General features: G+C 47.0%; 1 protein-coding gene across 3 annotated transcripts; it reads left to right on the top strand.

The window, feature by feature from the left end:
* The first annotated feature begins 4,215 nt into the window (after positions 1–4,215).
* C14H15orf39 (chromosome 14 C15orf39 homolog) lies at positions 4,216–48,325 on the top strand. 3 transcript variants are annotated; one of them, XM_035131373.2, is made up of 4 exons: positions 4,216–4,834; positions 34,079–37,615; positions 42,028–42,061; positions 45,257–45,396. In XM_035131373.2, the coding sequence occupies exons 2-4, from the start codon at positions 34,126–34,128 to the stop codon at positions 45,258–45,260; spliced, it is 3,528 nt and encodes a 1,175-aa protein (XP_034987264.2). In that variant the 5' UTR covers positions 4,216–4,834; positions 34,079–34,125; the 3' UTR covers positions 45,261–45,396. The 3 variants fall into 3 exon arrangements, with proteins under 3 accessions (XP_034987264.2, XP_034987263.2, XP_060138970.1); XM_035131372.2 differs by lacking the exon at positions 42,028–42,061 and having other exon boundaries at positions 45,257–48,325; XM_060282987.1 differs by lacking the exons at positions 4,216–4,834; positions 42,028–42,061 and adding an exon at positions 22,532–33,976 and having other exon boundaries at positions 34,016–37,615; positions 45,257–48,325.
* The last annotated feature ends 10,970 nt before the right edge of the window (positions 48,326–59,295 follow it).

Genomic DNA, 59,295 nt, shown 5'->3' with positions numbered 1-59,295 from the left:
AATAATAATAATAATAATAATAATAATAATAAATACAAGGGAGGGGGAAGTATAAGAGGCTGAAGAGGCGAGAAGTTAAATATAAGGAGAGAAATGATTATATGTTAAATAGTGATTATAGATTCCAGATTCTAAGTAGTTTTTTAATTATTTTATATTTGTATGTAAAATAGAATTGGAATAGTAATGTAATAAGCGGATTAGAATCAAGAATAGAGGAATGAATTAGAGAGTGCCAATGTTAGCTATAAATAGAAATGTGGGTGGGGGGGGGGAAGGAGGAAGTCAAATAGGGTCAAGAATTCATAGGGGAGCAAATTTGGTTAAGGGGTATTATTGTTAAGGTATATGAATAAGGATCCCCCAACGAGATTTTGATGTGTATTATTCTTTGTCTTTTTCTTTCTTTCTTCAAGTTTTGAATTATTCTTCCCCCCTTTTTGTATTCTTTTTTCTGTGTTTTTGTTATTTCTTTTTGTAACATTAGAAAACCAATAAAATATTTTAAAAAATAATTATTATTATTATTAATAATAATAATAAATTATTTATACCCTGCCCATCTGGCTGGCTTTCCTCAGCTACTCTGGGTGGCTTCCAACAGAATATTAAAATGCAATAGTCTATTAAACATTTAAAGCTTCCCTAAAGCTTCTGACACCAGCCTTGAGATCACCCCTCTGTTGAAATCTACAGATTCAGACTGACTCTTCCTCTTCCTCTTTTTCTGGCTATTTGGCAATCATGAGGGAGAATGACTGTGCCTTTGTGGGTCTCCCTTCCTTATTTAAAGTTGGCTTCTTGGAAATTTCCTAAAGGACATAAGGAAAGAGTTGTGCAGAAAAGGACAATGGACATGACCGAGGACCTGGAGCAACTCCTGCAATGACGAAAGGTCACAGAGTTTGGGGCTTTTAAGATAGCAGTCTTTATTGGATTTGCAACCGTTTTCACATATGAAATTGTTTTAATAGTTTGCATATTTGTATAGAGCTGTTTCTAACTGCTGATGTTTTTACTGTGAATCCCTTCAGATTATTCTGTGGAAAATGATTCATAACTAGGATCAAATCAATCAATCAATCAATCAATCAATCAATCGTGTGTGGGGTGGAGAAAGGGCATAGAGGGAAGTTTTTGTCCTTCCCTTGTAATATTACCGTAGACCCAAGGGTCTCTCAGTGAAGACAACAGGATGGTGCACTGCAGAATATTGAATTATCTCCAAATGGATGCAATGATGGCCACCAATTTGAGCAGCTTTAAAAGGAGATTAGGCAGATTTATGGAGGATTAGGCTACGATACCTGAGGCGGTCTCTGAAAGGCAGCTGCAGGCAGAACCTCAAACCAGAAAGCCAATGTGGCCCTCTGGGAATCTCTGTCTGGCCTTTAAACTCTCAATCTGAGCCTAGGGCAGGCATCCCCAAACTTCGGCCCTCCAGATGTTTTGGACTACAATTCCCATCTTCCCCAACCACTAGCTAGGGATCATGGGAGTTGTAGGCCAAAACATCTGGAGGGCCACAGTTTGGGGATGCCTGGCCTAGGGCTTGCTGATCAGAAGGTCAGCGGTTCGAATCCCTGTGACGGGGTGAGCTCCCGTTGCTTGGTCCCAGCTCCTGCCAACCTAGCAGTTCGAAAGCACATCAAAATGCAAGTAGATAAATAGGAACTGCTACAGCGGGAAGGTAAACGGCGTTTCCGTGTGCTGCTCTGGTTCGCCAGAAGTGGCTTTGTCATGCTGGCCACATGACCTGGAAGCCGTACGCTGGCTCCCTCGGCCAATAATGCGAGATGAGCGCGCAACCCCAGAGTCGGTCACGACTGAACCTAATGGTCAGGGGTCCCTTTACCTTTACATCCCTCATTGGCCTTACTTCCCGCCCTCTTTGGATGTTTGTGGCTGGCTGGAAGGTTTCCTTGAACTCTGACAATGACTCTGGCTTGCCTGGATGGGCGACAGAGCGGGGTGCCCGAGTGCCTGTAGAGTAAAACTCATATCTGTTACTCTACCCACTTTTGCTTCTGGCTCTGTGCACCATGGGCACATGGACCTTGGCAGGTTTCCCAGAAAGCAATGTGGCCCTTGGGTTTAAAAAGTACTCCCCTTCCTGGTAGGGTTGCCAGACTCAATAGAGGACAGGACTTCTGTGCCTTTAATTGCCCTGCTCTCTTTTGAGTCTGGAAACCTCAAAGAGAAACCAGCAGACCCTTTGTTTAATTTCCAAGCAAAGGGTCTGCTGGTTTCTCTTTAAGGTTTCCAGACTCAAAAGAGAGCAGGGCAATTAAAGGCACAGAAGTCCTGTCCTCTATTGAGTCTGGCAACCCTACTTCCTGGACAATTCAAAGGACTCATTTTGACCCTTAAAGTTCTAAGAGTTTGGATGTGGTTATTGAAAGGACCACCTCTCTGCCCTCAATATGAACCTGCTGCTGTCATGCATTGCTTGTCAGAGGAGGCTCAGATCCATGCTCCACTGCCATGGCAAGGTGTGGCAGGGGGGGGCCATGCAGTTGAGGGCCTTCTTGGTGGTGGTGCCCAGGCTGCAGAATTCTCTACCATCTGGGGAGATGCAGAGAGTCTTCCTTTAGGGCAGGCATAGGCAAACTTGGCCTTCCAGATGTTTTGGGACTACAACTCGAGTCCTATCATCCCTAGCTAACAGGACCAGTGGTCAGGGATGATGGGAATTGTAGTCTCAAAACATCTGGAGGGCCGAGTTTGCCTATGCCTGCTTTAGGGCATCCGTGAAAACACAATGCTATTTAGAAATGCCTTTTGTGTAACAATTTAACGGGCAATGCTGTGGGTGGTTAATTCCTGGCTTCTGTTTTTATAGTTCGTGTTTTATTGTCTTGATGTCAGATGTTATCGTCTGTGGCTTTCTTCCTTTAGGATGGAAAGGCAGAATATCCCTATTTTTAATAAATAGATAAGACGCAAGGACAAATACACACTTATCACACAATCAGCTGGTCATCTAGAAATATGTGATGATGTAGAACAGGCAATGACTTCTCAGAAGGAAGGAACCCTGGGGAAATTTTCAAAGAGGAATTTAAGGGATAGTGTGCCCCCCCCATGTTCTTTTAATTGTCAGGCGGTTGCCTTACTTAAGTTACCACCCCCCTTAATGGGGAGGAGTTCTTAAAGCTGTAACAACTGAATTCTGATGTCATTCTAGTTTCTCTGTGGTTGATTGTGAACTCCCAACTGGCAAACTGTGATATAAAGCTGTGACCTTGCACATGCATACCTGGAAATAAAGGTGAGATTCGATCTTGTATGGTCTGCTTTGGGACGTTGTGTTCAGTGGGGCTTACTCCCAGGAGGAACTAACAAGGACTGCAGCCTCAGAGTAGGGAGACCTGCTTAGAAACAGCCAGGATTTTTTTTGGGGGGGGGCAGGACACCCACCTGTCACCATCTGTCTAGCAGATTCAGAATAAAATGTCTCAACCACAGTTGTTTTAAATTACTTTCTTTTGACTCCAAGTGCTCAGAAAAACCTGTCAAAATCTTCCTACAATTTCTACTTTTAGTTAAGTATTTTTATCTATTTACTTGATTTTTTTTGGGGGGGGGAGCAACTGCCCCCCGGCTATGCCCATGACCTCCAGTACCTATATCACAGGACAGGAACCCTACTTCCTTGAGAGTAGACCCCACTGAATTCAGTAGCACTGCTTCCAACTGGTTAGGATCAGTCTTAGCTCCTGCTTTCCAAAACCTAAAAGGGTGGGGAGACAGACAGCTGGACCCTTTCTCTCACATTCCAAGAACTGCCTACCTGGCAGGGTTGTTGTGAGAATAAGAGAGGGGCGCCATGTATGTTCCTTCGAGTTGAGCTGTGATTCTTGCATTCTGGGGGTTGGGCTAGATCATGCCCCTTCTACGAGCTCCTTATTGAAAGGAATTGAATGAGCAACAGCAACAAGTAAATCAAAAAGGGTAAAAGGTAATAATAATAATAATAATAATAATAATAATAATAATAATAATATGATGTTGATGATGATGATGCACAGGACTTGGCTCCACGCGCATGCTCTTGATCTCACTCAACTGGCTTCTTTTCTATCTTTGCGAACTTTCTAGCCCTTTTTTCCCGCCTGTTGATGCAACCTCTCCGCGTGGGATCCGATTGGCTCGTCTCGTCCCGAATCCGGATTACGCGGAAGGTTGCCATCACATTTCAGCCTCGCCGGCTCCTCCCTTCTCCCTCGCGCACCCTCGTCCTCCGGACTCCCCTTCGCTCCTTCCTCCTCCCGCGAGGCGGGGAGGGACCGGAGAGACACACACGCACACAGAGATCCTTTCAGATGACTGAAGCAACAGCGGCTCAGGATCAAGCTCTCGTCGCTTCCTTTCTGCAAAGTGGTTTTTTGGGGGGGTTGCCGCGTGGAGAACCAACGGGGGAGGGCGAGGAAAAAGAAGTCCAGGCAGAGTTTTTCTAGGCCTGGGCAACTTGGATGTGAGTTTTCCCTTTTTAAAAAAGGAGAAGGAGGAAGAAGGGAAATCAGTCCGGATCAGCGCTCGCTACGGATCTGGATCCTCTATTTGCTGCCTGCCTCTTTTAGGCACCCGGAGTTCGTTCGGCCGGCTCGGATCCGAGTGCGCCCTGCGTTTGCAACTTTTACCTCCTGCGAGGCTGCTTTTTTCTATTTCTTTTTTCTTTTAAATAGAGAAACCATCTCGTCTTCCTCTACCACTTGCTCTCCCGCCCCGAGGCTCCCGGAGCGATTCCCCACCCTATCGGGGGACTAAGATGCGCTTCTGGGGGGCAGCCTTACCTGCGGGGAGCGACGGAGTCCGACCCCGGCAGCTCCAGGTAAGATCGGTTTCTCTCCGCGCAAGATATAAGCCCGCTTTCCAGCGATGGGGAATCGGCGGCTGCCTCAAACCAGCCCTTTGCAGGCGCGCTGGAAGCGTAAAATTGTAGAGTTGGAAAGGGGTCCCGGGCTCATCTTTCTCAAGCCCGTGCAATGAAGGAATCTCAACTCGATTATACATGGAGGATCGTGGCTATATATTATTATTTATTGAATTTATATACCGCCATAGACCCTAGACAGAAAATAAACAATTTTTTATGTATACCCCGCCCATCTGGCTGGGTTTCCCTCTCTGGGCGACTTACAGCACATTAAAAATGGTAAAACGTTAGACATAAAAAATTTCCCGAACCAGGGTTGCCTGCCCTCCCTGCTCTGCAACTTAAGAGGCATGTTTACTCGGGAGTAAGCCCCGCAGCGCCCACAAAGTTACGTCAGTCTGTGTCAGGATGGTAGCCCCGGGCTGCATCCCTGTCAAAGGATTGGAGTAGAAGCCCCGTGGAATTGAGCGGGTCCTACTCGCGAGTAGACACGGAGGTTTAGGAAGGAGGTATACACGCGTGTGTGTGTGTTGGGGAGGGAGGGCTGCCTGCCCCCGTCTGAAACGGCCTTTTGTTAACCTGGCCTCCCCAATGTAGACAGAAATAAGCCAGAACAAAACCCGGAGTGATAAGCATCGCGATTGCATCACTTTGCTGGCCTGGGGAGGCGGCGAGGGCGCATTTCCAAAAGCACCCAGGTGTTTAGCTGTGCGGAGGGGAGGGGGGTGTTTGGGTTGGTGTCTGGCGGAGAAGAGTCTCCTCCAAGATAAACAGAGAGTCTAAAAAAAAAAGGAAGGACGGAAGGAAGGAAGGAAGGAAGGGGGAGAGCAAACAAGCGTTGTTTAGTCTGTTGGTGCGTTTGGAAGGGTGCCCAAACGCGCTTTGCGGACTCGATCCCAAGAAGGGATCGTTCGTTGGATGCCAGGGACCAGTTGTCGCTCTCCCAAGCAGTTCTATTGGAATCATGCAGGATATTGTGCTGGTTTATTTTTTTAAATCACAGGGCAATCTAGTCTGCTTAAAAGAAAGAAAACACAAAAATTTCTTATTGTTGTTTAAAACGAGAGTTGCCTACCATTTAAGCTTCCTTGGAGACTTCTAATACAGAGGCTGGTTGCAAAGCACTCTGCACATGAGTGGAGGAACTCGTTCCTCTGTTGTTATTTTTCTGTTTGTGTGTGTCCTGTCCTGTTTTCCCTAAGACATGGGCATTTAGGAAGATTAAGGCTTCAATTTTTAGCTGTGTGGAGGCTTCATTGAAGACAGGGGTGGGGGTTGAAGTTCGGGGGGGGGGGTTTGGGGTGGTGGAGGAGGTAGCATGCCTAGAATGCTGGGTTCCAAACCCCCCAAGGTGGTTTTTCTCAGATTTGCTGCCTGCCTACAAGAGCTAAGGAAGTAGGTAAAGCGTGGGCTTTCTCTTTCAGCAGAAGGAGGTAATATAATCCCACCCCCTAGAGGAGGGCTGGTTTTCATCTGCTGACAAAAGTGTGCTGTGTTTTTCTATCCTGACACTCCTCCTCCTCCTCTTCTCCCCCCCCCCAATCTCGCCCCCCTCTCATTTGCTAAAGGGTGGGATTTTTCCTTTGACAAAAACCCCAACAACTTGTTCCCACAAGATCATCTGTTTCTTGTTGGATGCTTGTGAAAATATAAGGGCCTCGAGGCTCTGGTTAGGGCCTTCGTGACCATTTATGGATTGCCTAAGTTGTGTGTGTGTGGTTTCGAGGAGTGCTTGCATGCACACACATGTCCGGGGCTGGAGACTGCTGCTCTTGCAGGCACGTGGTCAGCGCCGGTTGAAAAGCCATGCGTTGCGGCAACGTATCTGTGGGCACCGCCTCTGCTCCGAAAGCTGGTGTTTGCGGTAACTATAGTGCTCGTGTACACAAATGCGCTCAGTGGGCAGAGTTTAGGAAATGCCATTGGTGTGATGCTTGGAGCAGAAGCACGGAGGGACGGGGCTTGGCTCCGTTTTCTCTGCAGATGCCCAGAATGAAGTAAGAAAGTCCGGAGACAAAGAAAGGGGTGTGTGTGTGTGAGAGAGAGGATATCTCTTAGTTGCACCAAACCAGGGGTGAAGAATGTGTTTCCCTCCAGATGTTGCTGGACCCCATCTCCCACAGTGATGTGTGGCGATTTGTTGTTGTTGTAGGGCAGGCATCCCCAAACTGCGGCCCTCCAGATGTTTTGGCCTACAACTCCCAGAATCCCTAGCTAACAGGACCAGTGGTCGTGGAAGGTGGGAATTGTAGTCCAAAACATCTGGAGGGCTGAAGTTTGGGGATGCCTGTTGTAGGGGGACAGTTAGGGCCAGAGGCGCCAGCTTGCAAAGGCGATTTGGGGTGAGGCAGGGAGTTCTGTGCGTGAGCACCTCCCTTTCTGAGCCAGGCAGAAGCTTCCCAGGCTGGGGAAGGAGGTGCCAGGGGGCCATTTAGGGCAGTGGTCCTCAACCTTGGGCCTCCAGATGTTTTGAGACTACAGTTCCCATCATCCCTGACCACTGGTCCTGCTAGCTAGGGATTATGGGAGTTGTAGGCCAAAAACATCTGGAGGCCTAAGGTTGAGGACCACTGATTTAGGGGACTCGCCTAGTCCCCGCTTGTTACGAGTCTTGTTGCATCAATAAAGATCAGGCCTTCTGGCTGCTGGTTTGCTTCCATTTCATGGCTGTAGTCTTGTTTGACCTTCCAACCTAAGCCTGCGGAACTCACTGCTGCGCCTAGTCCACTGACCACATGCCACTGAACTCCCATCTGCATGGCTGACGGATGGGGATGATGGGAGCTGTAGCACATCCGCCAGCTTGAAAGCTGCAGGTTCTTCGATTCCGCCACTGGTTTCGGTTGGGTGTTTAATGCCTCTGAAGGAGTATATTGTGGGGGGACCCTATGCATGTGTAAGTAGGCCCCCCACCAAGTTCAGTTGGGTTTATTCTCAGTTCAGTGTCCATGGATTTCCATCTTTTGCATGCTGTGCTGCTAAGCTACGGCCTTTCTTCAGCGCACTTTGCCCATTTACCCCAACCTATGCGCCCTTATCCTTGCGATTCCTTTCCCCGTGTCACATTTTGGATTGTAAGCTCTCTGAGTCAGGGACCCCCTCCCCCTTGTGCTCTAGGAAGCACCATTCACACTAATGGCACCATCTCTTCTTCTTTGGCGATCCATTGTAGCCAAGTAAGATTGTCTTCCATGAACACGGTTTTAAAAGTGGGTCCGTAAGTGACTGTGGAGGCCAATTCTGCATCCACACGTCCTTCCACAGTTGGGACATAGGTTTCCGGGAGGGAGTTGATCACAGTGAGGGTTTGCCAAGCGTGCCTTCCTCTGTACTTCAAGTGTCTTCAAAGCCCATGCCACCTTCGGTAAAAGGCTGTTCTCCAACTGGAGCGCTCGCAGGCCAGTGTTTCCCAGTTGTCAGTGTTTATACTGTACTACATTTTTTTTCCGATTTCCCTTGAGAGAGTCTTTAAACCTCTTTTGTTGACCACCAGCATTATGCTTTCCATTTTTATAAGTTTGGAATAGAGTCGTTTCTAATGGCACTAGACAACAATAACAATATTTAATCAGAACTTTCTCTCTGTGTTCCATGGGGGTTGTTCCAGGTAAGTCATAGCTGTAATCCTAGGCACGCTTAGGAAGTTAGCCCTGTTGAACACAGGCAAGTTTGCTCATTAGCAGTGCTTTTTTTCTGGCAGTACTCATGGGTACACAATACTGGCAACTCCCCCTCCCTCCCCCCCCCATGTTGAAAGCGTGTCACTTACTGTAACAACTTCATAGTGAAGTCATAGTGCCTTTAAAAAAGCACCACTCATTAGTAAATATACACAGGATTGTGTTGTTAGAGGGATACACACACACACACAGCTGTATTCAACTAATTGAAATTAACGGATCTTAATTAGTTTTGTTGGCTGATTTCAAAGGGCCTAATGGATAGGACTGACACTGGATGCAGCTACCCCCTCCTAGATCATTGGTTGATTTTATTGCCCCCACCTGTCGCCTCCTGCAATCTTGTGTTTTCAACTGAGACAGTCGATGGCTTAGTGATTGTATTGTGACCTGCCCAGTGATCTGAGGATGTAGGAAAGGATAAAAATAGCTCAAATAAATTGTTACTAATAATAACCCAGAAGCATTGCCTGATTACAGATAAAGAAGGCAGATAACTTATGTTGGCCCATCAGGAAAAATCCGACCAGTATTATTTGTAATGTTTCTGCTTGGCTATGGATTTCTTTCCTTAAAGGAGTGAATATCAAACGTGGCAGAATGTTATGCCAGTGGTATTTGGTGTATTGGAGTTATTCCCCTATCATCAGTGGTAGTTACATCCTTCTGGACTCCCTAGTAATTATGTCTATGGTTATGCCTAGCTGTGTGTATTCTGCCAATGCCGGTGTCGTATCCTGAGCTACAGTCAGGAAGAGACTAGCATGTTTCTAGCAGCTTGGAAATGCTTGTGAGCATTGGAACCATATAGACTTTGTCTCTTTAATGTTAAGAGGAACCTCAAGTAAAATGGATGGTGTGCTGTGTGCGCCTTAATCCAGTTTGGGATTGAACAACACAGTTGTTCAGAGACAAAAGGAAACTCTCAAACAAGGCAACATTAGTGGAGTTCTCAGCCGGTAGAGTTCCCCTGACAAAGGAGGTCTTTTTAAAAAATTTTAAAAAGTGCTTTATAAGTTGTATGCCTGTATTTATATAATATGCAACAGAATGCCCATGAAACTGGAGGAAGGCATTTTCGATTTATGTTGTACTCCGCTCTTGTTAGACTGAAAATCAGCATCACGAGGCGACGGGTGACTTTCTAGAAAGCCTTACCAAATGTGTGTTTCTCTGAGACTGAAACTTTTTGGCTTACTTTGTCAGGGTTTATAAAATGTGGGTAGGTCTCACTATTCAGGCCTGTGATGGGAAGCTGGACTTTGTGGATAGGCAATGTATTAGTGAAATCCTGTGGAGGACAAGCTGTCGACACTGTACCTGCTATATTTTAAACATGCGCATGGGGGGAAAAAAAACCAAAATTTTGGTGCAGCAAATTCCTCTGATTGATTTAGGCGCACATGCCACGGAAAAGGGTTTGGCCATAGGTTTTCACACAGCATGGACACATGAACCCCATTTAAAGCAGTATTATATCACTTTGCAGTGCCATTGCTTCTTTCCCCCAGGGAATCTGGGATTTGGGTGCTGAGAATGATGGGTGCCGAGAGTTGTTAAGAGACCCCTGGCCCCTTCATGGAGCTACAATTCCTGGAGTGGTTTAACAATCAGCCTTTCTTCCCGGGGAACTTTGGACCCCGCCCCCCACTACATGCAGGAAACTGCTTTCCTTTCAACACCTCTGATACAACCTGTTAGACCAAGTCTCCTCCAACCTGGCTTTTGCTGGATTACATCACCCATCATTCCCGACCCTTGGCTGGTGCTGATGGGATTTGTAGTCCCAACAAAAATATCTTGGCTGCACTAGGCTGTGTATGACAGAAGAGTCTGTCCCAAGCAAACAGCAGCTAGGAGGCAAACCTCTGAATCTTTCTCACGCTTACCACACAGGCTATAGGAAGCTATCTTCTGCCAAATCAGATCATTGGTCCATCTAGATATCTACTAAATGATGAAGACCCCTTAAGATCACTCACGGTTGCCAGATTCTTGATCAGCGTCCTATCCCTAAAGAAGAAAAACAGACTCCTGTGCGGCTCGGATAACCCTTTTAAACCATGATTTATGTTTTAGGATGTGATTAGGTGATAACATCATTGATGTCTTTTATTAATTTATGAGTAGAGGGTGATGTTTATGTTGCAAATTTATTGTATTGTATGTTGTTGGGGTTTTGTTGTTGTAAGTTTTTGGCTGTTTTAAATTTGGAGGTTTAAGTACATATATGTTGGTATGGGAATTGTTGTGTGATGGGCCAATGGCCGTAATAAATATCAATCAATCAATCAATCAACCATCTAGATCAAAACTGTCAACACCAACTGGCAGTGGCTACTGACTCCAGGGTTTCAGACAGGAGCCTTTTCTGGTTCTGCTTGGAGGTGCTAGGGATAAACTGTGAGACCTTTTGCATATGCAAAGCCATATGCTCTACCACTATGTAAATCTAGGCATGCTTGCGGAATTTGATTTTTGCAAATTCCCATAGGAGGTGACCAGATCCACACCTCTTGGAATAATGTGCAGATAAAATCCTAGAGTTGGAAGGGGCCCCAAAGATCATCTAGCTCAACCCCCTGCAATGCAGACATCCCGACTAAAGCATTCACGAGAGATGGCCATCTAAACCTCCCATGAAATCCTTTCTCACGGCTTTTTCTATGTTTGAATGCATGGTTTACATCAATCATCAATCTCATTTGGATGACCCTTTTGGACATACAGACTGTGTCTATTAAGCTGTTCACTTTTAATTAGGAAGGATAGATTATTTTACAGTTAATACAGTATTCAATGCTAACCTCATTGTAGAACAGCCATTCCTCAACATCATTTACAAACTTCCAGTTTTGGTTCTTGGAAATGCAGTGTTGTTCTGATTTCCCAAACACAGCAATGCTTAACTCACACCCCTTTAAAAAACTATCAGTTGTGTCATATTACTGTTGTGACAATCAAAGTTTAAAACTGAACACCACCAAAACCAGGCTGAGCCCGTCCTTCGTGAGGGACTGCTCCGTCCTTCGTGAGGGAAAGAGTGAGAAGGAGAGGTGGAGGGGAAGGAGTGGGGAAGCAGCCCTGGTGGCGGCGGCAGCGGCGGCAGGAGGAGGAGGAGGGGGGGGTCGGGTCGGGTCTGGTCTTGTCTTGCAGCCGCCCTGCGAAGGGTCGGGTCTCATCTGCGTCTGCTTCTATGAGATTGAGGGCAGCCTGGGCAAAGGCAACTTCGCCGTGGTCAAACTGGGCTGGCACTGCATCACGCGGAGCGAGGTGGCAATAAAAATCACCACCAGAACCAATGATTTTTTGGGGGAGATGATTTTGGTAGTGCAAAGTTTCAGCCATATGGTATTAGAATCTCAGTGATGACCGTAACGGATCCAGACTTTTGCCTTGCATGTGGGTAGAGCAACTAATCCATGTTTGAGGTCCACGTACAATATTTTCAGTATGTGTGTTGCGCAACTGCCAATACTAGGAGGAACAGAAGCCGAATAGAACTTTGCCTTAAATAATCTAGAGGAAAACACCATGAAAAGTGTGACTTTTTTTTAACTGATTGATTAGAAAAATGGGCACAGCTGCGCGACCACTTTGTAAGCTAGGAATGAAAAATGCTTGAAAATTTTTCAAAGTTCTGCAGAGTGACTTTGGAGTACATTTCTTAGAGGCTGTTTTTGCCCACACTTAAAATACTCCTCTCTATCCAGGCAAGCAGAAAAGCACTGGCGGAGGAAGGCGGAAGGGGAGTGTGGGGTTTGGGAGACCTCCAAGGGCCAGATAGAGAGGTATGCATTTGTCCCTGGGTCCTGTGGTTCCTATCTCTGGTTCACTCCCGTGGTGGGTTTAAGAGGGGGCTGTTGTGCACCCCAGATGGTGGATTTGTGCCTCCCTGTCCTGTTGGCTATCTGTTTAACCGTACCGCATACTGCTGTGGAATCTGGACATAGGGGTTGCCGTTTTTCGAAAAATAAAAACCAGGGCATCCCAAAATTGTTGTGCTTTCCCAAAGTTGTTGGGCTTTTCTTTTTGATTCACTTGCCTGAGATCCAGGACAAAGCGACGCCTTTCGGAAATTTTCCCCCAGATGTCAGTTACACCATTGAAATACCGGTGATGTCCGGATGTATGGCAGCTGTGATTTGGAGCAGCCGCAGGCTTCGCGTTTGGCATTGGCAGAATGGCATCATAGTTACATTATGTACCCACTTTGTGACTTCCTGAAATTCTGGTTTAGTGCCAAGAAAAATTCTCTCTCTCTCTCTCTCTCTCTCTCTCTCTCTCTCTCTCTCTCTCTCTCACACACACACACACACACACACACACACACACACAAAATATATGTCTGCAATGCTACGCTTAATTTTCCAGGAAAATTCTACAGAATGAGGGACATTAACTTCCCAGTAAACATGCTTAAGAGTGCCAGATAGTTCATCAAGTGTCGCTGGGCAGGCTGGCCATCTGAAAAAAGATTGAAACTTTGTTGTAATGTTTAACATTAGCCTATTTTGGATAGGTGCCCCTGAGAAGGCTGGCTGGGGGGCGAGGCACTGGTTGTGGCGTTTTATTTTACAAAATGGTTTTCTCCCTCGATGGCTTACTCATCCTTCCTGTGTAATCCCTGCTCTTTCTGTGGCCTGCCTTGTAATCTTTTGAAAGTGCCACCAAGCCACGGTGTGGCTTTCAAACATCAGAAAAACATTGCCTGCACCTGAGCGCGCTTGTTCTGAATAGGTCCAAGTCTTGAATGCCGTCAGTGGAACACTCAGCGGAGATTCAGCAGGCGCCTTCTGTTTTAACTTTTCCTCATTTGCTGAAAACTTCTCTATGCTGCCAAACTTGCGCAGACAAATGAGAAAGCATCTTCTGTAATGGCCACCTGTTGATCTCTGATGCTTTTACATGGTTTTTATGGCATCTGTTTACAGTCATTGCAAACGTGTATAGTTTTTAATGAGATTGTCATATAGAAGTATTTTCATAAATAAAATAAACGGACTTTGGACACAATCTGCCCAGAAACTTGTGGTGTCTTGCTGCTCTTGTTAAGTGTTCTCCCACCCTCAATAACTTTCTTTATGAACCTACCTGGGTCCTAGGTAGGCTGCAGCAGCCTGGGGCAACTAAGGCTGATAAGCTAGCAGGTATAAGAAACAGGCCCTTGGAAGGGACCATAAGGGTCATCTAGTCCAACCCCCTGCAGTGCAGCAGTCTAAAGGACTTGGCCCCACGTGTTGAATTCTCTTTCCCTTAGAACTTTAACACCCCTCTTTTTTAAAGAAAAAAATCCACTAAGCGGTTTATTGATTTTTAAACCGCTTGCCCCCATACACCTAAAAGAGTACCTTCTGCAATTTCAACCATGTTAGATTCTACGATTGGAGGGGGTAGGCCTTGTTGGTGGCGCTGCCACAGGGGGCTTCCTGGTTGGCGCTGACCCCCCCAGACAGGGCCTTCTCAGTGGTGGTTCCCTGTTGGTTGAATGCCCCTTCCGGTGAGGTATGCCTGTTATTCGCTTTAAGAAGACATTTCAAAGCATTCTTATTTACCCAGGCATTTGATGGCTGAAGAGCACTAGGCATAAAATAAGTCTTTGTAAGTCTTTAGTTTTTAAAAAATGTTGTTGATGATAATGATGATGATGATGATGATGATGACGATGACGACAACAACAACAATGCATTCATTTGGGAGGAAAGGTTGGCTATAAATTGCATAAATAAATAAATAAATAGTTTTATGCTGCTGTTCCTGAGAGATGTATTGATGGCCCCCAACCTGGATGGATTGGCTCTAAAGGTCAATTAGATAAATTAATAGGGGAGAAGGCAATCAACGACCACTAGCCATATAAGGACCACACCAGTAGGGAGAGTGCTGTTGCACTCAGGACATGACCTGGCAAAATATCACGAATCATGATGTGTGTTTGTGTGCTAAGCAGAAATCACCATGTGGGAAGAACCGAGAAACCAGCCAAAGCCTCTCCATAGTTCCATCCTTATTGCAGACATCGTGATTCATCAGTAGATTACAATGTTTTAACTGGTTATATATCAAGTTGAAAACCACATGTCACCCACCCCTGCTGTTTGCTTCTACATTGTTCCATCCTTATTTTAGATGTTGTGATATAGCTAGTGATATATCGCAATGTTGAAAACCAGATATCGCCCAGCCCTATCCTTCTTATCATATTGTTTTATCATAGCATTTTAATCAGTGCTATTTTTCTAGACAAAGAAGTGCCGGAACTCACCATGAACACCTGTCTTGTTCTCTTATAATGGCAATGGTGGCCACGTGAGAGGTGCTGGAACTGAGTTTTGGTGAGTTCCGACTGAAAAAAACCACCACCCTGATTTCAATCTTCCTCTGGTAAGCTGCCTCGTGAGGTCTTGCTGCAAAATACACAATGCAAACACCACCATTTCTCCTGTTTCCTAAATTGAGAGGTGAGTTGTCATCTATGCACACAAAGGACGTGTGTCAGAAAGCTTGGGACCTGGCAAGGTTTCTACGGCTGCAGGAACTCCTTTTTGACAAAAACCCTAAAAGCAGGGTCAGGTGGGGAGGGACAACCCAGAAAGGACTGAGCATGCTCAGTGGCTGTGGACTAGCGTAAGAGACTGTTGGGACAAAAAGCCTATTTTGAGGGAGGGCGAATGGAACGGCAAAAGGAGGGCATGGCTGGCTGGCTGAAACCTGAAGCAGGAGCTTTCTACATTGCAGCTTTGAGTTGCAGATCCTACCTGTACCTATTTTGTTAGGAAACTCCTTTTATGAAAAGAATGAGGTTATATACGGTAGTAGAGATTATGCAGGTGAATTTTCCCATGAGGGAAATAAAATTTATTTTTATTGTTTATATACTGCCCTTCATCAAGAGACCACAGCGAGGTTTACAAGATTTGCCTTGTCTCTTGCTGCTGTCGATTAAGGTAAAGGTAAATGTTAGGGGACCTTCCTACAGGGAACCTCTCCCCCCCTCCTGCTGACCAGCACTTTGCCCAGCGAGAGCAGCAGCAGTGGGTCAGGTGAGGGGAATCAGGAAGTTAGCGGGACGGAGGTGTCGGGGCTCAGTGATGTTGGGGAGCCCTTGCACCGCCTTGACCAAGAGGTGGAGGGGAACAGACAGCCCCTTCCGGTGCCCCGAATTAAGGCGCGCCACTAAACGTAAGGTCGGGAGGAGGCGTTTCGGGGTGCCCAAACTCTTACGTTGGTCATGCAACAGGAAACGTCCATTCCCGGATTCTGCTAGTGACTGAGAGGTCATGTTTTCTACCATCTCTGCGCTGTAAATACCATGCACAATAAAACTTTTAAAGACAGAGCAGACTCGGGCGTCGTTACGCAAGAGTAGCAGCAACAGCACCATTACAGCAAAGGTAAAGGACCCCTGACAGTTAAGTCCAGTCGTGAATGATTCTGGGGTTGCGACGCTCATCTCGCTTTACTGGCCGAGGGAGCCGGCGTACAGCTTCCGGGTCATGTGGCCAGCATGACTAACCTGCATTCTGGCGAACCAGAGCAGAGCGCGGAAATGCCGTTTACCTTCCCGCCGCAGTGGTACCTATTTATCTACTTGCACTTTGACATGCTTTTGAACTGCTATTGTAGGTTGGCAGGAGCAGGGACCGAGCAACTGGAGCTCACTCCGTCGTGGGGATTTGAACCGCCAACCTTCTGATTGGCAAGTCCTAGGCTCTGTGGTTTAACCCACAGTGCCACCTGCGTCCCTGCTGTCCATTAAGTTCACCCCAAATCCTGGCTGCCACCTGAAGTGGCTTCTGCCAGTGCACCATGGATTTGTGATGAACCCACACTGAGATGGGTTTCTTGGAAGCTCGTTCTGTGCCCTGAAATTGTGGGTTCCTGAGAAGAGGCTGAAATATTTGCCTGACAACAAATGACTTGTTAGTTCTTCCGGATTGACTCTTGAGGCGGCATTTTCGCAATGTAAATCTGTGGGTTGGGGGGAACCCCTGGTCAGATGAGGTCCTCCAAGCCACCCTAAGTGGCCTGCAAGGTTGTTCTGGCCAAGCCATGCCAGCCTGCTCTACGCTTGATGTCATATATAGGATGTCAGGTTGGGCAGGAAAAGGACAGTCTGCAGAATACGTTTAAAGCGCCCTTATACTACTTTAGCAGGCATGCTAAAGAATTCTGGGAACTAGTGTGTTAAGGGTGCTGAGAGTTGTTAGGAGACCCTTGTTCGCTTCCCAGAGCTACAATTCCCAGAGTGGTTTAACAGCTAATCCCTCCTCCCAGAGAACTCGGAGAAACAGTGTGGGGTAGTGGGTAGAGTGCTGGACTGGGACCCTGGGAGACCAGGGCTGAAATCCCTGCTTGGCCACAAAACTCACTAGGTGACCCTGGGTCAGTCACTCTTTATTATTATTATTATTAAAATGATTTTCAATTTTATACATTTCAATAATTTTATGATCATTTTAACATTTCAAAACTCAACTTCCTTCCCCCTCTTTCTGCGGTTCCTTAAATGCATTTTTTTATATTTTCTGCATACTGTATTCCAAATTATCTTAATTTGCTCATTTATTCATCTACTTTAAGCATACACTCTTATAAAACTCCAGGTTATTTCAATAATCCTGCCAAGTTTCTTACCTGTTTACAATTTCTCTGTAAATATTCAATAAACCATTTCCATTCCTTTATAAAAAGTTTGCTATCTTGATTTCTTATTTTTTTCGGCAAGTTTTGTCATTTCTGCATATCCCATAAGTTTTTGTATCCATTCTTCTTTTGCTGGGACTTCTTTCCTGTTTTGGGTCAGTCACTCTCAGCCTCACAGGGTTGTTGTGAAGGATAAAATTGGGAAGGAATTCCATGCCAGCCTGAGCTCCATGCAGGAAAGGTGGGAAACAAATATAAATGAACGAATAACCCCATGTGAATTGTAGTTCTTTGAGCCCTACGCATTGACCTTTACAAGCTCAAATAATCAGCTGATGGTGAGAGGCTTGCTAATAATAATAATAATAATAATAATAATAATAATTATTATTATTATTATTTATACTCCATCTATCTTGCTGGATGAGGGATGAGGCACTCCCCTGCCCCCCCCCCCAGCTAGGGTACTGTCTAAATTTGTTTCTGATGTGGAGGAAGTCTGGCCTCATCTGTGCCAAGACCTTATGACTGCCAGGCTCCTGAGGGCTGAAGTGATGCTACACAGTCATTTTGTTGTCTGTCCTTAACAAGCGACAGTACCATTGCGAAATGACTTCCTAGTTCACGGTTGAGGCTCAGGTGATTTTGTGTGTGTGTGTGTGGTTTTTTTTTTTTAAGGTTTTCTTGCTTCAGGAGCTGAGGGGTAGCTGGGGTGGGAAGCAGGAAGGCGGGGAAAACATCTCCTCCCCATCCCTGGCCTTTGTGAGGCTCAGATGCCCCCAGATAACCCCCGGCTGCAATTGGCAAATATTGAGCCTTTTTGCGATTTGGCCTGTGGCTGATGCAGCCCCTTGTTTGGTTCTGAAGAGCAGCTGCTTGCTCCCTCCCCTTTGGCGCTTCTGGGGAAATCCCACCTGAAAACAGGAGCAAGTCTTTATTTACCTAAGCGGTGAGGTTTTGAGATCACTCACAAAGAACTTTGCACACGTTGAAATACTGGCAAGTGTTTTGCCTTCTTTTTCAGCATCCCTCCCCACCCCACCCCCTGCACCTTTCCTCCTTGCTCAGCAAAGTGATGAGGCATCTAGCCTGGCCTTTATTTTTTAGTAAGAAACAAGAGGGGGAAACGGAGATTGGTGGGTGGGTGACCCTTTCTGAGTCAGAAAGACACATTCTCTTCTGAGCAGCTTTCTGAAGCCACATTCTGGTGGCCGGGTCGGGGGGTGGGTTCGGTGCAGAGGCAACGTGGGCAGAGCAACAAATGAAAATTTCACTTTTGCACAGTAGGCAGTTCCTACGCACACTCTTGCTACCCCTGTCCTCCAGCCAAGCAACAGACATTCTAGGAGCACTTGAGCCAGGCAGCATGGAGGGCTTTGTCGGGGAAAATTCCAAGAGCCAGGAATTTGGTCCCTGGGAAACCTCCACTCCTTGCCGCTTCCCCACACCCTTTCAGCTTCTTTGCGGATATATCGATATACAGTACAGTGGTACCTTGGTACTCGAACAGCTGGGCTCCCGAAAAAAATCTGATCCCAAACGCCGCAAACCTGGAAGTGAGTGTTCTGGTTTGCGAAAATTTTTTGGAAGCCGAACGTCTGACGCGGCTTCCGATTGAGTGCAGGAAGCTCCTGCAGCCAATTGGAAGCCACGCCTTGGTTTTCGAACTGTTTCAGGAGTTGAATGGAATGGATTAAGTTCGACAACTAAGGTACCACTGTATTGTTCAAAACTGGTTTGGAGTCAATATTGTGATGTTGGTTTCATAATTTTTGACCTGACAATGCATCACAAAACATGGTGAATTGCCATTTCAGGAAAAAACTGCTGATTTTTGACCATAATGTACAGCATTTGCTCAGGAGCCTGGCGCTCTCTCTCTCTCTCTCTCTCTCTCTCTCTCTCTCTCTCTCTCTCTCTCTCTCTCTCTCTCTCTCTCTGTGTGTGTGTGTGTGTGTGTGTGTGTGTAATGTTTTATGTTGATAATGCTATCTGAGTAAAGTTGCATTGCCCTGCCCTGGGGGGGGGGGAATCACAATGTGGGAAAACCCATGAAGCTGGCCAATGCTTCTCTAAATTTCTGCAGCCCCTGTTAACTCTGTTGGCTCAGCTGTCCCCTGCCATCTGCAGGGAGCAGCAAATCATAAGAGCAGGCGCTAGCAAAAAGAATATTCTGGTCATGATATATTGCTTTATTGAGATGTTGAGCTGGTGATATATCACAGTGTCGAAAACCAGATATCGCCAACCCTAGTCTCCAGAGTCCTGGGCAGAGGTCTTCCCCCATCACATGCTACCTCATTCTTCTACGTGGAGATGCCAGAGACTGAACTGGGGATCAACTGCCTGTAAAGCACATGCCCTATCTCTGAGCTATGGTAAACCAGCCCCTCTAGGCTCTCTAGGAACCACTGCATATAACAAAACACCAGAGGAGCCATTGATGAATGGCAGCCTATGGGAAAGTCCTGCTTTGTGTAAGCCACTTGGAAATTGGGCTGAGGCCAAGTGACAGCCTCCGCAGGGCCTTGGAACCTCTGTCAGTGATAATGAGAATAACATTATATCTGATAAGAGACAGAGAGGAGAATAAAGAGGCACCACACCAAAGGCTAGGACCATAACGTACTTAGATTGTTTCAAAGAAGATGATGAGATAAATTTTGCAAATGTGAGCATGTAATGCCAGAATGATGCAGATGAGATGCCAGCTGCACCCTCCCCTGACCATTGGCCATGCTGGCTGGGGCTGATGGGAGTTGGGAGTCCAATTTATATCTAGAAATCCATCACTTCCCCATTCCTGCCCAAGAAAGATTCTAGGCATGTATGAAAGTTGGGAAAGTGCTTCCCTCCTTCAAGCTGCTCCAGAGCAATGGATTCAAACTACAAGAAAGAAGATTCCACCTAAACATTAGGAAGAACTTCCTGACAGTAAGAGCTGTTCGACAGTGGAATTTGCTGCCAAGGAGTGTGGTGGAGTCTCCTCCTTTGGAGGTCTTTAAGCAGAGGCTTAACAGCCATCTGTCAGGAATGCTTTGATGGTGTTTCCTGCTTGGCAGGGGGTTGGACTGGATGGCCCTTGTGGTCTCTTCCAACTCTATGATGCGTTGCAATGAAGATTTAGTCCCATCACTAATTAATATAGAAGATGTTGAGATGTTCAGTGATGCTCCTCCTCCATCAATTACATTTTAACATCATTTCACTTTCTTCTTCTCTTCACCCACTTCCTAGTGTTTTTGTTTTCCCCTTTGCTTTCCTTTCCTTCTGTAGTCCTAGCTGTGTTGGGGACAAAAGGATTCTTTAAATTTTTTAAAAATTATTTTTCCATTAATAACAATCCAATGGAGGCCACATTAATACAATACCAAAGCATGCCAAATCGCGATACAATAAAAAAGCCAATAAATCAGTTCTGAGTTCAATGTTTTTGGATTATTTCTCCTGCTCCGGTTATCTGGAGTTGATGTTAATCCTTGGTCCTGCTCCAATTCTCTTAATTAGTCCAAATCCCACAATTCCAGTCTTAATCCTTTGTTTTAGCAGCCACTGGTGTGATGACTTTCGTTCGTAAATCCACATCCACATTAACTTGCGGAGGGAATTTATATCCTGTAGTTTCTGTGTGAAATACTTGTTTGCCTTCTTTATGTTGGAATCAATCAAATTTCTTCAACATTGCCCCTACTTCGAAAACTCATTTCTAAGTACGCCACAACTCCCTTTTGCCTCTGCAAAACCGAAAGCGCTCCAGCGCCCGGCTGTGACTCCTGGCTTACTTCCAGCCCTTATCTCCTTTCCAACCTTCTAACGAGCTGGTGTCTCGCCAAAGCCATAATAAATCAAAATTAGAATTCTCTGGGACAAAAAGATCCTTGAGCCGGCTCCACTGGTGGGCAGCTATGAACTTAAGATAAAATAACTGGACCATTCAGAATGGGGAAGAAATGCTTGGTGCTTTAAACTGGATGGGCTGCGGCGAATTGTAGTAGGGAGCTGCAGGTTGAGGGTTCTCGGTGCAAGAGATGAGTGGACAAGATGTAGAGGAAGAACCAGTCCAGGGAGCTACTGCTTGGACATGGGCTCTCAGCAGGTTCCTGACCAGACTGGCGTGGCGATGCTGGCCCTGGCAACTAATGACGTTGGCAGCCAGGGAATTTGAATTAAGAGACGGGAGGCTTCTTGCACCTGCAGAATGAGGACTGGTGTTGGCTCCAGGATTTGGCGATGGGCCTTCTTCGTCTTCATGGTTCTTGCTGCTGCCCATTTGCTTGCCTGATGGGGAAGTTTAAAGGGAATGTGGCTTTAAAACAGGGTGGATTTGATTTAAATCAAATCAATTTCAATCACGATTTCAATCACTAGTCAGTAAGACTTGATTTAAATCTTCTTTTTTACAGAAAGATTCATTCTTGCTGGTATAATCTTAATATTGACAACCAGATGAAGGTTTCATTTTTGGAATAATAAATTTCCAGAGTATTTTTTTACTGTACAGTTATATCAAAAATTAACTGATTTGGTTAAGCTTAGACTGAGTTTTAGCACACATGAAAAACTTAAAACAAATCCTTATTTCCTGATGAATAGCCTTTGGACTTAATTCAAGCTATGGTTTTCCCAGTAGTGATTTATGGAAGTGAGAGCTGGACCATAAAGAAGGCTGATCACTGAAGAATTGATGCTTTTGAATTATGGTGCTGGAGGAGACTCTTGAGAGTCCCATGGACTGCAAGAAGATCAAACCTATCCATTCTTAAGGAAATCAGCCCTGAGTGCTCACTGGAAGGAAAGATCCTGAAGCTGAGGCTCCAATACTTTGGCCACCTCATGAGAAGAGAAGACTCCCTGGAAAAGATCCTGATGCTGGGAAAGATGGAGGGCACTAGGAGAAGGGGACGACAGAGGACGAGATGGTTGGACAGTGTTCTCAAAGCTACGAACATGAGTCTGACCAAACTGTGGCAGGCAGTGCAAGACAGGAGTGCCTGGCGTGCTATGGTCCATGGGGTCACGAAGAGTTGGACACGACTAAACAACAACAACAACAACAACAGCCTTTGGACTATAATATAACTTAAATAGAAAACTTTTTTTATTTTGCTTCGACTCAGACCAACACGGCTACCTACCTGTAACTTAAATAGAAAACTATCTTTAGAAAGATTTTTTCCTCCTAAAGCAGGGGTCAGAAAACTTTTTCAGCAGGGGGCCGGTCCACTGTCCCTCAGACCTTGTTGGGGGGGGCAGACTATATTTTTTTTGGGGGGGGGGCTATGCCCCACAAATAACCCAGAGATGCATTTTAAATAAAAGGACATATTTTACTCATGTAAAAACACGTTGATTCCCGGACCGTCCGCGGCCCGGATTTAGATGATGATTGGGTCGCATCCGTCCCCCGGGCCTTAGTTTGGGGTCCCTGTCCTAAAGCATTTTATTTTAAAAATCTAATTTAAATTTTTAAATCTGATTTTTTTTAAAAAAAATCATTGATTTTTATCCACCCTGCTTTAAAAGAGGATGAGAATCATTCATGGGGGATACCAGTTTCTGAAAACCACCGGGGGGGGGGGGGTGCCGTTGCGCTCAGGTCCTTCTTTGCAGTTTTCACACAGGCAACTGGTAAGTGGGCCACAGGCCTGACCCAACAGGCTTGCCTCCTGAGGATACTGCTCTTTCTGTAACTGGATGCTTGCTTGGAGATGGGAGGTGAACTGGAAGCAGTAGGAAAGATGAGGTGCCATGGGTGTCTCTGGTGGGCTCCCTTGTAGGATGTGGGTGGCTTGGCATGGGCCCAATGAGCTGTCTTAGAAAGGAGTCAGGCGCCAGGCGCATTTCACATCTGGTGCGGGTCTGATTGCAACCACGTGGAGATCTCTGCATACCAGGTTGGCGACTTGGGAAACAAAATGTCAAGAGGAGGATCTGAAATATTTTCCTTGAAGCTTGAATTTGTTGTATTGTGGATTGTCTGATTTGATGTTTTAAGGTGTTGTAAACCGCTTTGAGATTTGTTCTTTAAAATATAAAGCGGTATAGAAATTGAATGAACCATCGTCTTCATTGTCATCATCTCCGTTGCACAAAAAAACCCCAGCACCTAAACATCTCATGGTGGTGACTGCAACCTAGATTTAAGGTGCCATTTGACAATTGTTGTTGTCGTTTAGTCATTTAGTCGTGTCCGACTCTTCGTGACCCTATGGACCATAGCACGCCAGGCACTCCTGTCTTCCACTGCCTCCTGCAATTTGGTCAAACTCATGTTCGTAGCTTCGAGAACACTGTCCAACCATCTCGTCCTCTGTCATCCCCTCCTCCTTGTGCCCTCAATCCTCCCAGCATCAGGGTCTTTTCCAGGGAGTCTTCTCTTCTCATGAGGTGGCCAAAGTATTTGACAATTAGATTATATCTCTGAGTTTCTAACACTGCCAATGAGGCCAACAGCCGAAGCCAGCCCTGGCTGCGATTTGAGAAAAACTATGAAAAGTTTTTTTGTTCTCTGAAGATTGCCAACTTGTTTGTATGGGTGTGTTCTCTACAATAGAGACACCTGGTTCTCCTTAAAATGCTTTATCCTAGCAGAGTCTGCCAGCTTAAAGAGTTGGCAGTCTTCGGGGGGGGGGATCTTTATTCTTTGTGTATGAACCAAATCAAGATCTGCACTGAAAAGAAGGAAGGCGAGTGAGAAGCACACAGTTGCTTGTTTTGCCATGCTCACAAACCCAGGTTCTTTGTGAGCAAATGGATCATAGGTAACCGTGAGCCACTTTTCCTGGGTAACGCCCAAGAATTTTTGAAACAATCCTTTCTAAATTGCCCACAAGGATGCCTTTCTATTATCTCATGATAACGTAAACCAAAGCTCCACTTAGTCAAACATATTTCCCTCTGTGACCAGTTGGATGCCTCCAGGAAGCCTGCAATCAGTGTTTGAAATCAATTGCCCCAACGGTTGTTGCTCCCCAGAAATTGAAATTAAGAGGTAGACTGCCCCTGAAAACAGAGGTTCTATTCTCAGCTGTTGTAATGCTGGGGAGCCCAGTCCATAGTTTATGTGTGTTTCTTTTCACCAGGCTCTGGAGCAGTTACAGACTAGGTCTTGCACACCAGCTCTAGAGACACCAGGCCCTGAAGCAGCTGAATTTGTAGATTTCTGGTGGGCTTTTCCCTCATGCCTCATGTTTGTTATAAACGAAGTATTTTGGTCGCTGTCATTCGTACCAAGAATATGTGCCAAGAATATGGCAACAAGAGATTTACAAACTCACATGGACTTTGGGATGTTGGCTGAGGTCTACTTCGTAGACAAAAGCCTCCGTATGCCTGCTCATAAGATAATAAGTTGTGTAAATGTCCTTATTTCGTCTTTCTGCTTTGTATAAGATGAAAAATGGAAAACTAAACCTGCTATGGTTGCTCCCTCTGACTTTCCCTCAACTGATGCTCCTGTTTCCCACACAACCTTAGGGCTCTGTTGGGATGAATGGAGCCAGAGACTGGACATTTTGTTCTGTGCTGTGCTATGGCAATGGAATGCAACACAGTGAAATATGCTCTGGGTTTGTTTGTTTTCGGAAAAGTGCTTTTAGACTCCTGCCCCCCGCCAAATTCATTATGAATTGTTTCCCAATACTCTTTTACCCTTTTACAGATCCACCACATATGAATGAACATATGTTCTTGCAAAGACAATTCTCTGGCTTCGGGTGCAGGTTGATGCAAGGTGCAGTTTTTCAGTCCTGTTTGAGTTGAATAAAATATTTGGGGGGGGGGCAGGTAAGCCATGCCTTGCATAACCGATCATATGACTCAGTGAATGCACATCATTTGAATGGCAATGCCCATCTAACAACCACTATGGTTGGCATCCGTATCTAAATTACGATAAATCTAAAGTGCATAAAGGTTTCACTGACCACATAGTAAGAAATACCTTATTTAAGGTTTGGGAAAAATACAAAAGACTGATGGAACTTAAGACCCCTCGATGGATATCTCCATTAGAGGCAAAGGCCGTAAAGAAGAAAAAAGTATGAGAGGAAACTGGCTAACATATAATTCACAACTGATAGAAGATGGTAGCCAAATTAAGCTTAGAAAATATGAGGAAATTACAGATCAGCTCTCAGGATGGCTATCATATCATCGCCTCCACGAGACCGTTAGACAGGATAAAAAGAATGGATAATAATAATAATAATAATAATAATAATAATAATAATAATAATATATTATTTATACCCCGCCCATCTGGCCGGGTCTCCCCAGCCACTCTGGGCGGCTTCCAACAGAAGAATAAAACACAACAATCTATTAAACATTAAAAGCCTCCCTGAACAGGGCTGCCTTCAGATGTCTCCTAAAAGTCTGGTAGTTGTTTTCCTTTTTGACATCTGTTGGGAGGGCGTTCCACAGGGCAGGCGCCACCACCGAGAAGGCCCTCTGCCTAGTTCCCTGCAACTTGACTTCTCGCAACGAGGGAACCGCCAGAAGGCCCTTGGTGCTGGACCTCAGTGTCCAGGCAGAATGATGGAGGTGGAGACGCTCCTTCAGTTATACTGGACCGAGGATTTGCTAATGAGCCCTCGAGATTTGAAAAGGAATTAGTAAATAACATTAAGATAATATCAAGGATGTACCGACTCCTCCTTGACTTCCCAGGAGGAGGTTAAGGCAGTTGTTCTTCTTTGGCGATCACTCATGGCCGAGTAAGATTGTCTTCCATAAACACGGTTTTAACAATGGGTCCGTAAGTGAATGTGGAGGCCAATTCTGGATCCACACGTCCTTCCACAGTGGGGACATAGGTTTCCAGGCAGGAGTTGATCACGGTGTGGATTTGCCAAGCGTGCCTTCCTCTTAGCACGTTTCTCCCTTGCGTCCTGAGATTGAGTGTCTTCAAAGCCCATGACACCTTTGGTAAAGGCAGTTGTGATCATACGGGCCCAGGATATAGGGTGCCCTATATTGCTGAGTGAGTGGGAAAGTGTTTGGAATACAACTAAGAAGTTTACTACGTGTTACAACATCAAAGAAAATATGCTAAAGATGCAATATAGATGGTACCTTACACCATCAAAGCTCTCAAAGATGTACAAAAACATAGCGAACAACTGTTAGAGGTGTGGGGAAAGCAATGGAGATGGTGGTCATGCAGACAGTGTCTCGTCTATGAAGAGCTGAAAAAAATTCTGGGGCTAACATTCTTTAAAAAGCTAGAAGCCTTTCTGTTAAGTATTCTAGGCAATGATAAACCAATTTTTTTTAGAGAGATCTTCCTTTATGCCACAGCTGCATCTCGAACGCGGGTAGCAATGAACTGGAAAGAGTAAAATGTCCCAACTATATCGGATTGGCAAAGTAAGTTACAGGAATATGTAGAAGTGGCGCCAATGACAAATAGTTTGAGAGGCAACTCTAGGCAAGTATTTGTTAAAAAATGGGATCAATATAAGGAATATTTATGAAAAAATAACAGCAGCATAATGTCTAATGGCAGCATTCGAATGACCCTTGTTTAAAGACAAATATGAAGGGGGGGGGAGACAAAAGGTACAAATTGCTGTAGGGATGTATTAGAAAAAACAAAGAATATGATAATAATGATATGTACATTCACTATTAGAATGAGAATATACACTGGGAAATTATAGGAAGTCTAATTTTTAGTTTTTTAAACAATTTAATCTATGTTACTAATCAGGTAAGACATTTAATCTATGTTAGTAATTAGATAAGAATACAAGAGATACTACAAATGCAACCTAAGTTTAAGTTCTGTAAATAATGTGGAATATTATTTGTACATGGATTTTGTTCATACAGTTGTTTTATTTTTGTATATTCAAGAAGATGTGCATCATATATGTTATGAGATCTTCAATAAAGCAATAAAACGTGGGGTGTTTGTGTGTGGCCCTCTCAAATATATTTTTTTTGGGGGGGGGCGGGTCTGAAGACCCCTCAGCCCCTAGGAGTTGGCTCCTATGGCAGGAGGTTTTTGTTCAGCAGTAAGAAAAGGAGGACGTGATGTTGGGAGAGTCCAGTCCATGGTTTTGCATGTTCCAGTTTGCCAGGTTTTGGAGCCGTTCCTGCCTGGGTCTTCCACACAAGCTCTAGAGAGGCCTTGAGGCAGCCTGAGGATGTAAGGTAGAGCTTTCTGATGAGCGTTTTTCTCATGCCAAATGTTTATTTGAGTTTGTTATAAAAAGTATTTTGGTCACCCTCCTTGGTGCCAAGAGCACACCTTGCAGCTATCATGATTTCAGGCATCTGGGTGGACCCCAAAACGTTTTGTCTTCTCCTTTGCAAGAAGGTAAGGAAAGCTTTGCTGGGCCAGAGCAAAGACCCGCCGAGTTCCTCATATTGTTTCACACTGTGGCTGATCAGGTGCTTATGAGACGAAGCCCACAACCAGGATGTGAAGGTATTTCTAGAGAGGAAGGTGCAAGGAACCAGCTCATAAACCTGAGCGTAATGGTGCCAGCCAAGGGAGATGCAATCTTTCAGGGCTTGATGTCGGGCCACTATGTACTGGCAGCTTGGGGCAAAAATACCTTTTGCATGAGTAGTTCAGTAGGTACAGTGCCTACTTTTCTCCCCATGCATATTAAGTGCATACAGCCTGCGGCCTTGCCATGGGCTCGCCTCATTGCACAACAGGCCGGTGGCGCAACTGTGTTCTCATAAGGAGAAATGTGTGGCCCAAAGTTATGCAACGAGCAGAACCATTTTAATAAAGTCGCATTTTTCAATGCATGCAGGACTGCAGCAGGAAAGGGAACTGCCAAAATAAATGGCCCCATGAGCTCTGACTCCGAGAGTGGATGATCTATGGCAGGCATCCCCAAACTTCGGCCCTCCAGATGTTTTGGCCTACAACTCCCATGATCCCTAGCTAACGGGATCAGTGGTCGGGGAAGATGGGAATTGTAGTCCAAAACATATGGAGGGCCGAAGTTTGGGGATGCCTGATCTATGGGGTGGGTGGGGTAAACAGGAAAAGTGGGATTCCTTTGAATGAATTCCAGGGCTTCCGACTACAGCATGATACGTCTCAGTCTGCAGGCAATGGACTATAGATATTGTGTGTCACACTTAACCCAGGCTGAGAGCCAGTGTGGTACCGTGGTTTGAGTTTTGGGACTAGGACCGGGGAGGCCAAGGTTCAAAGCCCCACGAAGCCATGAAGTTTGCTGGGTGACCCCGGGCCAGTTCCTGGCAGCTTTCAGACCGCACTTTATTCCATTTTGATAATAGTTTTTATTAGTTTTCAATTACAATCCAATAATAGCCTCATTATAACAATGCCCATTTATAATACAATTATTAATACCAATAGTTCAAATACCGAATCAAATAATTTATATAAGGTGCTAGAATTGATGGCTTGATTATTTGCTGTATTTCTGCATTCAAAAATCTTATTAACTTCCATTACATTCTGGTCATCATAATAATCCCTTGTACAACAACTGCAATATTAGTAACTTCTATTCGTGTTGACACATTAAATGATTTATAAAACCACAAGTGAGGAACTCAAACTATATCCTTGTTCTTCCTGTGTGTTGCAATTATTCTGTCCGTGGTGCTTCTTCCCACACTTTATTCTATTTTGGCGATATTTCCTCATCTGAGAATTTCCACGTTTCACGTGAACTTTCTCACAATGCCAAAGTCACTTCTGGAAACCTGGCCAAACTGAGTCGAAGTTTCACATTTATTTCTATGTTATTTGCTTACGGAAAACGTACGTTTGCAACCCAGCCGACTTGGGAAATTGCGAGAGTTTTGAAAATGGCAATTTATTGAAGTTTGGTGTGTTGGCATTCCAACGTACATTTCTTTCCTGCCATTTAAAATTTAGCAGTATCTTGATTTTCTTTTTTAAGCCACAATTCCATAACGGAATGCCTAATGCTTTGCAAAAGGAGCGTTAGAATCTGGGATAGAAACGCTGGCGTTATAAGAAAAGAAAAAACCTAACAGAGCAATCCCTGTGTGTGAATGCACTTCCTGTCTCTGTCAGCCTACTTCCCCCCGTTTTAAAAAAGTGAAACGAAAAGCCACACATACCTTATTGGCCCAAATATAAGCCGCACCCGCAAATAAGCCGCACCTTTAAAATTCAAGGGGAGGGGGAAACCAATACCCAAATATAAGCCACTCCCTTAAAATTGGGCTACAGGCTGAAAATTGCTGCGGTTGGTAGAATTGTAACTTCGAGCCAATTTAAGCCTTTGATCTTGCAAGCCCGCAAAAGTTACTGTACAGTCGGTAAAATGCAAATCGCTCTTCATTCGCTACAGTTCTGCAGGCGCTTCCACCCGTAAATAGCAAATGAACAGCCTCAAGCTTGCAAATCGGCAATAAAACACTTTTTTTGTTCTGTTTTACCGTACGTCTGTTTCAGCAGCGATATCATAAAAGCTCATTTTTGTAAGGTCACGAATTTAAGCCGCACTTTAACTTTTCACGGTCGGAATTTGGGAAAAAAGTGAGGCTTATATTCAGGCCAGTATGGTACAATCCTCCACACTTTGTTCACCCCCTGCTAAAAAAAACACACTCTGGTCCCTCCCAGAGAAGAATGGCAGATTAAGTTGATGGACTATGCCAAAATGACAAAAAAGACCAGAAGAATTAGAAATCAGGAAGACCAAAATTGTAATAAGGAATGGGGAAAATATATAACTTGCCTTAAATATATATATATATATCACTTTAATATGTAACTTACCTTAAAAACCATTGTAAACAATTAAAATTATTAGTAGGATTGGAATAACACTTGTAGTTTAATGTTGAATTTTGGTTATAAAGGAGATTTAATAGATTTGGATTAGTAGGCAAGATGCAGGAGAAAAAGGTCAATACAAGGACCCACGAAGGAGAGAAGGGATATCCAGGTGATTCTCTCTTTTTATGTTGTTCCGTTAATTTTTCTTTTTGTAAATTTCAAAATCTGGAAAGACTAAATAAAATTTATAAAAAACACACTCTGGAAAGGGTTTTTCAGGGTACAAATAGAAAAGATGTGTGGGAAGATGTGGGACGGATTTTCCTGTGTGAAAAGCATTTAGCAGGGAGGGTTAGTTTGTTGGGAGTGAATTAACTCCACACTCTTTTATCAGTATTCCCCCCCCCCAAAAAAAACAGATATCTTTCCTCCTTGTCTTCTGTTCCCTCTCTTGAGCTCAATATATGGCCATTGTCTGGGCAGGGGGGCAGGATGGAAGGGAAGAAAGGGTTGCACCTTTATTGATTGTGCAGAAGAATTTCACCTGCTGAAAGGCCTTTTGCACCTGGCTACCCCTTTCTATGGACACCTGTGTGTTTTCCCCATGGGACGAACAGCAGTGTGTGTGTGTGTGTGTGTGTGTGTGAGAGAGAGAGAGAGAGAGAGAGAGAGAGAGAGATGATTATAATTATCATCTTGCACAGATTCAGCATGCAGGTTTCCACTTCAACTCCCCAGATATATTTTTCAGACACACTGTTTTGCCGCAGTTAATAGTTCCAATCCTGCGGCGCATACAGCTAATCTCGGTTTGTTCTTTGGAGAGAAGTATATAATTAGCATCTCCTTAGGGAGGTGGAAAGGAAAGATAGTTCACATCCAGCTCCGAACTTTGGAATCCGAGTCTGTTGTACCTTGGCTTAGATGCTGACACAAATCTGGCTATGAATGTGGCCGCTGATTCTGACCTAACTGAATGAATTTATTAATACGATCACAGACCAGCATCAGCACGCACAATATCACAAATCATAAAACATATCAAAAATACACAGGACAGTATGAATATAACAAGGATTTGAATATAAAAATTAAAATTGTTAGCGTACCCCCTGTAGTTAGCATTTGTATCATTTGTATCAAAAATACAAAGGACAGTATGAATATAACAAGGATTTGAATATAAAAATTAAAATTAATTGTTAGCGTACCCCCTGTAGTTAGCATTTAGGGGTTTGATCATTATGGGAATACCACTTGCTTCCTGCGATTGATTGCAGGCACACAGAATTTGGCTACATTTAAAGTAGTCTTGGGGTTCTTGTCCTCTAGGAGTAGTTTTAAACTATGGTGTTCAGATTCTTTCATGGACTTTTGCAAAACATTCTGACCTAACTGTGATTCCCTTTTTAAAAACTGGGGTGCTGATGAGGCAGGTCTCACGGGACCTTACTGTATTTTTCCTTTTTTGGGGGGGGAGGGGGAGAATAAGGGTGAGTTAGGAGTCAAAGAGAGCTGATAATCCCAAGGCGCCCTTCTTGACTCTTCCTAAGAATTCAGTTGTGGGCAAAGTAGATAATCCGTGAAAATTGTGTTCTAATATATTTTGGAGAATGTAATGCAGACCTGCTAACCAAAGTGTGTCAGGTGGTTGATGATGAGGGATGGGGAGAAATTTGATTCATTGCCCAGCTAGCAGGACCAGTGGTTAGGGATAATGGTGGTCCAATAACAGCTGGTTTGAGAAAACATTGCTGTAGCCCCTACAGAACAATAAAAAATTGTTTGTGGAGAGACAATAAACAAATCTCTCCACAATAATCAACTTGCAATAGCAGAATGTTATCAATCTTATATTTATGCGTCCAAACATCTTTTGTCATGGGTGACCAAGTTGTGGGATAAGTTTAGAACTTGACTAAGATCCTGAGCAGACTTGCTTACTAGGGAATAAGCCCACTTGAGCACAATGGGACTTTACTTCTGTGTAGACATGCACAGGATTGCTCTGTCAAAGTAGTTTCTACCTATCTAAGTTGTTTACCTTCTGCAGACTCAGAGGCCTGGATGAGAGCAGGTGTTGACTGTAGCCTGGAGGAGAGCAGGTGTTTGAGGTCAGATTTGAAATTTCCAAGAAAAAAGAGGAACCCTTAAGAAGCACCTCCTTCCTAATGTGAAAATCACAAACCCCAAACAGTTTAGTGATGACTCTGCATTTGCTGAGAAGCCTGAAATGTTTAGTTCCTAGACGTTTTTGGCTCCTGCCAAGGAGTCACGCAGGGACCTTGTGCTGTCTGACGCTTCCTTCTTAGTTGGTCGTTTTGCTGACTTTCTCTGACTTAAGCAAATGTGTAACCGCAAAGATGCGAATGCAGGGAGACCATTTAAGTGATGTAAGATTTGAAACGGGAGCCAGCAGGGCTTAGAGACCATGTTTCTCTCTTAAGTCAGCCTCCCTTCTCCCTCCTCTTAAACCCCTCTGTAAAAGTTGTTGTCTGCTTTGAAAAATCAGAGTATAGACCAGTGGGATCACCAACAAAATGCATTAGTGTAGAATGCTCCTGTTTTACATTCCAGCCAGCTCTATCCTTTTCTAGGATATTTCATTCTATTCTGCCTCCTCCCTGGTTTTCCATCTCCCCACCCCAAGAGTCAACCAGCGTACCATGCCCACTGGGCATGTTCCCTTTCTATTTTCCAAGAAGCAAGAGACAGGATGAAGGTATCAAGGACACCTTCCAGCCAGGCAAAACCCCTCAAGGTATGATTTTTTTCCTATGCAAATGATGGCAGTTTGCATCGGGAACTTTTTCTAATGTCCCAGAGGGTGAACTAATTTAGCATGTTTATTTTATTTGTATTTAGTGAACAAAAGTAGAAATGTCGAAACTGCCACGCTCTCCAAATATTGCATTGGCCAAATATTGCATTTGTTCACTAAATACAAATAAAATAAACATGCTAAATTGGCCAGTTAGCATACCGGTAGCACTCTCAGAATTTCCACTTTTTTTTAAAAAAAAAAATCCCCACGTTTCTAGTCCTTAAGACAGTGAATGTATCTTGAAAATGTGTGTATGATGTCAAATGAATCTGAGCAGGTTTACTGTAGGGGACTTTGTCGCCCTACCGTAATACTTTTGCCCCTTGGGGGGGGCTATGGGAAATAATGCGGAATGAAATTGTGAAAGATGAAATGAATGTGTACATTAATGATTGATTCCCCCTCCCCCCCCTTTTTAAACCTTCCGCGATAAATGTTTTCTATACAAAATACTGCCAGGTTAAAAAAACGGCAAGAGCTTGGTAGATACCGATTCCTCTGTTATGTTATAGTGAAAGGGGGATTCCCTCCCTCAGTGCCTGAGCAGCTAGCTCTGTTTGCCCTCTGCTGGAAGGATGGCAGATCTACCATATTTTTTGCTCCATAGAACACACCTAGTTTTTTAGAGGAGGAAAACTCTGGTTTTGTGCCTGCTCTGGCTCTGGTTGGGCTTGGGCTTTTGGCAGGGCTCTGGCTCTCATTTGCTCCATAGGACTCACAGACTTTCCCCCTTCCTTTTTGGGAGAGAAAAAGTGCGTCTTATGGAGCGAAAAATACGGTATCTGCAACCTTTTCAGTTCAAAAAGAAAAAGAAGAAGATGCCTGTGGTGTATGAAATTTGGACTGGAGTGGGAAAAGTGCAAGAGAGAATTTTCTCCTCCTCTCATAATTTTTCCAGTTTGGTGACTTTACCAGAGAACTCGATTCGCAATAGGTTATATACCCCCAATGTTTCACATACTCAAAACAGGGAGACAACATAATTCCCTCTTGTTTCCGAGGTTGAGGCTGTGAGTGCTGTTGCTTGTATCTCTAAAATGGCATTACCCGCTCGCAAGAGAGAAGCATCAGTTATGTAGGGATAGGAAACACTGATGGCTTCCAAGTATTTTGGGGCCACAGCTCTCCTGGGCCCCAGCCGGCATGGCCAGGGATGAAGATGGGAATTGTGGTCCATCAACATCTGGAGAGCCTTGGTGTACAGATGACCGCCATGCGAGCAAATCTTTGCCTAGCAAGAAAACAGTGTGGTAGGCTTGGATCCCTAATTGTTTGCCTTTTCTCTCCTCCCCTTCCAGAATATCCAGAGTGACTCTCCAAGACCAGAGGTGGCGAGGGCAGTGTAATGGCTGAGAAGCGACGCTTGGAGCCAGTCGGGGCAGTGAGTTACAGCAAGCACCCTCGGCTGGAGGTGGAGGCAGGCCACGTTCTCTCGTCAGGTTTGTGCAGGTCGAGCACCCTGCCTGGCTACAGCTCGGAAAACCATTACAGCTACAAGGGGTCCTACTTTGCCTACCCGCTGCAATGCCACGAAGGGCCCAAGTCTTTATCTCCCTGGACTCCCACCGAGACCTACGCCCATTGCACGGGTGCCGTGGTCAGCCACCCCCCGAGGACAGACAAAGCCCTGTGCATGCTGTACAGACCGGAAGCAGAAGGTTTTGGGGCACGGGGGCAAATTTCTGGGCACGAGAAGGCTGGCAGCAAGTGCATGGCTGCTCAGGAGAAGCCGGCCAACTACATGGGCCATACAGGACTCGTTCAGCAGGGCTGGGTGCACGGCTACCCGGCACAGCATTCTCCTCGAACGGCGGCAGGTTTCTCGACTCTGGCAGTGCCCAAACCAGTGTACCGGAACCACAGTTACTGTGCTGAGACTGGCTACGGCCCGAAAGCCTCCCTAGCCTTGGGGATGCAGGTGGAGAGCATGTCCAAGCAGCCAGCGGGAGCAGAATGGGCTCTGCCACCGTCTGGACACCTGGTTCACATGGAGAGGCCCGGTTGCGGCACGGCCGTGCCCCCCAAACCGGTGGTTTCCGAATCGGGTTACCTGCCATCCCACCAAGGGTCCAAAGACACTCCCATGAGCCCTGTTGGCTTTTCACCGTTCCGCAAAGTGTTTGAGAAATGCCAGGCCACGTACCACAGCCCGCCGAATATCCCTGAGGCTCGCGGCGGAAGTCCTCGCAAACATGCGAGGTCAAAGCTACCTCCTGCTGCCAGCCCACTGGCCAATCCCCAGAACCTGACGTATCAAGAGAGGTCACCCGCATGTTACCCGCTCACTTCCTACGCGCTGACTTCACACGAACAGATGCTGTTGTACCACCAGAGCTATGTGCAGGCAGAGAAAGCCAATTCCCTCTTTTCTCTGCCAGCCTGCAAAGGCTTTGACTCTCCGGGCCGCGAGGATCCCCAGCTTCTCCCAGGACCTTACTTAACACCACGGAGTTATTACCCTAGTCACTTGGACAGCTATATCTACAGATCACTTGCTCCTCCTCCTCCGGCAACCCCGCCGAGCCACCAGCCTTTTCGGGAACATGAGCCACAACCAAACGCGAGGACCAAAGCAGACTTGGCGCACGAGGCTCCCATCTCCAGCTGCACCCTGTCGGAAAAGGCTTCGTATTGTGGCTCTTTCTCCAGCAGAGATGGGCTTCCGGATTGTCACGAGGGCGATCACGTTGGCAAGCTAAGCAACGAGAACTTTCCAAGTCAATGGGCAACTCCTGAACGCCAGCCTTCAGAGATGCGCCACCCTGCGGACAGATTGCCTGGCTTCCTTAGTGGGTTCCGGTCCATGCAAGAGGCTGCCTGCAGGGCGGGTCTGAGCCACTCGGAGGAAGAGGCCAACGCTAAGGGAGAGGAACTCTGTGATGCACCCAGAAGGTCCACTTTAACACCTGAAGCCAAGAAAAGGAACTTCTGGGCTTGCAAAGCTGAATCAGGGAAGTGCATAGTTATTTCGGACAGTCCAGTTGCATCCCATGACTCATGCCTTAAGGGAGATTCCCTCCAAAACATCCTTGGGGATTCCGGTTCCTCATTCCAAAGTATGCTGCAGCCATCAGAGGACAAAGGAAGGGGTGCTAAAAGACCCGAGGAGCCCCTCCCCTCTTCCTCCCCCCCTATGCCGGTGATCAACAACGTCTTTAGCTTGGCGCCTTACCAACGTTTCCTGGCTGATTCTGAGTCGGTGGATTCCGAGTCGCTCTCTAAAAGCTGTCAAACCCAGGAGACTTCTCTTGGTAACTCAGGCAAATGCATGGAAGTTCAGAGCCCACCCCGGCCAGACCCTGTACGGTCAGGGGAAGTGTCTGGGGCACTGCTGCCCGGAAGGAAAGAAACAGCTTGTGATGTGATGGCAAAAGTTGTTAAAAGGGAGGCAAGCAGCAACTCTGCAGGGGTCGCGAGAGGGAGTGAAGATTATGCTGGGACCTGGGAGAGCTGCCGGCACAAACGCTTGCCTCCCAGTGGGCCTGCGCCCAGTCATCAGGCTCCACCAGCTTGTATAAATGGCAGTGCTGGGCCCAGAGAAGACCACGCCCTAGATCTCAGCTTTAAAACAGAAGGCTTGGCAGAAGGGCCCGGTCTTCAGAGGTCACCTGGGAAGATGGAGGCTGTTGAAAGGGAAAGTTCCGAGAGCAAAGGGAAGGAGGCGAGCGAGACTTTGCCTAAGAGGCAGGAGATTGTGCAGGAGGCTAATGTGCAAACGGCGGAGTTGGCTGGGAAAAGCGGCCCTGCGGGAAAGAGCAGTTTCCACAGCTCTTCGGCATTCTTGTACAAAAAATTCAAAATCCAAAAATCGCATGCAGCTGGGCGAGGTTGCGCAGTGCAACAAGACTCTTCCTCCTTGCAGCTGAGCTCCCATGTGTTTGTTAAGGCCAGGGATGTCTCTCTGCGAGAAGGCTCTGGACAAGCAACAGATCTGCAGGGCAAGCCACCAGTTCAACAAAGCCTCCCGCAAGCAGCGACTCAGCAAAACACGCCTCCGGTTCAGCAAAGCCTCCCGCAAGCAGTGACTCGGCAAAACACACCTCCGGTTCAGCAAAGCCTCCCGCAAGCAGCGACTCAGCAAAACACGCCTCCAGTTCAGCAAAGCCTCCAGCAAGGGGTGACCCAGCCCAAAACTCAACTCATGCCACGGAATTGCTTCAGCGTTAAGCTGCTAGGTGCTTCAAAAGCCCCGCCTCCTAGCGCACCTGCAGCATCTCCTGCCCTGGGAGAGACCCATGCCTTGCTTTCCACCAGCAGCGAATTGCCCAGGCAGCATTTCACTGCCTTGCATACTTCGATCTGCGCCATCATTTCCTGCTCTGTGTCTACCTCCGCTCCAGAGCTCCTCAAGGAGTGGCTGGAGAAGACCAAGTCCAAAGGGGATCGCCAAGAGAAGGCAGCAGGGTTGGCGAAGCACAAGAACGGCTCAAAGTTTTCTGAAGCTCCGATGCCATCCAAGGGCAAGGAGATCTGGCTGGCTTTCAAGGACATGGCGCTGTTCCTTAACAAACTGCTGTCTCAGCTAGAGGCGATCCTGTTTACTCGCAAGTGCCCCTTTCCTCACGTGATCCGAGCAGGCACTATCTTCATCCCCATCCACGTGGTGAAGGAGACCCTCTTCCCCAACCTGTCCAGCTCCTCTGTCGACCACGTGCTGCAGGACCACAGGGTGGAGCTGCGTCCCACAACCTTATCCGAGGAGAGGCTGCTGAGGGACCTGGAGCTAAAGAGCTGCACCTCCCGGATGCTGAAGCTGCTGGCCTTGAAACAGCTGCCCGATATCTACCCAGATCTCCTGAACCTCCACTGGCACGACTGCGTCAAACAACAGCTTGGTAAGTGCAGCTAATGTTGGCATGCAACCTGCTTTTCAGCAGGGAGATCTCTCCCTGCTCTACCCTGAAGCAAAATGATATATCTTGGGTTTTCGTGCCTGTGCTCAGCTGCCTTTTGTTTTGCATGGGTGCTATTCTTTGATGAGCGCTCCTCTGCGAAGTCCAGGCATTTACGTGACCTGTGAGTGTGACATGCAGGATGGGAGCTCTTGTCTAGCTCAGAATCCAGTGGGCTGTGTGTATGTGTTTAATATTCGGTTGGGAGCCGCCCAGAGTGGCTGGGGAAACCCAGCCCAATGGGCGGGGTATAAATGATAAATTGCTATTATTATTATTATTATTATTATTATTATTACAGTGGTACCTCGGTTTATGAACACAATTGGTTCCGGAAGTCTGTTCATAAACTGAAGCGAACTTTCCCATTAAAAGTAATGGAAAGTGAATTAATCCGTTCCAGATGGGTCCGCGGCGTTCATAAACCGAAAATTCATAAACCGAGGTGTTCATAAACCGAGGTTCCACTGTATTATTATTATTATTATTATTATTATTATTATTATTATTATTATTATGTGCAAATATCTAGGACCATTCCAGCCTCCTAATTTGGATAGGGCAGAAAGGAGCTGGTTTAGGCTGCAGGGAGATTGGCAGAAGGAATGGTGAAATTGTTAGGGGAAGGGGGAAATCTCTCTCTGTATGTGCATTCACATACACATACACACACACCCTTGAGCTGGAAAAAACAGAAACAGGCCGAGGGAGCCGGCATTTGTCTACAGACAGCTTCCTGGGCCATGTGGCCAGCATGACTAAACCGCTTCTGTCGCAACGGAACACTGTGACGGAAGCAGAGCGCACGGAAACGCTGTTTACCTTCCCACCGCAGTGGTACCTATTTATCTACTTGCACTGGTGTGCTTTCGAACTGCTAGGTTGGCAGGAGCTGGGACAGAGAGAGCAATGGGAGCTCACTCCATTGTGGGGATTCAAACTGCCAGCCTTCTGATCAGCAAGCCCAAGAGGCTCAGTGGAGTTCTGCAACACCATAGTCCCCTTTGACTGGACTTAACCATCCAGGGGTCCTGTACCTTACCTTTACCTGTACCTTACCTTTACCTATACCTGTCAGAATTATAGAACCATAGAATTGTAGATGGGGTTGGAAGGACCCTGAGGCTCATCTAGTCCAATCTGGGGGACGCAGGTGGCACTGTGGTCTAAACCACTGAGCCTCTTGGGCTTGCCGATTGGAAGGTTGGTGGTTCGAATCTCCACGACGGAGGGAACTCCTGTTGCTCTGTCCCAGCTCCTGCCAACCTAGCAGTTTGAAAGCACGCCAGTGCAAGTAGATAAATAGGTACTGCTGCAGCAGGTAGGTCCAGGGGTCCTTTACCTTTACCTTCTTCTTTTTTAGTCCCATGTCCTGCATTGCAAGAATCTCTACTAAAGTATCCACGACAGGTGGCCATTCAACCTCCGCTTAAAAACCACCTAGAAAAGTCCACCACCTTCCAAGGGAGTCAGTTCCACGGTTGGACAGCTCCTATAGTCAGAAAATTATCAAATGCAACACCCACCGCACACCAGGATATTCCATCTGCTCCCTAGCCATGGGGATGCAGGTGAAAATCACGCCCAAGCAGCCTGCAAGGGCATAATGGACTCTGCCACCGTCTGGATACCTGGTTCTCATGGAGAGCCCCTGTTACAGCATGGCCATCTCCCCCCCCCCCCAAAAGCCAGTGGTTTCTGAATCTGGCTTCCTGCCATTACTGCCTGCAGACTGTCTAGCAAGAGTGGTGCATGCTCTAGTTATCTCCCGCTTGGACTACTGCAATGCGCTCTACGTGGAGCTACCCTTGAAGGTGACTCGGAAACTACAACTAATCCAGAATGCGGCAGCTAGACTGGTGACTGGGAGCGGCCGCCAAGACCACATAACACCGGTCTTGAAAGATCTACATTGGCTCCCAGTACATTTCCGAGCACAATTCAAAGTGTTGGTGCTGACCTTTAAAGCCCTAAATGGCCTCGGTCCAGTATACCTGAAGGATCGTCTCCACCTCCATCATTCTGCCCGGACACTGAGGTCCAGCACCGAGGGCCTTCTGGCGGTTCCCTCGTTGCGAGATGCCAAGTTGCAGGGAACTAGGCAGAGGGCCTTCTCGGTGGTGGCGCCTGCCCATTGGAACACCCTCCCAACAGATGTCAAAGAGGAAAATAACTACTAGACTTTTAGAAGACATCTGAAGGCAGCCCTGTTCAGGGAGGATTTTAATGTTTAATAGATTATTGTGTTTTATTTTTCTGGGGAAACCCAGCCAGATGGGCGGGGTATAAATAATAAATTATTATTATTATTATTACACCAAGCAGGGCCGTCTCAACCATGTCGGGCGCCCTGGCGCGGAGATCACTCCGGCGCCCCTGCTTCGCCCCGTTTCTTGTCGCGGCTGGTGGGCGGGCGCAGGGCGCAGCACGGCTTCCGCGCGGCTCCGCCGTGCGATGCCCCCCTTCCGGGCCGGCGCCCTGCGCCACCCAACCTACCCATAGAGCCGGCCCTGACACCAAGGGTCCAAAGACACCGTCATGAGGCCAGTGGCCTTTTTTGCCTTTCTGCAAAGTGTTGGAGGAATGCCGAGCGACACGCCATGGCTTGAATAATATCCCTGAGGCTCGTGGCGCAAGTGCCAGGTTCAGTCCCCAGCCAAGGGATCAAAGAGGCAGCTGATAGGAAAGACGTCTGCCTGAGCTCCTGGAGAGCTGCTGCCAGCCAGAGCAAGCAATACTGGGCTAAGTGAGCAATCTGGCCTTGTAAAAGGCAGCTGTCTATACCCACGTGTGTGGGGGGGGGAGGGTATTAGGGGCTGGTGGCCCTATTTGTGCTGCTCACCGATCCTAGCACCCCCCCCATTACACTTCATGCAAACACTGTACCCCCTAACAGCTCCTTCAACCCCCATAGCCTCATGGCTCTTCCAAGCCTGCCCCCCCCCTCCTCACAACAAATCCAGGCACTACAACTCCTCACACGCGGTGGGCAATGACAGCCTAATGTCTGTACAGTGGAACCTCTGTTTACTAACGTAATCCATTCCGGAAGATCGTTTGACTTCCAAAACATTTGAAAACCAAGGATCAACGGGCTGGCTGCAAAGTCAATAGGGAAAAAAAATGAAAAATGTGTCTCGGAAGCTGTTCAACTTCCGAGGCACATTCGAAAATGGAAGCAATTACTTCTGGGTTTTTGGCGTTTGGCTTCTGAATCGTTCGCCTCCCAAGATGCTAAAAAACCGACTGTGTCAGGTTTTTCCACTGTGTCAGGGGATTGTTGCGGCTACTCCCGAGTAAAGACGCTCCAGTCTGCTCTGTCTTTAAGAGCTTTATTGTGCATACTATTTACAGTGCAGAGACATTAGAAAACATGACTGCCTAGTCTGATTCAGAACCCGGCAATGGCGCTTGTCTGCTTTTGCGCCAGCATAACAGTCTGGGGACCCCAAAACGCCACCCCCTTGCATGACCCAATGTGAGTGCCGGAAGGGGCTGCGTTCCTTGTCCCGTCCTTTGGCTGGAGCATTGCTGAGGCTCCGACACCTCCCTGCACTGTCCTTCCTCCTCTGGCCAGCTAGGTCGGTGCCAAGGCTCTGATACGTCTTGGAGCCCCCTCTCCATTCCGCTCCATTCCTCATTCCCTCCTCCTGACCCGCTGCTTGCGCTGTCACTGGGCGAAGTGCTGGTCAGGATGACTGGGGGAGGGTCCCTATAGAGAGTCCCCCTGACACACTATATGCGGCTACTCCCGAGTAAAGACGCTCCAGTCTGCTCTGTCTTTAAGAGCTTTATTGTGCATACTATTTACAGTGCAGAGACATTAGAAAACATGACTGCCTAGTCTGATTCAGAACCCGGCAATGGCGCTTGTCTGCTTTTGCGCCAGCATAACAGTCTGGGGACCCCAAAACGCCACCCCCTTGCATGACCCAATGTGAGTGCCGGAAGGGGCTGCGTTCCTTGTCCTGTCCTTTGGCTGGAGCATTGCTGAGGCTCCGACACCTCCCTGCACTGTCCTTCCTCCTCTGGCCAGCTAGGTCGGTGCCAAGGCTCTGATACGTCTTGGAGCCCCCTCTCCATTCCGCTCCATTCCTCATTCCCTCCTCCTGACCCGCTGCTTGCGCTGTCACTGGGCGAAGTGCTGGTCAGGATGACTGGGGGAGGGTCCCTATAGAGAGTCCCCCTGACACACACTATATATTTGGAGAGAGAGAGAGGGCACAGACTTTTTTTTGCAGAGGGGGTTGTCACCCTTAGATTATCTCCAACAAAGCACCCACAGCAAGCCAACTTTATAAGCGACCCTTTCACTAACACACCAGATGATTATGCGTAACTTTATTTTTTTCCAGGTCCCAGTTCACAGGCTGTCCTGCATACCTCCAAGTAGGTATCTGTTCTTTGTGTGGGTTTATGTGGTGTGCAGCTGCTTATAGAGATGGAGACCAGCTGGTGCCCCTGGTCTCTGGACCTCCAGGGGGGGTTGGACTCCCCAACTCCCAGAATCCCTGACCAGCAGGTATGCTGGCTAGAGCTGATGGGAGTTGCAACCCACACCAGGAATGGTGGGGTTTGTACAGTGGTGCCTCGCAAGACGAATTTAATTCGTTCCAGGACTCAATTCGTCCTACGGAAAATTCGTCTTGCGAGTCGCGGTTTCCCATAGGAATGCATTGGAACTTAATCAATGCGTTCCTATGGGCCCCGGGGGACTGGCGGCGGCATGGGTCGGGGCTTCGGAGAAGGTGCAGGGCTTCTCCGAAGCCCCGTCCCATGCTGGCTGCGGGCGGGGGGGGGGAGAAGCACTCCCCCCCGCCTGCCTCGCACCAGCTGGCATGGGACGGGCCTTCTTTGAGGCCCTGCCCCATGCCGGCGGTGCGTGGCGGTGCGGTGGCTGCCCCTGCCTGTCTTCCCCCCCCATGCCCGCTGTGTGCGAGGCAGCAGGGGGGAGAAGCGCTTCTCTTCCCCCCCCCGCCACCTTGCACACAGCCGGCATCGGACAGGGCTTCGGAGAAGCGCTGCGCCTTCTCCGAAGCCCCGTCCCATGCTGGCTGTGCGCGGCGGTGCGGTGGCTGCCCCCGCCTGTCTTCCCCTTGGCTCGGGGAAGACAGGCGGGGGCAGCCACCACGCTTCGGCTCTGCCCCCCTGGCAAAGGAAGATCAGCTGTCAGCTTCCCGCGCTGAAGGCTGATCTTCCTTTGCCGCCTTCCCGCGCTACATTTTATGGCCGCGCTTCGCAAGACGAAGGGGCGGCCATAGAAAACCTTGCCGTCTTGCGAGTCCCTCGCGCAACGCAAAACTCTTTCATCTTGCGAGTTTTCCGTTGCGCGAGGCATTCGTCTTGCGGGGCACCACTGTAGTTCAGCAACATCTGAAGGGCCAAAAGTTCCCCCCTAAGTAGTAGAGCCCATGCTTTGCCTGCAGAAGCACCCTGGCTTTGACCCCTAGCACTGGGATGGGGAAAGTGGATGCACTCCTAATGTTGGACTCCAGCTCCCACTAGTCCCGGGCAGCATGACCCAATAGGCAGGGTTAGTGGGAAGTTTTAGCTTAAAGGGTAGCGGGTGCTGAAAAATACACACACACACACCCAGTCCTAACACCCTAGTGATTTATCGCTGATCAGAGTTAAATGGACTAGTGGCTGGGTTCAAGGCATCTTGGTTCAAGGTGTCAGAGAGACAGGGGGGGGGAAGGAAGATTCCTGCCTACCTTTGGCCCCACCCCCTGCCAACCAGCTGCCCCTGGCAGTTTACTCTCAAGGCAATGTAGCCCTTAACTGAAAGAAGCGCCCCCCCCCCCCAAACCACCTGCCCTGGAATAATGGTGCTTTGTGAAATTTTGAATGGTAGTGCATAGCCAACCTTGTTGTGGGGGTGTCCCTGAGCAGGCTGCAGAGAGGCCCTGTCCCCAGGGGCTGGGGCTGTGGCAGCTGTCCCAAGGTGCCAGATGACGATGCCAGCCTTGCTTGAAAACATAGTTTGAACCTCGCTGTTCCAGTGTGAATTGCCTGGAGCCGAGATGGCCGGCTTGCAGCCATCTTGGCATGTGCGTGCCAGTTGCCTCATCTCTCAGCAGGCAAAGGGTGCTTAAGAAATCAATTGGAAAATGCGTCAAGTTGTGATAAGCTGTCCTAAAGCATTAGATGTCAGGGACTGGGCAGAGGAGGAATGATGGAGACCGCCTCCCAAGCCTGACCCTTTCAGAGAAGAAGACGACAGTTCAGAATTACAACAAGGGTTTGAGCGAGAACACAGCTCAGAGGCAGATGAGGGGGGGGACCTGGGAAATAGTGGGAGAGGAGGAGGAGGAAGCACCAAGGGGGGGGGACAGCTGGTGGACACAGTGTCTTTAGAAAGCATTCCTTACCCTCCCCCCCAACCTGGCAAGCATTGAAAGTAGGAGAGCAAAGAGCTCAAAGACAGAGGGCACTTTTCAGCACCCGTAGCGATGATGCATTAGTAAGTGGGAGAGACGGAAGGGGTGGAGACTCACTCAGGACAACGCCATTATTCCAGGAGGCAGCATTCCTAAGCATCTCTCTGTGAATTTTGAATAAAAAGCAGATGGTAAGGACTTTTCCTTGTCTTATCCTTTCCTGGCAACCTGCCGTGGGGGTTGGTTCCTCTGCCGCCTGACATTAGCACTGCAAGTGTGGGCATCAACGGGTGCTACCTCTATGATGGAGATTTCAAAAGGTTGCAGTGATGCTATTATCCTGCACTCTTGCTTAAGAACGTGGATGGGGAACTTGTGGCCATCTCAGGTATTTGCGGGGCCACAACTCCCATCAAAACCTGACCATTGGCCAAGCTGGCTGGAGCTGTTGGGAGTGTGGAGTCCAGCAACATCTGGAGAGTTCCAGGTTCCCCAGCTGTGTGCTCAAGAACAAGGTTCACCTAGCCCCCAGTTTCTTTGCAAGAAAACCAGTATTCCACTGCAAATTGTCCAGTGGACTCCAGTTGACCTTCTTCCCTCTCCATGGCTTAAGAGGATCTTTGCAGGAGGTTGTTCAGGTGTAGAGTCCCACCTAGGGACACGGAGGGCATTGTGGTCTAAGCCACTGAGCCTCTTGGGCTTCCCAATTAGAAGGTCGGTGGTTCAAATCTCTGTGACAGGGTGAGCTCCCATTGCTCTGTCCCAACTCCTGCCAACCTAGCAGTTCGAAAGCACGCCAGTGCAAGTAGATAAATAGGTACCGCTGCGGCGGGAAGGTAAACGGCGTTTCCGTGCGCTCTGGGTTCTGTCACGGTGTTCCATTGCACCAGAAGCGGTTTAGTCATGCTGGCCACATGACCCAGAAAGCCTTCTGCGGACAAACGCTGGCTCTCTCGGCCTGAAAGCCAGATGAGCGCCACAATCCCATAGTCACCTTTGACTGGACTTAACCATCCAGGGGTCTTTTACCTTTTTATCTACAGTCCCACCTACTGGGGGAGTCCAGGTGCGAGTCTGTTGCATCTTCTGAGTGAAGGCTGTGTATTTTCTGACCAGTTTGTAGGACTGCGATGGATGGTTGTGCGTTGAGGGCACAGGCACTAATTTGGCTGAACGTTTATTATTAATTTTTTTTCTTCCCCAGGTGATCTTGCAGAGGAGAGCCCAAAGATCAACACTGGAGCTTTATCACCAGACGGCTTGAAGTCAACAGATGCAACCAGATGTTTACAGGGTATGTCAGCCCAGTCTCTCACCCAACACTTCGCAAGGAAGCATAAGCAAGGCAAAAAATATAGATTGGCTTCTTGCTTGTCCTCCAAGACCCGCCGAAAAATAGATGATGATATGTCTCAGGGAGCCTCCTTACCTTCTATCCGAAGGGATGCTGCATTAAAGGGAGCAAAGTTGCAGCCTGAGAAAGACTCTACCTCTGTGGCCTTGAGGACCAAAGGACTGCCTCTTCACTCTAAGGCCGCGGAGCGGCTTTTGCCAGCCCTTAAACTGCCCGGGGCTCTTAAAGTGAAGCTGGCCGATTCGGATGCCAGGAAAACAGCCAGTACCTCAAAGGGTCTCCATCACCGCCAGAAATCTATGGTCCGCATCAAATTCCAGAACGCCCTTCGAGATATTCAGGGGCCACCGGCCCACACAGCTGCAGGGAAGAAGAGGGGGAAGCCATCTTCACTGCTCCTGAAGAGGTTCAGGCGCCGGGCAGCGGGCGGTACAAGGGCCTCCCCTTTGCCCCCTCAGTATCCGGAACTGGTTGGCAAGCGGATCAGGCACTTGTACGAGGAGAAGGACAAGACGGAAGCATGGTACCCAGGAGTGGTGCTGCGGATTCACAAACGCCACAAGAACCCTCTGAAGACAGTTTACGAGGTGCGATACGACAGTGAGCCAGAGTGGCAATATTACCTCGAGATTTTGCAGGACTATAAGAAAGGCTGGTTGGAGGTGGATGAGTGAGTGAGCGAGCGTGTGTGTGTGTGTTTGGTGTGGGTGGGGAGAATGAGATAATGTCAAATTGGGTCATCCTGCTGGCAGACTGGAACCCCATTAGCAAGGTGCCTGAAAGCATAGCTATGTTCCATGGACCTGGGTGTCTCCCAGGTCCTAATCTCCATGCATTTAGGGAGAGGCTGAGAAGGACTCTCTCCAGGTGTTCCTCTGGTGGCGTGGAGCCCGCCAAATGTCACAGGGCTCCACGTGTCTTCAGGAAACCTTGGCACATTGTGGTAGTTTGTGGTGGCAGCCATGCCAAAGGAGGAGCATGGGAACAGGACCTAGAGTTCTCAAGACGGCTTCTGTGCTCTTCCTCCCGGCCCCAAAGCACACTGTGCTTGCTGCTGAATGAGGCAGCTGGCTACTGGTCTTTTAATACTCCTCCGTTCAGGGTTGAGGTCCAGGTTTGAGGAAGCCCCTTGGTCTGTTTGCCGCTGGTGGGCCTCCTCTTCTGTTGGTGGTTTAGCTAGCAGGTTTAGCTAGCTGCGGTGACAGCTGTCGCCCTCTAAATTTCCCACAGTGCTCCAGAGTGACAGCAGGTCAGGGGCATTGTGGGAAAGGAAAAGCTGCCTGGCACTGCTCAGAGGGCCAGCGAGAAAAAAGGAGGTGTGGATCCCTTGCAAAACACAAGACTTCCACGTATTCTGAAATGGTCCAGACACAATTCTTAAGCAATGGCCAGTTTGGGTGCTGGAGAGAAAAGATTTTGCTTGGCAGTTTTTGAGTTCATTCTCCTTCCTGCTGTCTCCACACCCATGACAAAAAGCGTGACTCCAGCATTACTGGTCCAGGGGCATAAGAGGGCCACGAACTTCAACTGTGACCACTGGCCCTATTTGCTCACCCTGGTGAACAATAGCAAATGGTTCGTTGTGAACACATTGATTTTAGCTGCTTTGCTACTCGTTGCTGTCGCAAGGAGAGAAGCAACCCATGGTCCCTGGAACAGCATTCTGGCTTGCTGCCAACTAAGTCAGAATAGATCCATTGATATTAATCGACTTAAGCCTGTTGTGTCCAATCATTTCAGCGGGTTGGCTTTGAATTGGACTAGCACTGCATCCAAGCCTATGTCCAGGTCAAGAACCATGGTTTGTTTTGTTCAAAAACCAACCAACCACGGTCAGCACCTGAGGTTTGTTCATGGCTTACCTCTCGGGGGTTTCCTTGGGTGGAAAAAAAGACCCCTATTCCGTAGTTTGAGACATAATGCTACGCCCAGAGTCATCAGTTTCTTTCTCCCAATGGGGTGGAAGAAAGCAGCCCAGATCATCACGTTTGCAGTAAAAGCCATTCACCTTGGTTTGCCACGAAGTGTGGATTGGGCCTGCAGTTTGGTTGATTTGCTTGTTGAGGCAGCAGGCAAGACTGGCGGGTGGGTGGAAGAGAGGAACGGATCCTTGCAGCATGGAGGCAGGAGCTGTTGCTGTACTAGCAGCTTCTTCTTCTTCCTGCTTTCTTGAGGCCTCCAAAAAGAGATGAGCAGCACCTTTCGGGAGTCCTGCCTCCCCCATTGGCATTGCAGAAAGGGCTGCATTTAATGGGTTTCCTTTTCCTGTAGAGGAATTTCACTTATGGGAGATGCCACGCTACCTACCCGACTCTGGTTCTTTTTATTTTTTGGATGCCTTTCTTGCCAAATTCACTTGCTTAAACCATGCAGGTGAGGTGGAAGCCCTGTTTTCTGAGTTACAGCTTTTCGGATTCAGCATGGCTGAACACGCCTTCATACATCCATATATGGATACAAAGGTATCACCGCACATAGAAAGCTAGCACACCATGGTTCTGTTTCCCCCTGATGTGCTACTTTTCTAAGTGTGGCAGGTTTTTTCTTTTCTTTTTGAGGCCGGAGATTTGTGAAGCATTCAGTCTTGGTAGTCTCCACCCATCACCGTCAGAAGAGAATCAGCCTAGAAATAACTTTACCATTTCACCTGCTTTCTGTGATAACAACGACCCATGCTTAATTCTAATGGGGACCACCTGATACATTTTTTCTTAAAAAAGGACAGTTTCCCTCCTGTGTGTGTATTTTAAAAAAGAGAGGACAGGTTTGAAAAGTCCTGGTTTCTCCATAATGTCAGTAGGGACTTGGCTCCTGGACTTAAATGTCTGGGTTTTTTTGTGGCATAAACTACCACATTTTGGAAATGTGACAGCTTGGCCTTTATAAGGAGTTGCTGCTGCCTTCAGATCTTTTTTTTAAGGCTTCAAATTTGGTACTTTATTTGTGTGCAGGTTTTCAAAGTAGTTCTTGGTACTGTTTGTGGACTTAGATCCATCACATGTGCAAATCATCCAAGACACCTGAAGACGTGTTTGTGCTGGTGGCAAAACTACTGTTCTGAAAAAGAGACGTGGGCCAGTAATGGAAGATAGTTTTAAGGCAGGACTGTGGTGCTGCCCAGATGTTCTTGGGCTGCAGCTCCCATTCGTCCCTGACCATTGGCCATTCTATGAGAGTTGGGTGTCTAACAGCAGTCGGCCCTCTCCCTGCCACACATTGAAACCCGCAGCAGACTGGAAGGCTTTGGATATGACAAAGTTCCTTTCCAGCCAGCTCTGGGCAGAATTCAGAGATTAGGTTTGTGTAAAAAACAACAAAACACCACAAGCTGGGTCACAGAGGAAGCGATTTATCTTAAGCAAATCTGAGGCGAGGGATGCATCACGATGCCCCTTGTGCTCATGTGATATTATCTAGAGGCAGCGCCGCTTGCCATTTTCTCCTTGTTATTGTTGTTGTTGCTGATACTATTGTTATTAATATTATTTCCATGGTGCACTGAGTGTGCAGATCGGTTTGGAAAGGGAGGGGGAAAGCCTGCCATTCTCCCCCACCTTGCAGTCCTGCCAGACAATTTAAAATGGGGTTTTTCTCTGCCTCGTTTAAGTACTGTGCAACCATTTGGAAACAAGTGTTTGATACTGTATATTTTGTACAAAGTTCCAATGAGAGCACCTTGACCTTTTTATTTAAATAAAAAAAAGTTTTGTAAGGATACAGTTTCTAAGAGGTGCTTCACCAAGATTAAAATGTCTGTTTTTGAATCGGTGTGTTGCCGTCTTCTCTTTGTGTGTTCATTGATCATTCTGTTTAATAGCAGACCTGGGTGACCGAGTGCCTGTCGTTTTTGGAAGTGCAATGGAACCATCCCAAAATACAGTAGTCCTTTCAGTGCACATTAGTGACACTCTAGTGCAGGGATTAGCAACATTTTTCAGCCATGGGCCAGTCCACCGTCCCTCAGACCATGTGGTGGGCCAGACTATATTTTTTTGGGGGGGGGGGGAAATGAACAAATTCCTATGCCCCACAAATAACCCAGAGATGCATTTTAAATAAAAGCACACATTCTACTCATGTAAAAACACCCGGCATGCCCCACAAATAACCCAGAGATGCATTTTCAATAAAAGGACTCATTCTACTCATGTAAAAACACGCTGATTCCCGGACCGTACGTGGGCCGGATTGAGAAGGCAATTGGGCCGCATCTGACCCACAGGCCTTAGGTTGCCTACCCCTGTTCTAGTGCAAGTCTACACTTTTTTAAACAAAAATTCTCCAAATGGCCTGTCAGGCTTCCAGGACAAATACAACACTGGAGAGGTTGGTGCTAAACTGGGTCTTTGACCCGGATGAAATAAAGCCCTTTAAAAATCCTATCGTTTCTTAATTTCTAGGATTTAGGGGGTGGGTCCCCCAAAACATTTAACATTATGAATAAAAAGTAACCTGAAAGAACACAACTGGTCTGCCTAGAGCAGGGCTTCCCAAACTTGGGTCTCCAGCTGGACTACATTTCCCATCATCCCTGACCACTGGTTCTGCTAGCTAGGGGAGATGGGAGTTGTAGTCCAGCTGTTTTTGGAGACCCAAGTTTGGGAAACCCTAGTCTAGAAATCCCTAGTCTAGAAATCCGTGAACAACTGGCAGGTAAGGTAGGGGAAGGAGAGCTTTTTCAGCCCAAAGACTGAACCCCCTTGCAGAAACACCTATACAAATGTGTGCGTTTGCGGGGGGGGGGGGGAGAAGAAACAACAGTGGGTGGAGGAACTTGGAACTGGGAGACCAGGGTTCATACCCCCACTGAGCCATGAAGCACACTACTGGGTGACTTTGGGTGAGTCACAGTCTCGACCTAAAACCATGTACAGCACCTTGAGCTCCTTGGAGGAAAGGAGGGAGAGAGATTCAACAAACAAACAAAACAAAGTGCTCCCTCGCCCAGTAAAGCGAGATGAGCACCGCAACCCCAGAGTCGTTTGCGACTGGACTTAACTGTCAGGGGTCCTTTACCTTTTTACTGTTGCTTATATGCATGACCAACCTGTTAAAAACAAAATCAATATGTAAAAGAAAAGCTTTTTAACACATTGTGAACAAAACTATACCCTTCCTGCAGGACAGAAACAAAACGTTTGCAGAAAACGAGTCTAACATGAGGAAGGGGCAGTGAAATAAAATCAGGGGCCAGCAAACTTTTTCAGCAGGGGGCTGGTCCACTGTCCCTCGGACCTTGTGGGGGGCTGAACTATATTTTGGAAAAAAATAATAATGAACGAATTCCTATGCCCCACAAATAAGCCAGAGGTGCATTTTAAATAAAAGGACACATTCTATTCATGTAAAAACACCATGCAGGCCCCACGAATAACCCAGAGATGCATTTTAAATAAAATGACACATTCTACTCATGTAAAAACATGCTGATTCCCGGACCATCCGCGGGCTGGATTTAGAAGGCGATTGGGCCGCATTCAGCCCCCGGGCCTTAGTTTAGGGACCCCTAAACTAAGGGAGGGACTCAGGTGGCGCTGTGGTTAAACCACTGAGCCTAGGGCTTGCTGATCAGAAGGTCAGCGGTTCGAATCCCTGTGACGGGGTGAGCTCCCGTTGCTTGGTCCCAGCTCCTGCCAACCTAGCAGTTCGAAAGCACGTCAAAAATGCAAGTAGATAAATAGGAACCGCTACAGCGGGAAGGTAAACGGCGTTTCCATGTGCTGCTCTGGTTTGCCAGAAGCGGCTTTGTCATGCTGGCCACATGACTTGGAAGCTATACGCTGGCTCCCTCGGCCAATAATGCGAGATGAGCGCGCAACCCCAGAGTCGGTCACGACTGGACCTAATGGTCAGGGGTCCCTTTACCTTTACCTTTAAATAAAATGATAGCACCATTCACATTTGATGTATATAACAGCCAGGGGAAGGATCCCATTTGCAGGTCTTTGCACCTCTGGAAACACATTCCTAGAGGGAAGGTGGACCTATGTTTGGTCTTGTTTATTTAGTTTTGTTTGTTTGGGGATTTACCCCTCTTTGTTGTCTTGGCAGATTGGGGATAAGGTAGCTTCCAGTGTCACTAAGAGAATACATTTGCAAAGAGCTTGGAAAGTCACACCAATAATAAAATCCACATTTGGGATTTTATTAGGGCAACGTAAGTGTGTACACATTCAGATTTTACTCTCTTTAAAAAATTATTCAGATTTTCAGATTTTAGAAATTTGCAAACCATTACCCAATAACCAACATAAAAAGAAAATTCCGAAGAATCTCCCTCCTCCCCTTTGTGGGTCCCTATATTAACCTTTTCCTCCTGCATCTTGTCTATTAATCCAAATCTACATATAATAACCAAAATTCAACATTAAACTACAATTGTTATTCCAATCCTACTACTAGTAATTTTAATTATTTACAATGGTTTTTAAGGTGTTCTATACTTTCCCATTCCATATTACAATTTTGTTCTTCCCAATTTCTGATCCTTCCGGTCATTTTTTGCCATCTCTGCATGGTCCATCTACTTAATCTGGCATTCTTTACTGGTAAGGACTCTCTCTTCTTTCCATCTCTGGGCTATTAACATCCGAGCATCTTCACAGTAAAAGTTTGGGGATGTGGGTGGTGAACAATACAAAGTGTTGGGTGAGGGGTGGGTGGGATGGCTGATATTGGAGCCATAGAGCAGGGGTCAGCAGACTTTTTCAGCAGGGGGCTGGTCCACTGTCCCTCAGATGTTGTGGGGGGCTGGACTATATTTTGAAAAAAACAAAACCCCGAATTCCTATGCCCCACAAATAACCCAGAGATGTATTTTAAACAAAAGCATACATTCTACTCATGTAAAAACACACTGATTCCTGGACCGTTCAAGGGACGGATTTAGAAGGCGATTGGGCCGGATCTGGCCCCCAGGCCTTAGTTTGCCTACCCATGCCATAGAGGAAATTTGCATTTAGACACAGTCTTAAGGTGGAATGCGGGGTGGGTGGTGGGTGGGAGGTGCAAAACACCTCACAGAGCTTCATTTAAATGTGACACTGCCCCCCACTCCATTTTTGTTGCCTGTCTTGTCCAATGAAGCATTCTGGAAAGCTCAAAAGCTTGCACACTTTATTTTGTAACGGCTTGGTTTGGAATTCGGAATTTTTCTACGTGGGCTGACACAGCTGCAGCTGCTTTTGGGTGACAAAAACCAGAAGCAACCCTACTGGTCTGGGGGCAAAACACACTCTACAATAAAATTTACGAACGGGGTTTCTTCCATACCTAGCGTGAGAGCCAGTGTGGTGTAGCACTTAGTGTGTTGAATCGGGAACCTGGGAGACCAGGGTTCAAATCCCCCACTCAGCCGTGAAACTCACTAGGTGACCTTGGTCCAGTCAAGTCTCTCAGTCTAACCCAGGTATCCCCAAACTTTGGCCCTCCAGATGTTTTGGACTACAATTCCCATCATCCCTGACCACTGGTCCTGTTAGCTAGGGATCATGGGAGTTGTAGGCCAAAACATCTGGAGGGCCGCAGTTTGGGGATGCCTCTAACCCACCTCGCATGGTCACTATGAAGATAAAATGGAGAGGAAGAGAACCGTGTTTGCCATCTTCAGTCTCTTGAAGGAAAGGTGGGATATAAATGCAACAAAAAAGATATAAATTATTAAGCAACCTATTATCAATACACAATAATGCAATATACAATGACAATGTGATCGACATTCAACTTTACAACTTTGTAACATGCTCCTTACCTTGCTACAACAGGCATGTCATTTACTGCCCTGGAGTAGCTTAGTGTTGGTGGACAAAAGATTCCTGCATTGCGGGGGATATTCTGTTTACCCAGCTTTTGATAAACATGTAAAATGATTATAACATTCCAATGTTGGGATTCTGGACAGCAAGGAGTTAAAAAAACCCTCTCAGGCGTTCTTATTTCTCTGGGTGCTAGCCCACAGCTGTGCGCTGATTGCTAATTGCCGTGTAGTCATAAATCATGCTCTGAAGAGAATGCTCTCTCTCTCTCTGTCTGTGTGAAGTTTGAGTCGGAGCATGAGAGCAGAAAGTTAGGTGAGAGGAGTGTTAAGAGATAAGAGTGCTGCTAAAATGCAGCTTAGTTCAGTTGGTTTAGATGTATTATGTTAAGCTTCAGTAAATAAAGTTTAAGTTAGTCTTTGAAGCTACAGTGTGCTTGTTTTCTTGAAGACACCGGCAAACTGCTATCTGGTTCCAGTTGCGCAGTAACTCTGCTAGATACAAGAAGAGGATTTTAAACTGGCACAGCGGGAACGTGGCTGGGCACCATTGCAACTTGGCAGCGTGGGTCCACAAGTGTTTTATGACCCACTAATGAACTTTATAGCACCACGGTCATAAAAACATCAACAGGTTATGGTTGTTTATGCCAGCACACGGAAAGATAGCAACGCTTTGATGGCAGCGCGTCCTGAGGTGATGGATTGCCAGGACAGGAGGTCGGAGTGTCTTCAAGAGCCGGTAGCTTAGAGAAGCCCAGCTGGAGGCCTGCCTGTGCATGCTGTTAAGGCACAGGGCAGTAGAAACTCGCTGGTGAAAGCAAGCCATTTTCCGGAGCTGGGAGCTGAGTGCTGAGAGCTGGAAGCTGGAGAGAACAGTGCAGCGGCAGTAGTGTGAGTATCACCAGCCCCAGGGGGAAAGATGGCTGAGGCTCAGGAAACTTTCGTGGTGCCATTCCCAAGACTGATGGGGAGTAATTGGGTGGACTGGTCTAAGAAGATGGAGGTTTTTTTAGTGGCTAAAGGGCTTTGGGCACGTACACAAGGTCCACCCGCACAAGCACCTCCAGCTACTGCGGCTGCAGAGCTGAGGCAGGACCAGAGAACTGTCGCTTATTTAACCATGGGAATTGATGAATCCCAGATGGTGCACATAGACCAGGCCACGAACGCCCACGAGATCTGGGAGGCTCTGCAACGCGTATATCAGCGTGATACAGCAGGGGCCAGGATTCACGTTACCCGGCAGCTGTTTGATTTGCGTTTGGAGCCAGGGGGCTGCGTAAAGCAGCATATATCCCAGATGCTGGCATTGTTTAATAAACTGAGGCAACTACAGATACCCTTCACAGAGCAGCAGAAAGTCTACATTTTGTTGAGTTCTTTAGACCCCAGCTATGAGACACTTTCTCTCACGTTGGAAGCCATGCCTCAAGATCAGCTTGATCTAAATTATGTGACAGGCAGATTGGAGGATCATCAGAACAAAAGGCTAAGAGAGAAAGAGAAAGCTGCGAAGGGAGGTTGCCCAGCACCCAGGCGTGGGGGTGCAGAAGTAGCTGAGAACTTTGTGCATGCGTTTGAAGCTAAGAGGTGCTATGTGTGTAACTCTGAGCAACACCTGCAGAGAAATTGCCCCAAGGCAAATCTCCATGGTAACCGGGAGATAAGGAGAAGAGCACGTCCTGGAAGAGGCCAGATGCGTCGGGGCAGAGGCAGCGGTGCTGGAACACATCAAACACATCAAAGGACAGCTGCATATGCTTTTGTTGGACAGGCCAAAACCAACTGTAAACAACGCTGGATAATTGACAGTGGAGCGAGTAGTCACCTAGCCCCACCTAGTGACCAGATGAAAAATTGCAGGAAAATTCCAGCTGGGACTACAGTCACCTTAGCTGATGCTACAAAGAGAGACATTACAAAAGTTGCTGTTATGTTTATGCCCTGTTTAAAATCTGATATTGATGTATATGTACTGGATGGCATGGAATGTGGGTTATTGTCTGTTTATGCTTTAGACCAGGCTGGTTTTCAGGTGCAGTTTGGGAACCAGGTCTGTACCATCTCCAAGGATGGTGAGCAGTTAGTCCAGGTACAAGGCCGTAAGGGTCTGTACGTGCTGGAAACAGACAGTGGCGCCTCAAAGGGGGCGCAAGTTGCTGAGGTGGGCGGTGCTAAGTCTAAAAAAGCAGAAGCCAGGTGCGCTAACATTCCCGCACATGACAAATGCCTTCATTTATGGCACCGACGTTTTTCACATGCAAACTGGCGGTATGTGCGCAAGCAGGTGGATTGCGCCATTGGCTGCAATATGAAGGACTGCTCTAAGTTCCTGGAGTGTAGAGCTTGCATGAAATCTAAAGTCCATACGGCCAGTTTTCCAAAATCTGATAGAGTGGCGAAGCAAGCATTTGAGCTTGTTCACGCAGATCTTTGTGGGCCGATGCCGGTGGCTAGTATGGGGAATTCCCATTACATTTTGTGTCTAACGGACGATTTCTCTAGAATGTCTTGGGTTTTTACGCTTAAAGACAAAAGTCAGGCAGCCAATGAAATAAGAGAGTGGGTAATTGCAATTGAGCTGGAATTTGACACCCGAGTCAAATCGTTTCAGACAGACAGAGGTGCGGAGTTCTTGGCCTCTAGTTTGCAGGGGTTTTTCCGGGCAAAAGGAATCAAGCATAGGATGACAGCTCCTTACTCTCCCCAGCAGAATGGAGTTTCAGAGCGGAAAAACAGGGTGCTTCAGGAAGCAATGGAAGCTCTACTGTTTGACTCAGGGCTACCAAGGTGCTATTGGGCGGAAGCTGTAAAGGCCGCAGCATTCACGTTGAACCGGACGTTCAACTCAGTGGTAGGAAACACGCCGTATTTTATGCTTCACGGCAGAAAGCCTAAAGTACATTATTTCAGAACATTTGGCGCAGAAGCATGGGTATTGATCCCCAGGCCGTTGCGCAGGAAGGGTGGCCCAAGATCACGAAAAATGATTTTTTGCGGATACGAGCCAGGATCCAAGGCCTGGAGGTTTATTAACCCAGGGGGTGATCGGTCCAAGGTGACAATCAGCCGAAATGCTGAATTTTGCGAACAGAGTGGCTGGACCAGAATCCATGCGAACCCTGAGGTACTCAGAAGCTGGATCAGTGGTTTAGATTCAGCAGAGAAAAACGCTGATGGAGCTGGTGGCAGTGAACCTGCTGAGGATGTGGTTCAGAGTGTCAAGTCAGAGGGGGCAAGCCTAGACAGGGAGGTGAAGCCAGACCGCAGGAGTCCGTTCTCTTCGCCGCAGGCAAGGCCTGGCAGGCAGAAGCGCAACAGGTCTCCCTTGTCACCATCAGCCAGAGCCAGTCCAGGGGGACGTGGCAAGAGAAGCAGGTCACGTGGTGGTTCACCTGGTATGTCAGACTCACAGGCAGAGTCCGGTACAGGTGCGTCTGGGTCAGAGGAGGAGTTGGTTGAGGTGCCAAGACGATCTAAGCGCACCACCAAAGGAAAACCTCCTGATCGTTTTTCAATGGCCAATATATACGCAGGGTTTGCACAGTGTGAACCAGAAAGCTTCGCAGAGGTGCAGAAATTGCCTCAGGCAGAGTTCTGCAAGTGGCAACAAGCCATGGAAAAGGAGATTGGTTCCATGGAATCTCTGGGGATTTACACACTCACAGCCCTGCCGGCTGGCCAGCAGGCAGTGGGCTGTCGCTGGGTGTACAGGTTAAAACCTACCCCAGGTGGAGAGCCACAATATAAGGCAAGATTGGTGGCCAGAGGCTTCAGCCAGCGACCTGGGGTCCATTATTCTCAGGTGTATGCGCCCACAGCTAGAAGTGAGACAATGAGGTTGCTCCTAACAGTTGCAGCGCAGAGAGGTTCAGAGGTCGCACATTTTGACATTGATGTGGCATATTTGAACTCCCCACTGCAAGAGGAGATTTATATGCAACCTCCGCCTGGATTCGAGGGCGATAGGCCGGGACTGGTATGGAGACTGCACCGTTCCATTTATGGCTTGAAACAATCGGCCAGAAATTGGAACCAATGTCTCCATGAAGCTCTGAACAAGCTAGGGTTTCAAAAGAGTCTGGCAGACAGCTGCCTGTACCTGAAAGGGTCAGGCCCGCAGCAGGAACTAACTCTTGTGTTCGTTGATGACATTATTCTTGTTGCCCAGACAGACAAACAGGTGCAGAAGTTTGCTAGGCAGCTGAAGCAGCACTTCAGACTCAAAGAACTAGGTCCTGTGAGTATGTACCTAGGAGTTCAGATCCAAAGAGAACATGATGGCAGTTTTTTACTAAGCCAAAAGGCAAAAATAGAGCAATTACTGCAAAAGTTCAAAATGACAGATTGTAAGGGTGTGAGAACACCAATGGAAGTGTGTTTTCTCAAAGACATCCAGTTAGAGAAAAAACCAGAATTTGAGAACCAGGAGGTGTTCCAATCTGCTTTGGGAAGTCTGCTTTATCTGTCCCAATGGAGTAGACCCGACATAGCATTTGCGGTCAATCTCCTGAGCCGAGAGGCTTCAAAACCCTCTACTGTGGCCTGGAATGGTATAAAAAGGGTCCTTAGGTATTTACAACAGACCAAGGAGTTCAGCCTAAAATTATCTGCTCAGGGTGATACACAGCTTCAGTGCTGGGCTGACGCGGATTGGGCCAATACCTCTGACAGGAAGTCAATCTCCGGAATGGTGGTAACGTTCGGAGGTTCAGTGGTTGGCTGGCGTTCAAAGCGTCAAAGCCTCATTGCTTTGTCATCAACTGAGGCAGAATTCAGCGCTCTTTCGGGTGTGTGCAGAGAACTGGAATTCTACACATGTCTGGTCAGGGAGATATGTGAGAATTGTTTCCTGCCTGTAACAGTATGGGAAGACAATCAAGCATGCCTAAAATTGGCAGATTCAGGCCAATTTAAAGCACAAACAAAACACTTGGATATACGCTTCAAAAATGTATGTGAAAGTGTAAGAGCAAATGTAATCAGGCTCAGATATTGTTCTAGTCAGGAAAACCTTGCTGACGGGTTTACCAAGCCATTGACTTTTGAAAAGCACAATAAGTTCTGTGAAATGTTGAACATGGGATAGAGTGGATGTTGAAATCGCACCCAGGACATTGCGAACGAGAGGGGGTGTTGGGATTCTGGACAGCAAGGAGTTAAAAAAACCCTCTCAGGCGTTCTTATTTCTCTGGGTGCTAGCCCACAGCTGTGCGCTGATTGCTAATTGCCGTGTAGTCATAAATCATGCTCTGAAGAGAATGCTCTCTCTCTCTCTGTCTGTGTGAAGTTTGAGTCGGAGCATGAGAGCAGAAAGTTAGGTGAGAGGAGTGTTAAGAGATAAGAGTGCTGCTAAAATGCAGCTTAGTTCAGTTGGTTTAGATGTATTATGTTAAGCTTCAGTAAATAAAGTTTAAGTTAGTCTTTGAAGCTACAGTGTGCTTGTTTTCTTGAAGACACCGGCAAACTGCTATCTGGTTCCAGTTGCGCAGTAACTCTGCTAGATACAAGAAGAGGATTTTAAACTGGCACAGCGGGAACGTGGCTGGGCACCATTGCAACTTGGCAGCGTGGGTCCACAAGTGTTTTATGACCCACTAATGAACTTTATAGCACCACGGTCATAAAAACATCAACATCCAACACAGATTTTTTTTGTGGGGGGCATTCTAACGTTTTCTCTGAAACTTTAGTTTTTGATTAAAAAAAATGTACTCCATACCAGAATTCTTTTTTAATGTGTTCAAGACTAGGGTTTTTAAAAAATGTGGCAAACTGCTTAGATATTGTTGCTAAAAGATAAGTGGCCCGCAAACTGTTGTTATCAAGCAAAATATTCAATTGTGAAAGAAGTTATTTTATTAAAAAATCTACTCACTGACAGAAAATATCAAGATGGTGTACATCAGCATTTATACATATAAAATGAGATGAAACATTTTCCTCCAGCGCAACCTTCCCTTTCTTTTGGATTTAACACCCAGAGTGTCTGGAAAGGAAGAAAGCTACCTTGACCTGGTAAAATATGCTGAAAGACATGATGTTATTGTTGCATCCAATATTGTTGCAGCCTTTTTTTCTCTTTGACTTGTAGTTTTCCTCATAAAAGACCTGCAGCAATGACTTTCCTTAA

This window comes from Zootoca vivipara, chromosome 14 (genome assembly GCF_963506605.1).
Source record: "Zootoca vivipara chromosome 14, rZooViv1.1, whole genome shotgun sequence".
Taxonomy (NCBI): Eukaryota; Metazoa; Chordata; class Lepidosauria; order Squamata; family Lacertidae; genus Zootoca; species Zootoca vivipara.
This window is presented reverse-complemented; position numbering and strand designations above follow the sequence as displayed.

Excerpts from the sequence above, each read along its gene's own strand:
- C14H15orf39 (XM_035131372.2), top strand. The coding sequence starts at position 34,126 with ATGGCTGAGAAGCGACGCTTGGAGCCAGTCGGGGCAGTGAGTTACAGC. Across the intron at positions 37,616-45,256 it reads CTGCGTCAAACAACAGCTTG|GTGATCTTGCAGAGGAGAGC; the intron begins GTAAGTGCAGCT and ends TTTCTTCCCCAG.